The sequence below is a fragment of the Lissotriton vulgaris genome, chromosome 4_1 (genome assembly GCF_964263255.1).
Source record: "Lissotriton vulgaris chromosome 4_1, aLisVul1.2, whole genome shotgun sequence".
Classification (NCBI taxonomy): domain Eukaryota; kingdom Metazoa; phylum Chordata; class Amphibia; order Caudata; family Salamandridae; genus Lissotriton; species Lissotriton vulgaris.
Window position 1 is genome coordinate 873913362 of NC_141691.1, and position 72089 is coordinate 873985450.

The following is a 72089-nucleotide window of genomic DNA, read 5'->3' on the forward strand; positions in this document are numbered from 1 at the left end:
AAATGCCCTTGTGGGAAGATGTACGTCGGGAAAACCGAGCGACGCATCAAGGTGCGTCTCACCGAACATAAATCTAACATTAGACTCAAAAACTTGAAGTCAGCTCTTTCTGCACATTTTGTAGAACAGCAACACAATGTTTCTCAAATAAAGTTCATCATCCTTGAGACTGTACTTAAGCAAGAAGGGAGAGACAACAATAAATTTCTCTTGCGACAAGAGAACCATTGGATTCATAAACTGTCAACCCAGAAACCCACGGGTTTAAATGAGAGAATTGAATTTTCTTGTTATCTTTGAATTATTTGCTCTGTAGACAGACTTTATTGTCATTGTGTATGTTCCCAGTACCCTTGACACTTTACATCCCAGTTTATCACTTTTTTGATCTTCACTGCACATTAGCTACACGACTAGTTCACTGAACACGGCATATCAACCAACACCCCAGTTCGACCCTAGGGTTGCGCTCATTACACTTTTTTCCTACTCCCATATTTTTTATCCACATATTTTGGCTATGTGATCTGTGATTTAATAAATTTTAAAATCAGTTTGCCAAATTTGACAATCCCGTCTATAGCCCATCACGCATTGGATCCAGATCCCCTAGACACGAACCGATCACAACTTAAGTCTTTTCTTTATATCCATCGCACGTGACACATCACGTGACACCCTATGTTTTGAACTAAATGAACGCGGGAAGCCATTGCTTTTACCGGCGTTTCACGGAGACGAGTACCGGATAGAATCCTTTCACCCGCATCAATTCAGGTTAGTTCCTACTGCTCACTGACTTTAAACTGGAGAGCACCACAATATATTTTTGTCCACTGGTATTGACGGACTTTTTACGTTTATTTACTTCCTTTAGATTCCCAACTACCATCCAACAACAGGCATGTAAGTGAACAACTGAACCCCCCATTTCTAAATGCACAAAGCATGATGTTAATTTTCCCAGATTTCGTCTAAATCACTCTTCACCATTTATTCTGAACGGAAAGCATGATTTTATATTTGAGTTCATAAGTATAGGTTGTTATGTTGTTTTGAACTGACACTTCACGCATATGATTATTTACGCTAATGTTTACACATATTATTGCTTCTAGTGTCAATTCCCTGATGAAGGGCATGCCATCAATGCCCGAAATGCATTGGACACGTTAAAGACATTGCCTGATTTTGTATGTTGACTATGATCATGAAGAAATTTGAATTGAGTCGATAAGAAATCATCACCAAAACTATGAAATGAATCATAATGAACATTGAATGGAAGTTGTTTTCTTGAACCAAGGGAACGCAAGCAAGTGTGTGCCAAACAAGGGATGGGACCAGAGTTTCTCTGGCCTCACATAGCAAATGTAATACTACACAGTAATGGGGTTCAGTTACAGGATTTTTCAAATCGCTGTGGCTGTACAATTATAGATAATAATCCATTCCCACCCAAAGTGCTGACCAGAGTTCTTGATCCCTGCCCAACTATAGCGATATCTTGGTATCGCTGCATCCTCGCTCATCTGTACAGGACAAATAAATATGGAGATGTCAAGTAAGAATCATCTTAGATGCAAGTTGTTAGATTTGGGAGTCTCTAGTTGGTAGAGGTAGGTACCTTTGACAAATAGGGACCCTTGCGTCTAGTCAGGGTAATGGGGTACACTCCTAAAATAACCCCTGCTCACCCCTTGGTAGCTTGGCACAAGCAGATAAGACTATCTCAGAGGCAGTGTGTAAAGTATTTGTGAACACATACAGTAATCCAGTGACAACACTACAGATGGACACCACACAAGTTGTAGTATAAAAATAAGGATTCTTTATAGAGATTTAACACAAGACCACAAACGACAAAAATCCACAATACTGTACTTCACAAATGGTAGAATTAGCTCAGGTCTCTTAAGATGTAAAATGCGACACTTTGAGTTCAATGTACCTTAGGATGCGTAACACTATACAACAAAAGTGTTGCAGGGAATGTGATGCGTCAGTTCCTTACACGCAATAACGGTGATGCGTCGGGTTCCTACTGATGCATAGGGGAAGCGTTGGTTCTTCTCTGCGAGGGGAGGTGATGTGTCGGTTTCTTATTGCGCTTCCTTGTCGATGCAAACAGCGGCGCCATAATGCGATGAAGATCTGGTGCAAAGAAACAAAGATTACATCTTCTTGTTGATGTGATAGCTGCATCGGCAGCGGCACACTTCTCCGTTGATGCGGCGGCATCTGATGGGACGTCAATCCTCTTCTCCGGTGATGTAACGACAGCGGCTGCGGCGGTGACACGCTTCTTCTTCGGGAGTTGTGCTTACAGCTTCTTGTGACACGTAGTTCCTTAGAAAGTCCAACACAACTGCAGGCACTTCCAAAGAACTCTTAGGGGTTTGGTGGGTGAAGTCTGTTGTCCCTGAGACTTCAGCAGAAGGCAAGCTCTTTCTCAAGCTCTTGGAGATATTCACAAGTTGATGACATACACACAAATTTTCTCTCTCCTTTATTTGGCAGTTAGGCAACCACTGCAGGCCAATCCCCCAAGCAGCACTTCAGCTTAGGGATAGTCTGTCCTCAGTCTCTATGGCTCCTCTCCTCAGCAAAGGTTTCTTTTTGTTTCTCAAAAGTGATCTAATTCTCTGGGTTCTGGGTCCCCCTTTGTATACACAGTTTCTCTTTGTTCTCTGAAGGCAGAGATGCATTTGCCTAGTCCAAACCAGTTCTGCTCAGTCCTGGAGCACTCTGTTTACATGACTCCTTCTTTCCTTCCACAGTGCAGGGTAGGGACATGACGCACCACAGGAGGTGGGGCCAGCATTGTGGACGGAAGGCACAACCCTATTCAGGCCCCAGGTGCAACTCCTCCCACCCATCTACACGTCGATCTCTCTATTCAGCCCTGTGCTGACTCACCGTGTCTCCTGGAATCTCCCAGCCCCTGTCATTGAAACGCCAGACAAGGAATACACAACCTAGCAGAGGCAGACTTGGATGGTTGGACAGGAAAATACTTTCTAAAAGTGGTATTTTCAAACCACCTTCACTAAAAGTTGTATTTTGTCATTCTGAGTTCAGGCATACTAAACTTGAATTTCTACCTGGTTCCCTGAGTCAGTTAGGATTATAAGATGTAATAATCAAACTGCCCATTCTGGCCTTTGGGGAACAGACAGCCTTGGAAAAGTGAAAAACGAAAATGGCTGTAATTCACTATTAGGACATGCCACACACATCAGGGCATGTCCTACCTTTTACTTACAATGCACCAAGCCCTTGGGCCTGCCATAGGGGTGTCTGATATGAAGAAAAGGGAAGGTTTAGGGACTGGCAAGTGGGTGCACTTGTCCAGTCACCATGGCAGTACCAGACTGCACACAGGCTCTGCAATGGCAAGCTATAGACACAGTTTACAGGCTGCTTCTGTGGGTGGTACAACCAGTGCTGCAAGCCCAACAGCAGCATTTGGTTTACAACCCCTGGGCACACTAAGTGAATTGTACTAGAGTCTGACAAGTAAACAAACCAGCCAATCATCGAGTTACTAAGCCATACATCAATGTACCATAGGGATCACTTGCACTGTAGCACTGGATAACAGTGGTACAGTGCCCAAAGCATCTAACACCAGCAAAAACACATGAGGCAACAGCAAAGAATGGAAGGGAGACCCATGCCAAGGTGCCAGGTCTAACACAAGTATACTATAATGGCTATTTGATCAATGGCCCAATGCATGGACCCATAGAGAGTTTCAATCATATATTGGTAACGTTTGTTTGGCACACTGGCTTTAACCACGCATTTCTGGTCTAAGGTACAGTCTGTCAATCTTCCAGACAGCAGCTCAGGTGTCGAAAGTAGTATGTTAGACGATGATGACCTACTTCTGGTTGAATCCCCAGAGTTTGAGGACGAGCTATACTTCCCTGGCAATTAGGCTTGCAATTCTTACTGTCTTCCTCCCTTATTTACTTTTATTTGTGTGTCTGTCTTTCTGGTGTGAAACTTCGAATCACAACAAATCCATAACCACCGTTTTCTAGGCTTTTTATTGCCATATATGAGTTTCAGCTGTCTGCATTTCAGTCCATTCCTCTGAGTACTGCTCCTCCATCCTCCTGATTCGCTCTAAATTCATTGCCCTCAAGCCAGATGATGATTGGTTGTAGCTTGATAGAAAAAAGAAAATCTTGCCTCGTTGAGTCCCTCCAAAAGAAGTGGAACACATGATGATGACTACTATAGCTATCCTCCTTTCCGAGCTGGGAAGGACTGCCCATTACCTGATGATTGGAAGGAACAGGTAATAAATGGGGCCATGCATATTATCTAATCTACACGCTAAGAGTACTTCAAGGCAATGTTTCCCTTCTTGTTTTTTAATAACATATTTGTACGTCTACTGCAGGCCGATCCATTGCATTTTGAATATGGAAAGGGGACTCAATCTGTACACTGCACACTGAGTTGGACAACACCATGATGACCACAGTGACATAATATATTTGCAGTCACTCAGTAGGATTGGAGATGATTGATGGAATAAGTCAGGGCGTTTCATGAATGGCATAAAAGGTAAACAAGTCAACAACATCCACAGCAGACCTACATGTCTGTGTAGTGTTGGAGTCGAGTGTAGTGGTATGACCGACAGCTGTGCATTGATTTAGTCAGTTAATTAGTAAAATGCTATGTTGCTGTATATGTGGTTTATCTGACTCTGTCAACAAATGTACGCTAAATGGAGGATGGGTCAAGGGTGCTGTGGGCCTCCTCTCTCCTGTTGTTATTCTAGGTTAATGCTGGAAACAGACTAGAGGAGACTTCATGTATCCATCCATGACACCTCTGAAAGTGTTTTTGTTGCACTCCACCAATTTATGCATTTTTTTCTACTTGATTTTTCAATCTCCCTTTTGTTTTTCCATCTACAATTACAGGCCGGCCCTTACCCTATGCAATAATGGGAAAAACAACTCACACTTACCTTACCACTGAATCTACATCTGCCAGGCAGGCAGTGGCATCACCCAAGATTGATGGATGGACGGAGCGTCTATGGAAGGGTGGACCAAGAGGAATGCCGAGATGCAACTCCCCATTTTACCAGGATAACATACAGGAACAGTATCAACACTCATCATCTTTTAAATATTTTGATTCATTACTACTGTGTGTTGTTGTTATTATTATGTTTGCTCTCTGCTTATAATTCATCCCTTCAGCTATTTTCGAATTTTCTTTGCTATCTTTAAAAGCAAGCCTGGTACAACAGAACTCAAATTGTATGTAATCCCGGTCTCTCTGAGGGCAGACAGGCAAGGCAAATTGTATAATATTAATATACTGCTGCCCTGCACTGTCTCGTTGTCTAGTAGTAGGTAGTAAGTACTGCTTATCATTAACCATCAAGTTATCATCATCATGCATGCATTTCCTTTTTCTCCCTTAACAGATTTATGGATATGGTCATCTACAAAGATTGGGCCCAATTCACAGAATGAACTTAAGACTAAATCCTAAACTTACTACTGTTTTGGTATTCACAGATTGCACTTACTACTTTTGGTATTCACAGAATGAACTTACTACTTTTGGTATTCACAGAATTAACTTACTCATTTCGGTATTCACAGAAGTTAGGACTTCTAACTTTAGGACTCCTAAATGCCTTCTGTGAATACCGAAAGTCCTAAAATTACGATTTTTCTCAATTTAGTAGTAGTAAAGTTAGGAGTCCTAACTTTACTACTACTAAATTGAGAAAAATCCTTATTTTAAGACTTTCGGTATTCACAGAAGGCATTTAGGAGTCCTAAAGTTAGTAGTCCTAACTGTACTACTACTAAATTGAGAAAAATCGTAATTTTAGGACTTTCGGTATTTACAGAAGGCATTTAGGACTCCTAAAGTTAGGAGTCCTAACTTTACTACTACTAAATTGAGAAAAATCCTAATTTTAAGACTTTCGATATTCACAGAAGGCATTTAGGAGTCCTAAAGTTAGGAATCCTAACTTCTGTGAATACCGAAATGAGTAAGTTCATTCTGTGAATACCAAAAGTAGTAAGTGCATTCTGTGAATACCAAAACAGTAGTAAGTTTAGGATTGAGTATTAAGTTCATTCTGTGAATTGGGCCCAATGTGCTTTGTTGATTGTCTATGCGTACTGTTTTTCTTTGTCAAACCTTTCCCCAAATCCCCCTTCCCGACCCTTTATCAAACCCTAACCCTCTTCCCCCGGGCTGTGTGATTTATTGAGGTATGACTAAATTAAATGTACACCAATAATTGATCACATGCTTGCTGAGGCGGATGTGGCAAAAGCAACACTAATTCAATTTCAAGACAGGGCGAGGATCTTCTTCTGCTTGCCCACCCATGATCAGTATATTTGCGAGGTGACTTACCAAAGGAATCTAATCCATCATCATTAATTTCCGGTATCGATTGGATTTGTCATCATATTACACACAGCACTAAAGGTTACGCTTGAGTCGAGTGTAGGCCTAGTCAAGTGACTCAACACAACTACAGTTTGTAACTTGTTGTGCTAGGTTTTCCCTGCCACCATTACGTTTTATTTACTTTGTTCACCTACTCCTTCCAGAGTCTCAGGCGACTGACTGTCTCATTTTCTTTTTTTGCAATTGCTACTGCCAGTGTCTACTACTACCACCACAACTATAGCATCTCCATTCTCTTGGAAAAGCAAACCATCGTCGCCATGCAGCCATCGCTGTGCCTAACTTAAACATCAATCACAGGTAAGATAATAAGTTTGGGAGAGGTATAATAATGGACTAGGAAGAGAGACTGACAGTATTCGTAGGATAAGTCACTCAGTGAGGGGTTCCACATCTGTCTGTATGTTACAAAATCAGCAGATTATTAAATCCAACACTGGGTGCGGCCCTGCAGCAGCATAGAAACCATGTTTATAACGTAAAACACTAACCACCCCACAATACATTAACAACGTACTGCTATGTTTAAGTATTATTACTTACTGGAGCGAAGCATTGAAGGGAAAAGATGCAACAACTCTTGACAATATAATATCCAACGCATACCGAGCAATCTTCCAACTCCCCAGAATGGTCTCCCCGGCCAAAATACGATTGGACTTTGGGCTACAAAAACAGTCCCTTGAATGCATGGGAGCATATGCGAAATGTTGGCATAAAATTAAAGGCGACGAAAAGGGAACCCTGAACGACAAACTCTGGACGGAAATTTCCCACCCAGGAAAATCACCAGCGGGTCTTTATCTCCAGGAATCTATTATACAAATAGGATTAACAGAGCTGTGGGACATCCAGGCAAACAATCTAACATTCAAAAAACTGTGACAAAGGTAACTAGTTTACAGTCCGCAATAGAGGACGAAAAAAACATTAGCCAAACAATCGCACGGCTGGATGGTACTACACACATACAAAATGCTAAAACCCCAGCCCAACCTAAAAATGGGATTAAAAATTAACATCAAGGAAAAATTCCTAAGACTCCGACTAGGGGCTGGCCCCTTCAATCAATTTCTGCCGCCTTGGGAGAGAAAGGGAGAAGTCCAGCTCTGTAGTTTATGCGGCAGCGGCGTTGAAGACCCAATTCATGTTATATGCATCTGTAATACGTAAAAAGACTTAAGGATCACACTGCTAAAGCCAGAGTTCAAACAGTACGGAGCCAGATCATGCAGACAAGCGTTAATACTGTGCTTTAACCCTAAGCTGGTCCATTTAATTTGTCGGGCTAAGTAAATTCCTCGACATAACCGCAAAAAGAATGAAGCACCGGACCGAGCGGCAAAAAGACTATTCATTACAAGAACTGATTTGAACTTTACAAGAATAGCCACTGTCGAAATAATATTAACAGTCAACACGGCTAGCGTGCGGAATGTTTTAATGATCTGAGCACTATTTTAAAGTGATGTAAAATCTTGCAAGTTATTTTAATTATCGTTGCAGTCAAAAAGAAGGGATTTTTTTTTTTTCTTTTTACAATGATTTTACCGAAAATTGTAAGATATTTTACCTTTGTATGCAATGGTTTTAATTAATCAAGCATAATAAAAATAAACTTCAAACTATGTTTAAGTAGAAATATAATTTAATACCCTAACAAAAAAAAACTATGTAAACAAAATCCCACAACACCCGACTCACCCCTCTCCCTAACCCTAACCAATGTCCAAAATGATAAAGTCCAACCAATGTCCAACATGTCTATAAACCCCAACCCATTGCCCAATTCCGACCCACCAAAAAAAAGGATTAAAAAAGGGGCAATGCAACTGGGTCAAGTTATTGGCGGGATCTTTGGTTTGCCATCTCAGGGACCTTTAGCCTCTTCTTCACCTTCTCTAACTGCTCCTCTAGGCGCGCATTCTGGAGGAGTATGTGGCCCGCATATGTCCTGCAGTTCCATCCACGGGGGGGGGCAGCAGTGCTGGATATTGAAGGGTGGCGGCGGGTGGCTGCCTGACCATGGCGCCGTACAACTGGAGGGGCCTGGCTGGGGCCCGGACATTGGAGGAGGCTGCAGCTGCTGCCGCTTCCTCCTCCTCCTCCACCAGAGCCACCAGCTGCCGGTATTTTTGGCAGATGGCCTCCAGCTTCCGGCACCCGCTACTAACCCCTTCCTGGATGGTTTTGCTTGGGAAGGAGTACCCTTCCCTGACTAATAGCAAAAAGCCAGATGATATTTGATTCTGATCAAATGATCATTGACTATATATGGGACAACATGAGGTACTTTGTTTTGATTGATTGTGTAACCAGCCGATAGGCCACCCATGGTAGGCTGGCTGACACAGTCGAAAAATAAATAACATAGTCAGGGAGTTGTCCTCTGAGTTGGAGGAAGGCGCTTGATGATAACTACTACATACATACACAACATATATGCTGTACTTGCAAACTACTGTGGGTCAAGGGAGTATTCTAAAAAAAACAACTTAGATTCAGAAATGGAGACAGGAGTTTCTCGAAGGTGGGCCCCACGGCATGGAACTCCCTGCTGCCTATGGCCTTAAGATCCAATCAAAATCACAAAATCTTCAGAAAAGATCTCAAAACTCTACTATTCAAGGCACCAGCATAACAACTCCTCTCTCTCGCATCACTCATATCCTCTGCCAGCGCTGTGAGACCTACCGGTGATATGTGCGCTTTATAAAAATAAATACATACATACATACATTCTCCTCGGCTTTGCTACTCTGGCGTGATTTCTTTCACATTCTTTTCAAACTAAGACTCTTCATCCAGTGACAGTCCCCACCAATGCTATCTATGATGATACCATCCAGGCATCAATCCATTCAAAGTAAACGTGAATCATTCTTCTTAATCTCTCAACAAATCTTAGTTTGTTTCACCATAAAACATCTATTCTTTTTTTTTAAACCACCACCCAAGCTTCCTTTTCTTCCTTGCTTGCCTTGGCTTAGAGTTTGACCCAAACACCACTGCGGATTCTTGCTATCCTCCACCCATACAGTTTCACCCACCCAAGCAGGCATCTTTTCTTTCACCTTCCACTCATCCTTCAACCACCCATGCATCTGATTCCTATCAGCCACCTATGCATGTATCCCACGTATCCTTCTCTGCCAGATATAAATATTTCATCTCACCCATCCCTCCTCCTTCCACCCTTCTTTTCCTTTTCGTTCAGCACACCCATCAAGATCATCTGATCTGACTTTTAGTCTTCTCCATAAAACTTTCCCAGCTGAGTTGAAGTCAGATAGAAGAGGTCATTGGTTACTTAACCCCCGCCACAATTGCTAATCTATATACATAAAACAAAAGTATGTCTGTCTGTCTGTTTGTCCTTAATGTATTACTACACCATTCATCTGATCACCATGAAACTTTGGGAAGTTGTTGAGTACACTCCTGCGAAGGTTTCTGTCAAATTTGTTTTTTTTAAATCATCCCCCCAGGGCCCTCAAAATCTTTCGAATACAGAAATAGACAGTGAATTTGCGAGCATCGTCGACAGTTATGACCCACAAACAGAAATTGATTGGTCAATCTACATCAGAAGCACGAAAGAAAAAGGCATTATGAGCTTCAGAAACAGACGAGCAACGGGAAGCAAGATTTGAAGCTGTTCGAATGCAAACTGCTCAAGCCCGTATTTCTCAAACGAACGAGCAACGAGAATCAAGATTAGAAGCCGATCGAGTACGCACTGCTCAAGCCCATTCTTCTCAAACGAACAAGCAACGAGAATCAAGATTGGAAACAGATCGATTACGCACTGCTCAAGCCTGCTCGAATGAAACAGGAGAGCAATGAGAATCAAGATTGGAAAACAATCAATTACACACTGCTCAAGCCCACTCGAATGAAACAGGAGAGCAACCAGAATCAAGATTGGAAGCCAATCGAGGACGCACTGCTCAATCCACACTTAGAAATGTTTTCAAAAATAAAATGAATAAGTTTCATAATGAGTTTCCTTGAATTTCCATTCTTCTTAGATCGCAGCAATGCGCGACGGGTAAGCAAGTGCTAAATAAAGGGTGTCTTCGTCAACCGTTGTTCACAACTTCCTACTTACTCAAGTCTCAATAGTACAGTGTACTGTACACCTTTGCAGCGAGTGTAATGTCAATAAGTAAGGATAACTTAACACCGCCGCCACTGCTGTCTCACCCCCTGCAGCCCCATCCGGAATGGCTGTGAAGCCATCGCCACTGGCCCTGGCACTGGTGGTTGGTAGTACGCCCAAAAAAACATTACAAATATTTTAGATGCCATAAACACCTCCCCCAATTTATTCTTTTTCACTAGCAAGATTCAAACAAAAGGTAATACATACATATACAACAGAGTACAACTAGTACAAATCTGGTACTACTAGAGTAGAGTAGACACTAGTAGTGTTATGGTTTTCTAGGGTCATGCTAGTCTCTTTGCTAAGTTAGCCTGAGCTGTGCAGCCATTTTAGCTTTGTGTCTTTTATTTTTGTGCACGTTACCGCGGAGCTTCTTGTGTAAGACCTAAAACGCCTTTGAGCCCACATGAGCTCATACTGCTACTGTCTGAGCGCTGCGTACAAGTTCGAAAAACAAGCAACTTTGTTATTGAGTTCTGGTGGTCAGTCAGTATTGCTTAGCCATAACATGCTACACTTTTGGCATGACTGAAAAATGCTTGCAATATACTAATGTTACCATTTTTCCCATTACAGACGGAAGATTCCCTTCTATAAAACAGAGCTTTACAGAGCCTATGATGTGACCAGTACTTCTAGGTTCTTCTAAGATGAGTGGTCCCCCAGAATTCGCTCTGAGATCTTCATTTATAATTTTATATACACTATATTTCTGCCAAGGGGAGGGTGTTTCTCCAATCACTGTTCAGTTATCATGATTTCCCCTTTTGTCTTCTATGGACTTGTAGTTGTAACAATGTTTATTGTGTTAATCCTATACATTATGCTGTTGGTGCTGGCTCGTATAGTATACTGCATTATAGAACAACGTACCGAGCTTGTTATTTTAAAATAAACCTTTTGAACTTACATAGACTCTGTAATATTTGGTGTGGACTTAAACGAGTCAGTGAGCAAAAGGGTGTGCATTGCTTCCACAACTCTGGGAGGTCAGGAGTGTAGTGTTATGTTCTGGGTTGTCTAATCATTGGGTTTCTTCGGGAGGTTCAGGGAGCTATAGCTAGTCGGTCAGGGGCTTGTGGGTGAGGTAGGAGGAAGGTCCAACCTCCTATCAATAACATCCTGTGCATAGTTCTGTATGCACAGAATCCCGACAACAGTAGTATTATGTACTAGTATCCTATCAAAAATAGTTAAATATTTGTTTGGGCATTTTGTTGGTGGTAATTTTCAAAAAGCCTCAAGATTAAGTAGACTAGAAGAGGACAACCCAATGGACCGGACTCAGTGGCTAGAACAATTGGCGAATCAGAGTTTTATTTAAAACCTTTAAAATAAAGAGTGGTCACCTGGGCAAGCTTAGCTACAGACAGACTAATAGTAGTAGTGGTAGAGTCATAGCAGTGGCAGTTAGAAGCAGGCATAACTACAATTTAGAAACTGATTATCTAGATTGAACATTGAAGATGATTTTGTAAATAATGGAATTAGGAAACCGAAATAAGATTTCGGACAAAATACGGTGCTAGTGCAGTAAAAGTTGTGGAAGTATAATTATCAATATTAACAACAGGACTTACTGGGGCCAGCAGCAGAGGCCTCAGTAGAGGATCGTTCCTGGCGCTGGGAGGCATCATCCCCAGCTCCTGCCGACTTCGACCCCGTCTTCCCGGCCCTGGCTGCTGATAATGAAAGATGCAAAAAAGAAAGAGACAAACGTGGATGATTGGTATGAAACAAATACAATATTTTTTTAAATGCTTAAAAAACATTTATGGAAACAACAATTGCAATAAAATTGACCTATCTAAATCTTGTCGACTAGTATTGCGGGATTCGTGGTCCGTCTTGTTAATTTTTAATATTTTTATGAACACTATTGCAATCTTCCATTCTGATTCAAAAATACTAACTAAGCCTAAGTACCACCTGACCTAGCCCACCTATTCGAGATGGGACAATTGTTCTCTAAGTCTGCAAAAATGCAATGGAGGACACATGCATACATATTTGCATACACCAAATTGTAGATTTGGTTGGTTCCTGCTGATGTTCTGTTAGTGATATTAAGTCTATATTACCACTCAATAAACAAATTACAAAAGGTTCTACTAAGGGCTAGGGTAAGCAGCACTCAACAACATGTGACGTGACTGAGATGCATCATGCAGACCATTTTAAAATGACCTACTAATAACAAGTAACTAAACTAAACCTATTAATCCACCATAAACTTCTCTTAGTGGCAGGAGGACAAAGGTAGGACTAGAGTCTCTCTAGCATTACCTAACTTAAGTTCTCTAAATTGAACTCTTACATGCCAAGTGAGCGCAAAGTTGCAAATAAGTAAGATTAGTAGCGCCGAGCACCTGTGTCACAAAAATAACAGAAGATTTTTACACGTAATTTACCTGCAATGTAAGCAGCAGAATTGTTGCTGTTCGGGGCAAAAAAATTATTTGCAATATATAACACAGAGCAGAAGAACTCAAAGTAGTGATATTAAATAGCTACTAACCAAGCCCCGGGACCTCCACTCCTAGCAGGTACTGCTCCCGGTCCAGGATATCGGACCACCGGGGCTTCAGCTTGTTATTGGTGCGCTGGACACCAGAGCAGCGAAACATGCCCAGGGCACCTTTACCCACCGCTGCGGATGCTCCTGGAGCCTGTACCCGAATCCAGGCCTGCCGCCTGCTGCCAGGTTAAGGGGAGGTGGCGCTGGACGAAAAAAACAAGTGCGACCACCTCTGCCTCACCAAATAAGGCCCGTGCATGAACACCATGTGGGCGCCGTCTTCCACAGGGAAGGCGGTCGTGGCTGTGCCTGGAGCAGCCTTGCCCTTGCCCTTGGCCTTGTCCTCTTCCTTGGCCATGGCTCCCGGACTCGGGGGGGGGGGCGGAAAAGAGTAGGGAGGAATAGCAAAAGTAGGTAAAAGAAAAAGCAAGTTATAGCAAAAGATTATAAAGTAGTAGAAAAGGTAACAACAAGTAGAATAAAACTCAAAATATAGAATCAGGAACATAGAGAGATAGATAATAAATAAAAAAGATTTTTAAAAAAGTGTACAGAAACAAAGGATTGCAAAGATAGAGGACGGATAGAAAACCAGGCCCAGAACCCCACGCAATAAAGTGAAAAACAAAATGGTCGCGCCCGTTACGACCGCGTGGGCAAGTTTGCGCAATATTTCCCCTGCACACGCACAAATCATCATAAACACGTAATACGCGTTCCCAAACAGGAAATACTCATCGCGAACAGGTGGGAGCATGCAAGACGTGACCCAGAACAGGAAATAAGCATCGCGAACGGGAGGAACAAGTGAAAAACAAGTTCCTCCATTGGATCTGTTTGGGAGTGCTGTCCCGGTTGTCCGCATCTTTTCTGGCCGTTAAGCCACGCCTCGCGGCCCCCGCTCCGCGGGTGCTGCTCGCAGGCTGAAGACTCTGACAGGGATTGAACTCTTGGTCCCTTTAAGTGCACTGGAGCACCAACGCCCTCACTGCAATCTACAATCCACACTCCAAGGCCAGAGGCGGGACTGCGAGGACCAGCCTGCTCAGCGGCGCTGATCGGCCGCAGCTGGTCCTCTTCCCGCCCCCTCAACCAGTCAAAAGGATCGCGGAGTGTGTGCTGCCTGGGTTCCTCCATTGGATCTGTTTGGGAGTGCTGTCCCGGTTGTCCGCATCTTTTCTGGCCGTTAAGCCATGCCTCACGGCCCCTGCTCCGCAGGAGCCGCTCGCAGGCTGAAGACTCTGACAGGGATTGAACTCTTGGTCCCTTTAAGTGCACTGGAGCACCAACGCCCTCACTGCAATCTACAATCCACACTCCAAGGCCAGAGGCGGGACTGATCGGCCGCAGCTGGTCCTCTTCCCGCCCCCTCCACCTGTCCCTCCCCTTGATAATCTGTGACAGCCACGCGCACGCGGGACGCGCGCGGGGCTAAGGCCGGGGCGAAGACCGGGCTAAGAGCGGGCCGTTTGAGGCCGTTCGAGTACGGCAGAGTCCGGCCTAGGCCCACCCCCCCTGGTCGAGTTTAAGGCCATAAGGTAGGCGGCGGTTTCTGCACTAATATCTCCTGTTCCTTGGTGTTGCCAATACATCCTGACATCATTGTACAACCCTGCCATCTGTTTCCGCTGCAATGACGTTACGGTCAGGCAAAGAACGATCTGTGCAAATCCACACTTCCAAGGGAGTCGTTTCCGGTCCCCTTGACGCTTTCATAACACGGGCCACTGGAATCCTGGAGAAGGAAATTGCAATGGCTGAGAAAAGACTCTCCATAGATCTCATAAGTGGCAAGCGATCGTCATTGGGGGCCTTAGCCAACTCCACCTCCCCTGTGCCCTCTGCCCCACATGCTGCCTTTAACTGCGTCCATACTACTTCTACGGACGTAATCGTCCATCTAGAAATCATAGGGGCGAGCCCAACAGCTGATATTCTGAAGGAAGAAAGGCACAGTATAGAAGCTTCACAATGCAGCCAGGGGGATTATGATGACAATGACTCACTGATTAGCGGGGGGCCTGATCCAAGTCAGCTTTCGGGATATCTCCCCCTTAACCACTCTAATAACTCTATTCCTGCTGAAACCCCCAAACACCCTGTACCCAACCCTGGTCCCAACATCAAAAAGAGAAAGTTGGACTCTAGGTTATCGGGGGAGAGAGATTTAAAAATCCCTAAAGTAAATGAAGCCCAAGATGACATGAGACAGGGGTCTGAACTTCCCCCAGACCCTCTAATCCCCTCTGTATTCACCAATATGCTATGCCCTTCCCTCTCGGCCTTGGGCTCTTCAAGTACCTGCCCCATGTGCCTTAATAGTGACAAAGTTTTGTTAGCAAAAATGGAGGCCATGTTTAAAACTTTACTTCTACCTGTCCTGGAGCGGACAAGGCTCATGACCTCAAAAATTGATAGTATGGAGGCCCTGATTAATTCAAACCATGCGATGCTACAAACATTACTTAGCACAAACCACACGGGTGCCAGCAAAACACTGACAACAACCACGAATAAGGCCCCTGGTAACAACAATATGGTAAGGGGTAAACCACTTCCTAATAAAGCATCAGGGCCGAACAACACTACCACGCTTAAAGGGGGAGAAAAATCTAATACTATATCCTCTAAACCAGGCACTAGCACCCATGCCCAGGCACAAAAGCTATATTCAAAAACTTTGGAAAAACAAAATACTGGTGGGCGTCAATCCATGGGACCTCCCCCACAACCTCCTACAAACCCTGCCCCCCCTAGCACGCAAAGAGACCAACGTACGACCCCCACTAACTACAGGGAGGGGGGACGCAAAAGACCAACTGCCCCTTGTGTTGATTTACCACCCGAAGCAGCCCAACACACGATTGTCCTGACAGGTGTAGCACCGCTAAAACCAGGTACCAGGGAGTCTTATGGGGACCTTCGTAATAAAGTCATTTTTTGGCTAAATAAGAATCGCCCGTTACCCCCCTCCACTCCCACGGAGATACTATTCGTGAGGAGAGTAGATTGGGTGGGACACGGGACCAAAGACTTGGAGGGAGATTGTATTTTAATCTCGTTCAAAGATATGTGGGTGTGTTGCGTGTTTATCTAGGTTCCTGATCGATACTGTGACCTTATGCCCCTATTCGGCTATAAATCCCTTTATTCCCTATATTGGCATAACCGTTCAAGTGCGATTTTCTGAAAAGTAATCTCTGGCCTCACACGAACAGAGCCACATTCCAGCATAGTTCCTTCTGCCACTTCCTTTGCGACCAATTAGTGCAATGACAGAGCAGTAGTCACTATCTGATATTCCTAGATAACACTCCGAGTTCTTCAACAAGATAAAAACTTAGCAAACCTGGAAATCCCCGCTTGCTATGTTTTGATTAGTAATGGAACTCTAATGAGCAACTGATAACTATCACTTCCTAGTGACATCTTTAATTGACGTCTTATGTCCAGCAAACTTGCGTCAAACCCGGCACCTGTCAGGTATAAATATTACCAACGTTGCCTTAAGCAATTGCCTGTTGCCTGCTGATGTACGAGCTACTGAAGCCAGCTGCCTGCATGACCCTGTGTTGGTAAATCTAGCACTCTGTCGCTGCAGTCTGCTATCCTGTGGTGGTGAAGCTGCTGATACCATTATCGCCGCTACAGCGCGAACTATGGTGCAGTACGCTTAAGGAGCTGAACAGACGTCCCTCTGCGAAGACATCCAGCAGATTCCAGCTGCCCGCGGACGCTGTCCCCCCTCCTTCCTCGACGCGCTGAAGAGCAGCCGCTGCCTTTCTCGTGCAGAGAAATCCAGTCCCGGCGCTTCCGGTTTACCCTCGCGGGTGACTGGGATATCGAGAGAGACCCCTGAAGGAGATACCAATCCTCCATCATTCTATTCAGAGGTATGGTGTTGACTAAACCCTTAGACGAGAATTCTTGAAACAAACCTTGGCAAAACCAACTTAACTTAAAGCTACTTACTTACTCCCCTTTCACGTGTTAGGCTTAGGTCAGGCACACTGGGGTAGGCTTAGTTAGAAGCACCAGTTGAGTATGTTAGCCTAATGTATATATGACTGTATATATGTTTTATTACTTTTAAACCATTGTATGGCTAAGAAACCATATCAATGCTTTTACAGTTCTATTTCGCAATACTTATCTTACTGTACGTACTTTTTATAATAGCAATTATTGCAATTGTGGCAATACATTTCTCTTGTACGAGAAGAAAGACTGTTCAATAAATGTTAACCCTTTATTGACAAACGCCCGTCTCTCTATTCTCTACATCTCGTGAAAGTAAACTGCACTAGACTGACTGAGTGAAATACATGTCTATTGTTTCACACGACCCTAGAGATTGACTCTTGATCTGAGGAGCAAAGTTGTCATGTTGCACGGTTGTTGGAAAACTGAATCCCTTCTTGTCTGTGCCAAGGAAGCTGATCACTTCCTATGCAGAGAAGAAAGTTTCCAGTGACCTCTGAGCTAGTTGGTAACACAACCCAATTAAGTTTAGCATAGTCAGTGGAGGCCTGGAATATCTGCAGTTCCACGTCGATACTACTGTTTATGTTATTCCAATGCGCAGGGCCTAGTGGGAAACTAGGAACTACACTACATGTCGCCCAAACGTTTGGTAAGGCGATAAACTAACGCAAGACTTGTAGAGTAACTTAGTCGTGCATATTTCACACCCCTTTCTCCCGTAAATACTCCAATAGACGTCTGGAGTGGGTGAAAGGTTAAAATCCGCCCGACCTTAGTAGGAAGAGATTCCTATGTAAAGCTCTGGTTTATTCAACGTTGAAGGATACAGTGTTTCAAAATATTGTGCACCTAATCTTTGTCTCCTTGGAGACCTACTCTGCAAAGCCTGCATTTAAAAAAAAAAAAAAAATGACAGACAGTGAAGAAGAAAGGGAAGCAGTTAGACTAGCTTCCATACTAATAGAGGAGGACTCGAGTCTCCTACAGGCAGACCCGGATGCTATAATCATCCCGGTCCAATTAAGAAAATCTATAACTTCAAAACTTATAGTAAACGGACTGACACCTCAGGGTGGTACAGTAATTTTCGTGATAGAGGCTCACAAGTATCGGCAGACAGAGGTATTCTATTCATGGATAAACTTTCCAGCGGTAAACGCTATAACAAAAGAGTTTCACTATTACAAAATAGAGAAACCTCCGGAAGAGTACGCTCCTTTCGAGGAGATTGAAATTCCACTTAAATTTCAAGAGCACCTGCTCTGGTTTAATGGCGCCCTAAAACACAATGATCACATTACCAGGCTCGGTCCACTAGGTAGACCAGGAGCCACGTGGCCGGTTCTAGCCAGCTACACACCACATCCTGACATTGTAAAAATGTCTAAGGAAGAGCTGTTAGTACAGCCAAACACATTAATAAAAATACATAGGCAATTAGTCCAATATGTAATGCGGACTGCAACAGTCCAGCCAGCTGTTAATATACCACAGCTGACCCCTCATCAGGGGAACACAAATAAAATCACACCACAGAACATACAGTCATGTCTTGGTAAAACACCCGTAAAACGGGAACAAATTCCTTTCTGGTTAGCCCAGAAAATCACTCAAATAGAGGCAGTATTTCCTGATACTACCCCTATTGAGAAACACAGAATCTTGACCATCTGCCTTCCTATGGGAATCGCACCACACGTGGAGGACTGTGACACTTGGGGTACAGTCTTTGCTTCCATTTACACGAAAACACACGGTGTTCCGTCTATGGCGGTAATACCAGAAGTGCTAAAACAGATTCAAAATGAATTCGGTCCAGAGCCCGCTTTAAATCTAGGTATGAAATTACTGAAAGACTTCAAGCAGGTCTCAGCTATATTATTAGCCAATATAAGAGGAGAAGCAGCATCTGTGGCGATCCGCCAGAAGTTGAAGGAAACAGATATAAAAGATCCTGTTGAGCTAGCAAAAATCATAGAAAAATGCTATGAAGAATTAGGTAGAGACAGCTTGGGTGGAAAACCAGTAAAGCCCCAACTGCTCGAAAATCCTGAAAAATGATTTATTAAAAATAATTCAAACACTCCTAAAAAGAGCTGGGATGGAAATAAACAATCCACTCCCAAGGAAAAAGTTTTCCAGTCCAGAGGAAGGTCTCCTCGACGGAGGGAAAGAACTCCGACTCGAGAACGCCAGTCTCCCCAGCGGGAGCCCTCTGAGAAAAGATATAACCTTAGAAATAGGGATAATCTAAAAAAACCTGATAGATATCAAAGTATTGATACACGTCCCTCTCGATCTTTTCCACAGAATTCGGAAAGAAGAGGACGGTCAGACCCAGGAGAGCACACCAAGTCCAAAGACAAGGAACCTGCTCAAAATAAGAAATCTCAATTTCAGAAAAAGAAGGTAGCTAGTATTAGAGTAATCAACCATGCCGAGAATACTGAGGACACAGTTGAAAAACGGGGAGTGGGCATTGACCATGTTGGACAGTGCAGCAGAAATCAGTATAGCGCGCAAGATCTTGATGAGTCATCTGGAGACAGTGGACACGAATGAATACATTCAGGTTGAAACTGCCGACGCCAGACTTAGCGAGCCCCATAAAATATACGAAATAACATTGCGTATAGAGGGTGATAAGACTAGGAAAATTAAGGGTCTATTTTGGGATAAGCTCTCAAAAGGCTATGATATTCTGTTAGCTGAAAAAGATTGGCCCCCAGAGTTTGTCAGGGAGTGCCCTCGTGGCGAAGAAGTGATTATGCCTGCCTTCTCGAATCACATACCGATTCACAAAAAATATACATATGCAAGGAAATGGGCAGTAGCCCAGGCACCTGCATTATATAAAAATCATGTAGGATGGGATGAGGACTCAACTCCTCACAAAATCCAACTAAAAAGTGAACCAACTGCCCAACGGCAGTATCCCATAAAGCAAGAAGCTAAAAAACAAGTCAGGGAGATCTTAGATCAACTTGAGTACCAGGGGGTGATTGAAACATGCACCTCTCAAATGAACAATCCTTTGTTTCCTGTCTCCAAGCCAGACAATTCATATCGTCTAGTTTTGGACTACAGACACCTTAATACATGTTGCAAAACTTTTGCAGTACAAAACTCGCATAGTGCAGCCCTAATGAATAACATAGTTAGGAAAAAATATAAAACGACATTAGACATTTCTAATGGCTTCTTTTGTCAAAACATTGCACCAGAAAGCAGATATTTGACCGCTTTCTCTGCATTTGGGTCGCAGAAAAAATTCTGTCCACTCCCACAGGGGTTCAAGAACAGCCCAGGACTATTCTCAGCTAGGGTAACAGAGTTACTACAAATCTATGATGATGAAGCATTATCTTACGTAGATGATATTTATCTCACAGACGACGACTTGGATACTCACTTGAAAAGAGTGAACACCATTATACTTGGGTTCGCAGCAGAGGGTTACAAATTCAACTTTAAAAAGTCCCGAATTGCCCATCTGACGGTACTGTTTTTAGGGTACGAATTATCAAGTGAAGGGAAAAGCCTAGCGGACAACTTCTTAGAGAAGTGCGCTGTACTCCAAGCTCCAAAAACGCTGAAGAATTTACAATCCATACTAGGTTTTCTGAATTTCGGAAGAACTTACATACTAAATTACGCAGAGAGGGTTAAACCTCTCTACGAACTAATTAAACCTGATTTTAAACAAATCAATTGGACTCAAAAACACACAGAAATTTTGAGATCGCTGCAAACAGACATGTTAACAAAAACAAAATTGGATACACGTGACAACACACGTGATCTTGTAATCCGAGTCATCCCAGGAAGATGCGGATTCACATACCTAACCTCTAATGAGGGAGAAAAGGTACCAATTTCAATTAAATCTCACTTGTACACACAAGCAGAAAAAACATTCAGTCACACAGAAAGAACTGTGAACGCAGTGCAAATCGCATTAGCAAATGAACGAGAACTAGCACACGGCAAACGGATTAATATCCTTACAGCGGAATCCGCCTTCGAGGCGCTATTCAGCCCAGTAAACCTGCCTACAGTGTCACTGGATCCGAAATGGATACAGTGCATAGATTCTCTAGGAGCGGAAGACGTGAAATACTATTTCGCCCCGCAATTTGAAGAACTGAATGATTTAGAATATGAAGAAGAATATCCTCTGCCAATCGAAATTCTGCCTCTCCCACAATACGCATGTATAATCTATACAGATAGCTTTGTACAGCATTTCAACGTAGAGAGAAAATCCTACGATGCAGCATGTGCGATCATTAAAGGTCGTTGGCTGTGCGGTAAATTCAGACCGAAAGTAACAAAAACTGAATCTGTAAGAAACTGTTCGGTTCAGAGAACTGAAATCAGATCTTTAAAGATGGCGCTCGAAAATGCAGACTGTGAATTCCGGACACTTATAGTGTGCGATTCTCATTTTTGCGTCAACTCTTACAACAATAAACTGCAGAGTTGGATCGAAAACGACTACAAAGATGACACAGGTGCCACAATAAAGCATAAAATGCTTTGGGAACAAGTAGCTCTTTTATACAAAGAACTACAAAAGACTCACGTGATTCACGCACAGAGTCTTCGACGTGATGGCGTTCACGTTGCAGGGAATTCATTGGCTAATACAGCCACAGCGGAAGCAACTAAACCGGCTTCCGTAGCCACAAAAAAGCGTACAGATAAGTACATAGACGGGGAAACCATGCTGGCAGTAAAAACGACCGTAAAAGGTGACTGTGCAGCACTACCCGTAAACTATCCACTCAATTATGCATACATAATCGATGCAAACTCCGTTCCTTTTGCTCGAATCCCTGGAGTGGGGGACAGAGTAATTCCAAACAGGAGCAGGAGGGGCTTCCTATTACTGGAAGCACACATGGGGTTGGGTCTGAAACACCAAACAATCAAAGCCTCTCTGAAAGAATTGCAATCAGAGTACTGGTGGCCAGGAATGAGTATAGATATTCAATGTTTTGCTCAAAATTGTGAAGACTGCAACAGAGATCGCAGTAATGAACAGGCCAGTGTAGTTTCAGGATCCCTTCTAGACAGCATAAGGCGGTCTATCTGCGCAATCAAAGAAGAGAAGCGCGTCCCAGTGTACACCATTAAGACGAAAAGCACTTAAAAAAATGAGGCCTCCAGCGCTCGGCTGACGATAGAACGGTTATAAAAGATTTGCGAGTCCATATCGGCATATACGCAATTACCACGTTCCATTCTGACCAGGGTCCTGCTTTTTGCTCTCGAGCTTATAAGGAGGCCATGGCTAGCATGGGAATTGGGTTGCGGTATTCTTGTCCGTCATACCCCGGAAGGGAATAGTGTGATAGAAAGAAAAAACCGGGGCATAAAGCAATCTATAACAGCGAAGGTATTAGGTTCAGGCGCTGGGTGGGTCAAACATTTAATAAGTGTCCAGACTAGTCTTAACAACATGCCAAGAAATTCTCTAAAAGGTTTCAGCCCATACGAACTATTGTTCGGAATTAGAATGCGAGTTCAGGACCTCGATAGTCAGATGTCAGTGGTACAAGAAGAAACAACGCACTTTGATGTAAAAGATCGTTTGGCTGTTTTACAGGAACTGAATGAAACAAGAAAATCATTAAGCAACGTAAAATTAAAGCAACAGCCAAGTACCACTGACGAGGCACCACCTGCAACAGCCCCAGCAAGGCCTGTCTGGATTCCAAAGATTGGGGATCTAGTCAGAGAAAAGATCGCGGTTAAGAAGGAATTTGGGCCTTCTTACAGAAAAGCAGTACCTGTCTTAGCAGTCACCGGAACAAGATCAGTTGTGCTACCGCCCCTTGCTGGTAAAAAGGAGAACAGAATCGTGTCCATCGATCTGGTAAAACCACAAGCATGTGGCCTATAATCAACAGTAGGCCCAGTGGACTCCCAAGAAACACAGAATACCCAAACTTGCAACAATCCAAGAGGTTCAAACTGAAAGACTAATCACATTTGATCAGCCTGCAGTGCACAATGAAGGACTATGCAATAATGCCATGGAACTCGTGCCTCTTGAAACACAGATTGAAACAGTTCGTCAAGAAACAACACCAGTCTACACTAATGTGGCATCAGAAAGTGCTACCGAGAGACAGATTGAAAGAACAATCCCATCAATTGACAGAACTGCCTCTGGTTATTTCATCAACTTCGACAACTTCTCTGAAGATCAAAACAACCCCGAAGTGATGCCAGAAACAAAAAAGTCTTTTAAAGAAAAAGCAACGGAACTCTTTCATCAACTAAAGGAAATCTACTTCATTTCCCCTTGGCTAGAGTTCTGGTTCGGTCTAGGTGTATTTTTCCTCCTGCTTTTTCTCATCATGGTACTATGTTTGGGAAAATTCATTGAAGGAAAATATGTTACAATGGACACAGCAAGTCAGAACATCAACCTAGTCCTGAAACCACACAGATCATCCCACGTGAAGAAAAGAGAACTGTCAACAGTAAATGTCACAGCAATTCCAATACCTGGTGGGGTAGTATGGGAGAAAACAGACTATGAGATCTATGGTCCGGTCGAAATCCTGAAGTATCCTCATCAACTAAAGGTTTCCTTAAGTGACTTTGTGACACCAAGTACATTCTCTGATGATTGGGACTTTAACAGTATTAATGACATGATGTCTGATTTAGTAATGTCAGCTAGATTCACAGATCATGATTATTTACAAGGTTCATCTAGTTATGAGCAGTTATTCTGTTACACCCACTATGGGGATCATTACTTGCATAAATCTGCACAGCCTAGAAATGTTTTTATGTATAATCAATGGGAACATTGTTCTACACCACCTAAAAGCAGTTCTAAAGCATTCTTTGAGAAATTCAAATACTTCTCAGGATTTAACACCAGTGATGCAGAAACGTTTTATTATAAACTGTTAGATAAAACAGGAATGAAAACAATGCTGACAAATTCTAAATTGATATATTCAGAAGCATTTTATGACAAAATGATGACATTTGGTTTTGATTATTGGAAAAATAATATTGAAACGAAAACAATTTGGGGTACAAAAGATTGGCAGGTGCAAGGCATTGAAGCACTATTTAGAACCTGCATGATACCTGAACAAATGTTATTTTTAAATGACACAATACACCAAACATCTTGTCTTGGCCTGGCTAAGATCAAAGACCTTAAAACACCGTCTATACCAAAGCCAATACCTGAGAATACAACAACAGATATTGAATTAGACGTATCACACATTTTAAATTTCAACAGAACACATCCTGATTGGAAAAAGTGGTTAATCTGGCCTACAGACACAAATAGCTGTCAAGATAGATTCCTGAATAAAACACAGGGTTTAAAAATGACCAGATTAGACCCTAGATATTCCCAGAGACAACATCCAGGGATTATAACAACATACAGTGTAGGGAAACTCTGCCTTGAATGGCTAACTTCGTCCACACTGGCTGAAATTAAGCAACACTTGTCTTTACTAAAAGATGGTGCTGATTTGCGCGATTTCATTCTTGGACCACGCAAACATCGTCAAAAGCGTTTCATAGCGACCAGTATCTATGCTGCTTACAACGAGGCTTGGAAAGTAAAGCAAATTGAAACTGCTGAAAAAATACGAGAAATTGATCGTATTAATTTGGAGAAATCACTTTCTGTGGTAGACAATGGGTTAATGACTCTGTCTTCCAGAATATATTCATTGGACAATATTGTATCCTCTGCCTTTGATGTGATAGACAGAGATTTGCTTATGTTACAACATGGCCAGTCTCAATTACGCTCTATTATAGAATTAGGCTGGACGCTGCAAAATCTTCGTTCAGGCTATGTGCCTTGGCGTTTAATCAACACAACGTCATTATTTTCCAGTTTTAACCTTACTGATAAACAGATCAGTTTGGCACAGAAAGGAGCAGACTATACAATCCTGAGCATCGAAAAACTCGAGAGATTACCATTGACAATGTCAGAGAGTCCTGTCATTGAATGGATAATACACGGAATTATCACAATTCCGATAACAACTTTCCGATTTAAAAAGTGCCTTGAATACATACCTGCTGGCCAGTATGAACAATTGGGTAAAGGATATGTAAAATCTATATGGAAATTACCATACACTCATTCTTGCTATAGTGACAGTGACAAAAATGTATTTCTTAGTGGTGAGAATTGTAAACATTCACTAAGCGGTATACTTTTGTGTCAGGGTATTAATTTACACGGAGCATGTGATGGAAATTCAAACAACCTTTCATGCCACCAGCTAGTCACATCTGCAACTCAGATAGAGCCCTTCTTTATGCAACTTTCGAACGGGAGTTACATTCTTAGAACGGATCACAGATGTTGTGGCCTGACGCCAGGGAAAAGTTATCTAATAGAAGTAAAGTCCATGGTCAAATGTTGTATGCAAGCATTGTTCCCGAGCGGGCCTCCAGACATAGTGACTCCCCTCTGGCCTCGTCTGAATCTCTATTCTATACGAATTGATACATTAAGCAAAATGAAATCTGTACTTTTACAGACAACCGTGCCTATAACGTCATCTAAAGAGACGTATGATCTTCTAGTCGCAAGGACGGCTACTGAAGTTCATGACCTTTTATCAACAAATTGCCCCGTGCATTTCGTAGAAATGTTCAGCCAACTCCTTAACATGTCTAGTGCAACAAGCATCCCAGGCATATTTAAGACAGTCTTTACGGGACTGCTAACACCCTTCCAGGCAATTTTGGGAATCTTTCCTAATTTTGTGCACTCCATTTCTGGCGGCATACCATTATTTTTGGGACTCGTCGCAGGGATTCTATTTTTGACCCTCCTGCTACGTTATGGCAAGCCTCGGCTCAGACATAGCTCCCATGGGAATGGAAGAGACAATCCTAGCAATGCGCTACCGAGACAGGATAACTAACGTTCTTGGATTGGCCAGGCTGAGAGATCTAAACATGACCTGGTTCCTTTCATTCAGACCGATATGGCAAAATTGCATTTTACCTGTGCTACGGTGTATGCTTTGCGGCGATGAATGCGTGTTGGACATCTGTCTTTCACTTCCATCAGCAGTACCAATGGACGTCGATACTTTGCTCAGTCCAATAACGGCTCACGCATTGTGTTGTCCCCAGCGGCTACCAATCCTGATGACGGCATTCGTGGAGACTCCTGTACTACAGCCAAGTGGTAACAGTGGAGCGAGTGACAAAAGCAACATCATCCAGGTACAACGAGCTGTGAGCATTGCTGGTCCTGCCTTCGATGACAGCAATCATTCTCACACCTGCCAAGTTACAGCGCTATCTAATTTGGTTGAACTATCACCTGAATTTGTAGACCAATTCTTTGAGAGCCTGTCTGATACGATGTTCTCACCCGTAGAGAAACAATAACTTTTGAGAAGCTTTCCGACACACAGCGTTCCCATGAACTCTGAATTCGGCCTTCAGTTTTGATCAACAATGACTGCAATAAGCTTTGGAACTCTATGTTTCCCCGTTTAAGCATTAAAATATTTTCTTTGATTTGGACAATTTTTCTAATATTGACCATTTTTGGCACGAACAATTCTTTGCTTAACGTAAAAACTATTCTTAGAGAACAGAAGCTTCACACTTCTATTTCTAAACACATCTAGAGACATAACAACATAACACTAGCCTCTAGCACACATGTTATTACAATGCATTTTTATGTGATGATTTATCTCGCTTTTCTTCTGTCAGAGATACTTCATGTGTAATTCTTTATGCATATTCGTTCATTGATTTCATATGCGATAATTTTTTGAATGATTTCTATGCTTTAAAAAACGTACAGTACCTAAATTCCATGTATTACAAGTACGCCTATTTCGAATGCATTTATGTATTTTGGGGTGGGCAATGTTACACATGCATCTAATTGCTTAGTTTTAGTAATTTTGATGGACATTAACCCGTGGAGTGGGTGTTGCGTGTTTATCTAGGTTCCTGATCGATACTGTGACCTTATGCCCCTATTCGGCTATAAATCCCTTTATTCCCTATATTGGCATATCCGTTCAAGTGCGATTTTCTGAAAAGTCATCTCTGGCCTCACACGAACAGAGCCACATTCCAGCATAGTTCCTTCTGCCACTTCCTTTGCGACCAATTAGTGCAATGACAGAGCAGTAGTCACTATCTGATATTCCTAGATAACACTCCGAGTTCTTCAACAAGATAAAAACTTAGCAAACCTGGAAATCCCCGCTTGCTATGTTTTGATTAGTAATGGAACTCTAATGAGCAACTGATAACTATCACTTCCTAGTGACATCTTTAATTGACGTCTTATGTCCAGCAAACTTGCGTCAAACCCGGCACCTGTCAGGTATAAATATTACCAACGTTGCCTTAAGCAATTGCCTGTTGCCTGCTGATGTACGAGCTACTGAAGACAGCTGCCTGCATGACCCTGTGTTGGTAAATCTAGCACTCTGTCGCTGCAGTCTGCTATCCTGTGGTGGTGAAGCTGCTGATACCATTATCGCCGCTACAGCGCAAACTATGGTGCAGTACGCTTAAGGAGCTGAACAGACGTCCCTCTGCGAAGACATCCAGCAGATTCCAGCTGCCCGCGGACGCTGTCCCCCCTCCTTCCTCGACGCGCTGAAGAGCAGCCGCTGCCTTTCTCTTGCAGAGAAATCCAGTCCCGGCGCTTCCGGTTTACCCTCGCGGGTGACTGGGATATCGAGAGAGACCCCTGAAGGAGATACCAATCCTCCATCATTCTATTCAGAGGTATGGTGTTGACTAAACCCTTAGACGAGAATTCTTGAAACAAACCTTGGCAAAACCAACTTAACTTAAAGCTACTTACTTACTCCCCTTTCACGTGTTAGGCTTAGGTCAGGCACACTGGGGTAGGCTTAGTTAGAAGCACCAGTTGAGTATGTTAGCCTAATGTATATATGACTGTATATATGTTTTATTACTTTTAAACCATTGTATGGTTAAGAAACCATATCAATGCTTTTACAGTTCTATTTCGCAATACTTATCTTACTGTACGTACTTTTTATAATAACAATTATTGCAATTGTGGCAATACATTTCTCTTGTACGAGAAGAAAGACTGTTCAATAAATGTTAACCCTTTATTGACAAACGCCCGTCTCTCTATTCTCTACATCTCGTGAAAGTAAACTGCACTAGACTGACTGAGTGAAATACATGTCTATTGTTTCACACGACCCTAGAGATTGACTCTTGATCTGAGGAGCAAAGTTGTCATGTTGCACGGTTGTTGGAAAACTGAATCCCTTCTTGTCTGTGCCAAGGAAGCTGATCACTTCCTATGCAGAGAAGAAAGTTTCCAGTGACCTCTGAGCTAGTTGGTAACACAACCCAATTAAGTTTAGCATAGTCAGTGGAGGCCTGGAATATCTGCAGTTCCACGTCAATACTACTGTTTATGTTATTCCAATGCGCAGGGCCTAGTGGGAAACTAGGAACTACACTACAGGTGGTAGATGCCATCCGACGAGAACCAAGGTTTGCAAGACAGGGGGATGTCCAAACATTAGCCTTATGGTATTTTTACCCACATAGGCAAATACCCCCCCAATCCTACCCCTTATTTTGTCAGGTCCCAGCAGTAAGACACCCCCTGGCATTAACCCCTCTCGACTGTCAGCGTCCCTTTCTCTTTCATCATTTTGGCCCCCTCTCTGGCCTTGAGGCTATCGATTGACTCAACGATCCATCCAGTGAGCCTTTCCCTGTTAAAGCAGTAGCCCAAGAGCCTATTGAGTACAGCATGGTGAGCCCATACCAAGCCAGTAATCTAATAGATGAGGCTGGAGGTTCAGTTCCTTTGCCACTTAATCCACCTCCCAACATGGTTGTTCAAGAGATCCCGATCAAGGATAATTCCATAACTCCAATAGACCATGTTAGGTACATAGAGGTTAAAGATGATAAAGGGCGTCCACAGGGAGTCACACAGCCTTTACCTTCGCATCCTCCCCCCACGGTCCGCTTGAATGACAATTTGAAAATGTTGTCTTGGAACATAGCGGGTATTAAGGCACGCCTTGCCTCTACTGATTGGTCGAACTTTGTGGACAACTATGATATCATTCTGCTGCAGGAAACCTGGGCAACTGAGCCTGTCTACAAGTTGGGTTACATTAACTTTTTTAAACCTGCATTTAAGGGGGGCAAAGGGCGGGCCTCAGGTGGCTTGACGATCTGGGTGAAACAGTCTCTGGGGTTCCATCCAACCGAACTCCCTGCTGAGCATCCAGATCTCCTCCAAATCAAACTAAGCAAAGGGAATCAGCAAAATGTGAACATCCTTAATATCTATGCTAGAGGTCTGCCCGGTGGTCGAAGTCCGCCCTTGTTGAACATCATCGACCACATAACTTCGGAAATGGACAGCGGAAATGTCACTATTCTTGCTGGTGACCTAAATTGCACCATAGAACCACTGTTTGATATGGGAGACACCTGGAGCATGGCCGAGGACTCTGCTTGGGGCATCCCCGACTTAAAAGTGGCAAAGAGGGCAAAAGCAACAGAGGCGGCAGTGTCTTGGATGGCATTCTGCCTACAAAAGGGCTTTCGTGCATGTAATGGCCGCTCCACTTCGGACATCAAAGCAAATTGTACTTTTGACAATGGGCAGAGGCAGAGCCGCATTGACTATATCTTATTGAATATGGAACATTGGCAGTTACTAATTGACATGGCAGTGCTACAGCGTCCGGAAAGTGACCACAACCCGCTGTCATTGTCATTAAAGATACCAGGTCTAAAGAGACAGGAGGAACCCACCGCCACCTACACTGGGGACGCCCTACTTACTAACGATAGGAGGAGATTGAAATGGTCCCGGGTTATGGAGGATAAGTGTCTATGGGACAAAATTAATACTGTGGCAAAAAATGCGTTTAATGAAATGTCGCAAATGGACTTGTTGGGGGCGGATTCCGGTTTGGCTAATATTGTGATGGGACTGCACATTAAATGTTTTGATCAGTTGAAATCCCTGCTCTCCCTCCCGTGCCGAAATGCTGCTACTAAAACAAATCCCTTGCCCCAGAAATGGTACAATAGGAAATGCAGGGAGGCACATACAGCTCTCATCTCGGCCATTAAAATACGGGATATGGCCGCAGTGAAGGCTGCAAGGCTCAATTACAGGAAAACTCTTAGACAGGCTAAACGGGAGTGGGAAGTCAAGTTCTGGTCAGATCTTTTGGAGGCATCTTCATCTAACAACCAAAAAAGGTTTTGGGACTTAGTTAAATGGGGGAAAAACTCAGACTCTCATACTCCGGGAAACAACGTGCCCCTTGAGGATTGGGTATCATTTTACTCTGCCCAATTCAGAGCCGATGACCCCGAAGCTATGAATCCCCAGGGCAACACACTCTTGAAGACCCCCCAAGGGGAAAAATTAACCTTCACAGTTGCTGAGGCCGAGCTGGCCCGGGCCTTGACTCTCCGAGGGAAAGCTCCTGGCATGGATTTGATCCCGGCGGATTTATTTAAATCGAATCCCGCCTTGTGGCTCCCGTATATAACTATGATAGCCAACACCCTAGCCGATGGAGCCACAGTCCCGAAATCGTGGAAGGGAGCTGAAATAGTCCCAATCTATAAAAAGGGCGATAAGTCCATCCCAGGAAATTACCGCCCTATCAGTTTGATTGATTCAATCCAAAAGTTAATAGCACGTATGGTCTTGGGACGGGTCCAGGGATGGATTGAAACAGAGGGCATCCTATCTCCCATGCAGGCGGGCTTCAGATCAGGAATGAGCACCATAGATCAGGTGTTTAGACTCTGCCTGATCTATTGGAAGGTGGTCTGGCTCGGCGGCGGTACCATCTTTGCTGCGTTCATTGATCTGAAGTCCGCCTTCGATCTGGTGCCAAGGAATACATTTTGGGGTGTGCTGAAAAACTTGGGGTGCCCATTAGAACTGTTAGACCTCATTGTTAGACTCCACGAGGACAACTATGCGAGGGTAAGGTGGGGTGGCCAGGGACAGGTGACAGAGACATTTCCCGTAACTCGAGGTGTCCGCCAGGGCTGTGTCCTGCCCCAACACTCTTCCTCCTTTTTATAGATCAAGTTGTCAAATTCTTCATGGACAACCCCCACCGATGCCCCAATGTTGGCTGGGATGAGATTTCCACTTCTCATCTTTGCGGATGACACTTTAATCCTCTCAAAAACACGTAGCGGACTCCAACGGGCCCTGGAACGCTTTGAGGAGTACTGTGCCATCAACAACTTGGTGGTAAATGTGGGGAAAACAAAGTTCATGGTTTTTACTAAAAATTGCCCAGTTCGGAGTTCTGTGAGGTTGAATGGGGTAAACCTCGAGCAGGTCGATACCATGACCTACTTAGGGGTTACCCTTGATAGCCGTTTGAGATGGAAGGACCAAGTTAACATTCAACATCTCAAACTTGCAAGGCTGACTGGTTGCCTTATTAAAGAGCAAAAGGAATCAACTACAAAGCGGGTACTACCGGCTCTTAAAATCTATGATGTCAAAATCTCTACCGCCATTTTATATGGCGCGGATCTTTGGGGCCATATGGACTTGCTTAACCTGTTTAAAATCCAATGTAGATTCCTCCGCAACTTGGTAGGCCTACCACAGTCGACCCCTTTGATTCCCCTCTGTCTAGACCTCGGTTCCCCTCCGATCAATGAGATGGCTAGATTTAGCCTGGTGGCCCTGTGGAGACGTATATGGACGTCCCCAGATCTATCGCTATTCGCAAGAGAACTGGCCGAAGTTAGGTCTATCACTGTTTCGGGGAAAACCCCATGGCTTTCTGCTGTCAAAACTATCCTTATTGATATGGGCTTAGAACATCTTTGGTCATCCCCCCAATCTAACGTCTTTCCCTCTAAAGATGAGTTCAAATCCCTGTATTGGGCCACGACTCGCCTAAAAAGAGTCCTACTTTCTAAAAAAAATAGCCTCACAGGCAGGTTCCTAACATTTAAACTTGACCTATCGCGAGAGCCCTACTGGGATATAATAACCAGACCGCTAGACAAAAAACTGTACCATCAGTTTAGAGTGGGTTCTTTGCCTCTGAACCCATTCGCTAACAAATGGTCTACAGGGTCATCGCCCAACTGTACATGTTGTCCAGGTCATATTGAATCTGAAGGACATTTTCTTTTTGCTTGCCCGAGATATGCTGCACCCCGGAAAAAATGGTTAAAACCCCTTTTTCAAAAACTACCATTCAAAACATCTATGGAAGCAATTTGGGTGCTTAGGACCAATACCTCCGAACTTTTTGTTGTAAGCCTGGCAAAATATCTGGGTTGGGCTTGGCTCCTAAGGCTGAAAAAGTAAGAAATAAAACATGCCATAGTTCCCAGGCCAACCAAAAACGGCTCGCAATTTGTTATAACCTGTTTGATTATGTATCAGTTAAACGACTTGTGATTATAATTAGCTTTTCCATCTGTATTTCTTGTAATCCGGCCAAGTAAGGGCCCACTGATAATGAATAGGAACAGTTACGTCTCCTTTTAACATATTTTATTGTTTTTTTTTTAATTATTCAGGTTATTCATTACTTGATATTTAATTCTCTCTTATCCACTTGTCTTAAATGCCCTTTTGTGTTTGTGTTTTGATTGATGCTTATTTTTTCTATTTTTGTACAGTTTTCTTCATTCTTGCTGTTTTTGTTTAAATTTATTGAACTAGTCAAATTCCCTCTGTATTTTAATGTGTCTTTTATGATTTGATAAAAATCGAAATAAAGACTTGAAACCTGAACCTGAAAAACAAGATGGCCCCGCCCATTAGCGACCACATGAGCAAGTTGGCAACATATTTCCCCGTGATCACGCAAAAACACATCACGAACAGGCGGGACAAGCAATTCAGCGTGTTCGCGGAATTACCACGTTCTTGCAGAGATTTTTTGCGGTATCACTGAGATGTGCGTAGCGCAACAATGCAAATTTCGCCCTGGCCTAGTTGTAAGTACACAGGGAAGCCATGAAGAGTACATGGATTGGATACTTGTCAACACGAGTTTCACAGCTCCATGATGGCTTCATTGATTTTTAAGGTGTTAGGTACCAAATATCTTGTCTTAATAAATCCTCACTGCTGCCACTTGTGGATTTATTAATAACTTCACACATGACACCCTTTCAGAGGGTCCCCTGAAAAGGTACCAAGCACTTGTGTGGTTCCTGACTTGTTTTCACCAGCCTACCACTCAGCCATGTTTCTGACGTCATGGGGGCAAACCAGCACTATCAGAGGACAGAGACAAAGCCTGCTCTGGGCGGAGGTACTTTGCATCTCCCTCAGGACAGGGTGGCATTCCTGGGTTGGAATCTTCAATGCTGATGCCACCTTGAAACCCAACCCAGGAACCTCCCGGTAGCGGGGAAAGCCAATCCCCATTTCCTGTTCCACCCTTGGCGGGAGTAACGACAGGAAAATTAGTGAGATTTGAAGGAGGGTCCCCACTTAGCCTGCACCACCCACAGGACACGTGATGTGAATACCTCTCCTAAAAATACCACCATCTTGGGTGGAGAAACATCCTATCAGTGCTAGGCTATTGCCTCTTCCCACAGGAAGTGGTCACTAAAGGGTGTAGGCACTCTAAAGTTATGTAGCCATTGGCTATTACCTGTCTACCCTTGTAACGTCCTTAAATACTGCATTTAGGTGGCACCCTGAGACCTGAACATCTGATTTGCCTAATGCTCCCAGGACTTGACAATCACTGCTGCTTTGTCTTCTTGAAACCCGAGAGACTCCAAGAACCCCGGAGTACCTCCATCCTTCAATAAATTGCTGAGAAGCTCCTTTGGTGGAGGTATCACTCCCCTGCACTGCACAGGCTTCGCTCCCATGAAGTCCGGTTTGTCGAATTGCTGCTCCCCGATGACCTTGACGGAGCACCAAAGTAAGAGAAGGTATAACAGCTCAGGAGAATCAGATCCATCTACCCGACAAGTTTGGAGACACCAGGACATACCAGAGCTGCGGGTACAAGACCCCCAATGGCAAACACCCAGACAAGAAGCAAGCATCTGTTGAGGGACATTGAATCACCCGAGAGCCACTTCCTGAATGGCCCAGCTGTCCCGAGATCGCTTCTCCAAGTGGCCTGACCCAGACCCCGAGAACCTCAAGATGGATGATGCCTGGCTGACTTGTTCGCTCTGAACCCGGCCCCACAGACCACAGCACTAACCAAAAAGCCCTGCTCCTGGGATCCTAGGCCTTTGTGACATCCTCCCTCTAAGGAGATCTACCAGGTTTAACTGCAAGTCTCTCTGTGCAGTGCATTTTCAAGAGGTCCCAGTCGCCTTTGCGCACCAGCTTCAAAGACCTCAGCACTCTGCTCCTGGTCCCGACATCAACCAAAAAACAGAAGGGGCACTTCGTGAAAGCACTGCCTGAATTTCTATGCATTTTTATGGCCCCCTATTGTTTCCTATGGTGAGTAATTGCGCATTTGTAGTGATATATTTATTGATTTTCGCACAATCGTAACTCCAAAAGTACTTACCTTAGAACGCTGTTCATGGCCTTAAAAATTATATACAAATCAATATTATTTTTACAAATTGGTCTCTGTGAGTACAACAAATGCTTAGCACTACCCTTTGATAAGCCTAACTGCTCACCCACACTACCTCAAAAGTTATCTGCTTATACCTCTGCATACCCATTGGGGATTCCTGGACTCTATCTACATAGTGTACTTCTTTTTAGTACGCTGTACAGATAGCCAGTTTCCTACACCCTCCCTCCCACACACACACAAACTCACTCATACATCGACGTACCCACCTATACAAGGACTCACGCACATTTACCCATCCATACAGACACTCATACACTCACTCATCCATACATATACTCACACACAAAGAGCCTGGCTTGGCAGTTCCAGCTGGACTGTTCCCATGAGAGGCAGAGTCAAGACTGATTTGCATATGGCTGGGTCCAAACTGAGATGGCATGGTGAGCAAATCAACGATGGATTAAACCCAGATCCTTGTGACTGGGGATAATTGTTGGCATTGTTCAGCATTCCATCCATCATATGTTCTTTTTGCTTTTGTCGACCTAATTGGGAAGGGTATGCCCAGATGTGAGTCCAGTGCTCACTGCTCCACTGGATTTAAGCTAGACTGGCTGATGAGGGGTGATACCCCTAAACCTGGCACAGGATGCTTGCTTCCAGTCAAGGAAGGACCTGGCATAACAGTTCGGGTTGGACTGTTCCCATGAGGACCAGGGGTAAGACTGATTTGCATATGGCTTGGTCCAGACTGCGATGTTGTGGCAAGCAAAAGAACAATGGATTAAAGCCAGACATTGTGACTGGGGGTGAAAGCTGCCACTGTTCGGCATTCTGTCCATCATCTGTTCTTTTTCCATTTGCTCTGGGAGGTACATCATCTCAAGGTGTAAGAAATGGGAAGAGGATCATGCTCCCAGGAGGTAAAGGGCTGTATTTCACGTACCAATGATGAAATCATTAACCTCCTTTTCGTATAAGTGAGGAAGCTCTTCCTTTATGTAGCCCACTTAGAGATTTGAAGGCACATAAACAGTCAGGAACTTAGAAAATAGATTCTTGAAATCAAAGTGTGACAGTAAAGCACATCTCAGTATTGTGAAATCGTTTCCAGGAACTATTTTCTATGGAGCTACCATATGGCAGTGAGTGTGGAATAGGATGATCATTTATTTTGTAAACACTGGGGCATATTACCAAGCAATAGCGATAATTATCACTATTGCTTGGTTAGAGACAAAAATTTACCGCTGAGCTGCGGCGATTTTTACCGCAAATAAACCTTAGTATTACCAAGGTTTATCGCAAATGCGATAAAAATCGCCGCAATGCATGAATATCGCTGAAAAGTCAGCGATATTCATGCATTACCGAGCTAATGCTCTTAGCCATGTTATCCACCTCCCATTGGATAACATGGCTAAGAACTGCTCAGGGCAGGTGTTAGCTTTTGGAGATATTCGCTCTCAGCGCGAATATCTCCAAAAGTTGGTAATAGGAGATAGCGATGTTAGCGACTGTTTTCAGTCTATAACATCTTGGCACGCCCACTTTGCATGTCATTAGTGATAAATATCACTGACATGCAAAGTGGGGCCCAAGATGGTCGCTATCTCCTACTAGCTGTCGCTAACTGGTGTTAGCGACAGCTAGGTAATAGGGAGATAATTTTATCTCCGCTTTCTTGGCTTTTAAAGCTGGTACGAGGCGTTAGTTGCACTAGATGGAAGCAGCTTTCAAATCAAGGCTGCTGTCAAAGGAATATCAATCAGCGAAAACTAAAATCCGGCCTTCTGACAACCTTTCTGATGAGAGGGGGACGAGTGGATGATCCCTCGAGAAGAGGGAATCAAAGCAGGGGATGTGTGGCAGCCGCATAATGCGAAGCAGCTATATAACATCTAACATCACAGACGCCATTATCAAAGACATACCTGGGGTCAGCAGCGGTCACAGCACCTTCGAGTTTGTTTTTCCATTTGTGGAGTTTGTTTTCCCACTGTAATCTTTATCCGGCCTGGGGGATGGGGTTGGGGTAATTTCTGAACAAGTGAAAATTGCTCTCTGGAATCCCTGATGGTATTACCAATTCCAGTTGAAAATCCTATGTGTTGCATTGATGTGATCATGGCTTTCGGTAATGCTGTTATTTCTATCATCATGTTTTTCTGTAGTTGCTTGGTGCACCGAGCAGATACAACAACGCTGAGAGAAATTATTTTCTGACTGCTCGGTAAAACCCAAACCACTACCAATTGCTTGTATGAGACAGTGCAATAATAATCGCAGCTTCACTTCAAATGTTATTGAATTTATCTATCAGCTCTTTGCAGGGGGTGCCCAGCCGGAATTTCTCCTATATTGTCACTGATCTGCTCCCGTAGCTCCTGTAAATGTGTTGATTAGGAGAGATTTCCTGAGCAGAGCACATGTACAAAACACCTCTCTGCTAATTGATTAAAGCAAAGAACAGCTCATTCTTAACGAGGAAAAGATGGAAACACATGAGTATGAGTCTGAAGTTGTTGATTTTTTTGGAGCAGATGCAGTACTTACTGCTTTAGCAGGAGAGTGACGGGATAGCTTGATAAATTGGATTGATTTGCAATTTTGAGAAACACTTTATTGGAATACCAGCAGAATTACATTTTTTAAAACAATTCCAGTATATTTTAAGACTGTCAGTGTCATAGAGACCTGATTACTGCTGGGATGAGTAAGAAGGAACAGAAGCCCATCTGTCATAGCTTTTATACCCGAAATTTCAACGGTATTGTGCATTGCCAAATATAAAAGCACAGTAGGGGTTGAAATCGCGCAGGTACATGGACTTCAATTAAACAAAATACCAGAGATGTAGAAGTGACACCGTGTGCTCTTTGGGACAGTCTCACATCACATGGGGTGATAATAAATTACCTTTGACCCTGATGAGATCAGAGGAAGTTAAATTGCTGAAAGTATCACTTACAATAGTAGCAGACTTATTACATTAGCAAGGCCAGCAAATACAACCCTACCTCAGTTAACATGCTTTGTTCATAAGGTTCTGCCATATTATGTCAGTATAGAGCATTATTATGCCAAGGAGCAAGCTATGACATGTCTTAGGCAGTAATCTGTCATCCTATGAGACACTGTAGAATACCCAATAAGCATCTCAAACACCCAATTATCACCTCAAATACCAGGGCATACCTTCAAATTCCTGATTGTTGGGCATCCAATGTCCAAGAAATCTACGTTATGCACAATGATTTCCTCATGCAGCCTCCATTGCCAAGGCTAGCCTCAAATACACAAGGACAACCCCCAAATGTCTGGCACATCTTTAATTGCAAAGTACAACTACCAAACATGGGCCAAGTATCTAGACCCAACTATCGTATGCGCAGGAGAAAACTTGAATACCCAAAGAAAGTTGCAGATTCTTAGACAAAGACATTATATAGCCATCCCCAACCCGGGAAATAACACAACACAACCTTACTTGCACAAGCCTAACCATCATGTGCTTAAGGATCACTTTAAATGTCAAGATAAAGACTTCACTTTGCAGACCCAGGTTCTAATGCCCAGGCACAGCCAGCATGAGAAGCTCACATCATGTATTTGCCTTAGGTGGCTCCTCTGCCCCTTCCTAGGTTTTGCGAGGGGGGTTCAGCTGGTGCAGCTACACTAGAACTACTATCATATCCCAGAACCCCACTTGATCCATCAAGGACCTGAGGTCATATTCATTGGTGGCACTAAACATGTGCAGTGGAAAGACACTAGGAAAAAAGTTCCCTGGTTAACGCATGGAGAGCACGAGATACAAAATCATATATCTGCTTGCCCTTCCTTTGTTTTTTAACTCAGACACCCAACAACAGAAAACGTGCCCATTGGAAAAAGTCCTTCTGCACTGTCGCTCCTGATTGCTCATTTGTAGGATGCTGGAGTATTGAGACAACACAGACAGGGCCGAACTAGGAAGCAAAAGCAGTCCTGGCAAAAATGTTCAAACTAGTTGCCGCTTCATTTGTGTTGATTTCTTTCCAAACAATTTCTCTCTCTCTCTCCTTCTCGCTCACTCTTACATCCAATTTTCTACCTTTGTTCTTTCTGCCATGAGCACTGGACAGCTGTAGAAACCGGCCTTTGATGCCTCCGGGTCCTCAACAGAAATGTATTATGTAATAATTAATTAATGGTCAATCCGTCGCTGGCCACAGAGATACAGGGAGCAAACATCAGAACTCAAATTATCACAATTCAAAGCAGCAGATCAGACAGCATTGGCAATATTACAGTATAATCAAGTATCAGATTGGGGATGCCTTAAGGTGGCTTCAGAAAAGGGAGAGGGCTGTGGGGACTTTGAGTTATTCGTTTTTACTTAATAAGTGAGAGCTTTACTTAATAAGTGAGAGGACGTTAAGTTCAGTAGTTCCCAAGTAATTAATTCAATTAGAAATATTAATATCAGGTGACCGTGGTCGATCCGTGAACCCTCCCGATCTTGAGCTTGACTGTGATTGGCTGCCAACAGTTCAAACCAGGAAGGTTGGTAGTCATCTTGTGACCCGGTTGAACCGAGTCACAAGAAAAAAGACCACCACCTCCCCAGGGCATTCATTATGTAAATGCAGGGGTCTGTTGCAAACCCCTCATCCCGGGGACCACCACCTCCCTGGGGCTACTCATAAGATGGGAGGGGCTGCACATCCCTCGATGGCCCTGGGGACCACCACCTCCCAGGGCCAGCTGTATCAATGTCCGTGGGGGCCCACGCTCGGGACATTGCAGTTTGCTATGGGAGGGTGGGAGAACTGCTCTTGCCCGCCAATCGCAAACTTCTGCTTTGCTTCATGGAAGCAAGAGCAGGAAAACTAATCTCGCTTCCATGAAGCGAAGCAGAATTACTTTTGGGCAAAAGGAGTTGCATATTAGCAGCTTCCTTTGCACAAAAGCAATGCTGGCTCCCGCAGGAGGCAGGGAGCTGGCAGGGACTGCAGGGCATTGGGGTTTCCCCTGCGGACCCAACGTCAGGGCCATGCCCCAGGAGATGGGGTTCCCGGGCCCGAAATTGGCCCAGGAGGGGGCCGCTTGGCCCCCTTACCTTTTCAAATTATTTTAAAAACACATAAAAGCCTGGCTCTGGGTGATGGGGTCCCCGGAGCCAAAATTGGCCTCAGGAGGGGGTGCATGTGCCCCCTCAAAATAAAAAACATAAAAAATGCAGGGCAGGTCCCGGGTGATGGTGGCTCTGGGGCAAAAACTGACCCAGGGAAGGGGGGCCTCACGACCATCCTTCCTTAAAAAAAGTTTTTTAAAACGCCATGAGAGATGGTGTCGCCGGGGCCATAATCGGCCTCAACAAGGGAACCTCCCATTTTTTGTAAAAAATGTTTTAAATGGCTCAGGCCTGAAGGATTGGGTCCCTGCTCCTTAAAATGGTCAAGGGAGGGGGGTCACACAGCCCCCTTTCTAAAATAATAACAAAAAGAAACCGGCAACACACTGGAGGCCCGGCCCCCTCCCTGCAGACGTGCATTGTAGCTGCCTCTGGGTTTAGGGGACAAAGTTACCTTTACTCGTGAGGGTCCTCAGGGGCCAACTAGCCCACCAGGTACCTCCAGTAAGCCCCACACAGTGGGATAGCTGACAGGTGGTCCGAGGCCATGCCCCTTTTTACACCACTCTGCAAACGTACCTCTTGGCGCACTGCTAGTGGGGTGATGAGGTCCCCTTGTATCCTGAGGACCTCAGGAATAAAGTGGACTTCATCTCCCAAGCAGAAGTTTGCCAGGAGGTGTGTTTGCAGAATGGTGTAGAATGGGGGTATGGCCTCTGAGCACCTCTCAGCAATCCAGCTGCATGGGGCTTACTGGAGGTAACAGGAGAGCTAGTTGGTCCTTGGCACCCTTAAGAGGCAAGGAGACTTCATCCTCCAACCAAGAGCCCTCCAGCAGGCATGTTTGCGAAGTTGTGGAGAGAGGAGTCATGGCCTGTGATCACCTTTCAGCAATCCCACTGTGTGGGGCTTACTGGAGTAACAGGTAGGCTAGATGGCCCCTAAGGACCCCCAGCAGCAAAAGGGACTTCATCCCCCAACCAGTAAAGTGCCAAGAAGGGTGTTTGCGGAGTGGTGAGCAAAGGGGTGAGGCTGCTATCAGAAATCAGTAATCCTACTGTGTGGGACTTAATGGAGGCAATAGGAGGGGTCCTGGTGGCCAACTACCCCTCCTGTTCCCTTCAGTAAGTCCCACATAATGGGATTTCTAAGAGGTCTTCGGAGGCCATGCCCCCTTTGTCCACTACTTTGCAAACGTGTCTCCTGGCACACTACTGGTTGGGGGACAAAGTCCACTTTACTCCTGAAGGACTTTGGGGGCCAAGAAGCCCTCCAGGTACCTCCTGTAAGTCCTATGCAGCAGAATTCCTGAGCGCTGGTTGAAGGCCCAGCCTACCTTCTCCACCACTCTGCAAACACAACTACTAGTTAAACAAGCATTTGCAATGCAATAGGTCCCATATGACCGAGAGTTAGAGCTATTGGCGTCGTAAAGGTAAACATTTTTTACTAATGCCTTTGGAGTGGAGTGGATGTACGTTGTGTGCAGTGAAATTATGTGGATAGAAAGTATGTGGTAGTTAGTGTATAGGAATTATGTGGAGTGGGATTATGTGTTATCGAGAGTAATTATGTGGTATGGTTGTCTGTGTTGTGGAGTGAAAACCTCAGGTTTAGTCTTCTTCATTTCCATAGAAGCTAAACTATAAACTCAATGTGTCACAAAAAGAGAAACAACCGCAGAAGAGCACTTTTGGACCTAGTTAGAGGTATGAGCAGGGCCACTAGAATTATATGACTGGCTCCATCGATTTTCACATAATTATTCATTTTCTGCATTTGCTGCATAATCCATTATCTGCAGATTTTAACAAAATGCTTTGTTTCTAGCTCAAATGCCTAAACATGTTACCAAAATGCAGCAACATGTTTTACAGGGTGGTGGAAGGTCCCTCGCAAAGCTGGAATGGTCACCTGTTACTTATTGATAAATGCTGGTGTTAAATTGGTGCTAATAGTGCACAAACCTCTCTTCATTCTTTCTGCGCCTCTCTTGCCTCCTTAAGCACCTCTCTTGCTTCTTTCTGCAGTCCTCGTGCCTCTTTCTGCACCCCTAGTCCCTCTTTCTGCACCCATTTTGTATCTTTCTGAAACACTTCTCCTTCTTTCTGAACTTATTTTGTTTCTTTCTGCACCTCTCTTGCTTTATTCTGTACCCCTTGTGCAACTTTCTGAACCCCTCTTTGCTCTTTCTGCCCCCTTTCTGCCCCTTTCTGCACCTCTGTTCCTTCCTTCTGCATTTCTGCATTTCTTTTGTTCCTTTCTGTATCTCTCTTGCCTTTTCTCCACCTCTACTCTTCCTTTCTACATATCTGTTGCTTCTTTCTGCACTTCTCTTGCCTCTTTTGCACCCTTCGTCCCCCTTTTTGCAACTCTGTTGCTCGTTTCTGCACGTCTCTTGCCTCTTTCTCAACTATTTATCCCTCTTTCTGCACATTTGTTGCTTCTTTCTGCACTTATCTTGCTTCTTTCTGCATTCCTTGTGTCTCTTTCTGCATCCCTCTTCCCTCTTTCTGCCCCCATCTTGCCTCTTTCTGCACCTCTATTCCTTCTTTCTGTACTTGTATTGTTTCTTTCTGCACCTCTCTTGCTTCTTTCTGTACCCCTTGTACCTCTTTCTGCACCCCTCTTCTCTCTTTTTGCACCCTCGTCTCTCTTTCTGCACCCGTCTTGCCTCTTTCTGCACCTCTAATCCTTCTTTCTACACTTCTTTTGTTTTTATCTGTACCTCCCTTGCTACATTCACCACCATTCTAGCCTCTTACTCCACCCCATTCTCCCTTTTCTTCATTTCCGTTGCTTCCTTCTGTACCCCTTGTACAACTTTCTGAACCCCTCTTTGCTCTTTCTGCCCCCTTTCTGCCCCTTTCTGCATCTCTGTTCCTTCCTTCTGCATTTCTTTTGTTTCTTTGTGTATCTCTCTTGCCTTTTCTCCACCTCTACTCTTCCTTTCTACATATCTGTTGCTTCTTTCTGCACTTATCTTGCCTCTTTTGCACCCTTCTTCCCACTTTTTGCAACTCTGTTGCTTCTTTCTGCACTTCTCTTGCCTCTTTCTCAACTATTTGTCCCTCTTTCTGCACATTTGTTGCTTGTTTCTGCACTTATCTTGCTTCTTTCTGCATTCCTTGTGTCTCTTTCTGCATCCCTCTTCCCTCTTTCTGCCCCCATCTTGCCTCTTTCTGCACCTCTATTCCTTCTTTCTGTACTTGTATTGTTTCTTTCTGCACCTCTCTTGCTTCTTTCTGCACCCCTTGTACCTCTTTCTGCACCCCTCTTCTCTCTTTTTGCACCCTCGTCTCTCTTTCTGCACCCGTCTTGCCTCTTTCTGCACCTCTAATCCTTCTTTCTACACTTCTTTTGTTTTTATCTGTACCTCCCTTGCTACATTCACCACCATTCTTGCCTCTTACTCCACCCCATTCTCCCTTTTCTTCATTTCCGTTGCTTCCTTCTGTACCCCTTGTACAACTTTCTGAACCCCTCTTTGCTCTTTCTGCCCCCTTTCTGCCCCTTTCTGCATCTCTGTTCCTTCCTTCTGCATTTCTTTTGTTTCTTTGTGTATCTCTCTTGCCTTTTCTCCACCTCTACTCTTCCTTTCTACATATCTGTTGCTTCTTTCTGCACTTATCTTGCCTCTTTTGCACCCTTCTTCCCACTTTTTGCAACTCTGTTGCTTCTTTCTGCACTTCTCTTGCCTCTTTCTCAACTATTTGTCCCTCTTTCTGCACATTTGTTGCTTGTTTCTGCACTTATCTTGCTTCTTTCTGCATTCCTTGTGTCTCTTTCTGCATCACTCTTCCCTCTTTCTGCCCCCATCTTGCCTCTTTCTGCACCTCTATTCCTTCTTTCTGTACTTGCATTGTTTCTTTCTGCACCTCTCTTGCTTCTTTCTGCACCCCTTGTACCTCTTTCTGCACCCCTCTTCTCTCTTTCTGCACCCCTCGTCTCTTTTTCTGCAACCGTCTTGCCTCTTTCTGCACCTCTAATCCTTCTTTCTGCACTTCTTTTGTTTCTATCAGTACCTCCCTTGCTACATTCACCACCATTCTTGCCTCTTACTCCACCCCATTCTCCCTTTCTTCGTTTCCGTTGCTTCTTTCTGTACTTCTCTTGCCTCTTTCTTCACCCCTCTTCCCTCTTTCTGCACCTTAGTTTCTTCTTTCTTCACATATATTGCTTCTTTATGCACCTCGATGGCTTCTTTCTACATCCCTCGTGCCTCTGTCTGGCCCTCCTCTTCCCATTTCTTCGCCCATCTTGCTTCTTTCTGCACCACTTTTCTTTCTTTCTGTACTTCTATTGTTTCTTTCTGCACGTCTCTTGCTTCTTTCTGCACTCATTGTGCCTCTTTCTGCACCCCTCTTTGCTCTTTCGGCACCCCTTTTGCCTCTTTCTGCACCTCTGTTCCTTTCTTATGCACTTCTTTTGTTTCTATCTCTACCCCTCTTGTCTCTTTCTCCACTCCTATTCTCCCTTTCTGCATCTCTATTGCTTCTTTCTGCACTTCTCTTGCCTCTTTCTCTACCCCACTTCCCTCTTTCTGCACCCCTGTTGCTTATTTCTGTACTTTCATTGTTTATTCTGGATCTCTCTCCTGCTTCGTTCTTCACCTATCTTGCCTCTTTCTCTACCTACCCCTCTTCCCCCGTTTTGCATCTCTCTTGCTTCTTTCTGCAGTTATTTTGCTTCTTTCTGCACCTCTGTTGCTTCTTTCTGCACTCCCCATGCCTCTTTTTGAACCCCACGTCTCTCTCTCTCTACACCCCATTTCCCCTTTCTGCACTTCTGTTCCTTCTTTTTGAACTTCTTTTGTTTCTTTCTGCACCACTCTTGCTTCTTTCTGCACCCCTCTTGCCTCTTTCTCCACCCGCTTCTCCCTTTTTGCATCTCTGTTGATTCTATCTGCACTTCTCTTGTCTCTTTCCCCACCCCTCTTCCCTATTTCGGCACCTCTGTTGCTTCTTTCTGCAGTTCTCCTTCTTGTTGCACTTGTCTTGCTTCCTTCTCCAGCCCTCCTCTCTGTTTCTGCACATGCATGCTTCTTTTTGCACCTCTCTACCTTCTTTCTGCACCCCTCTTGCTTCTTTCTGCAACCCTTTTATCCCTTTTTTCATCTCTGTTGATTCATTCTGCACTTCTCTTGCCTCTTTCCACAATTCTCACACTTCTTTCTGCACCTCTGATGCTTCTTTCTGTACTTCTTGTGCTTCTTTCTGCACCTCTCCTGCTTCTTTTTGCTTGCTTCTTGATCTTTCTCCACCACTCTCCCCCTTTTATGAATTGCTGGTGCTTTTTTTCAGCACATCTCTTACCTATTTCTGCACCACTCATGCCTCTTTCTGCACATCTCTTCCCTTTCTCTGTGCACCCTCTTGCCATTTTCTGCTACTCTGCTCCTTTTTTCTGCACTTCTTTTGATTCTTTCTGTACTTCTCTTGCTTCTATCTATACCGCTCGTGCCTCTTTCTGCACCCCTCTTCTCGCTTTCTGCACCCCTCTTGCCTCTTTCTGCACATCTGTTCCTTCTTCCTGAACTTTTTTTGTTCCTTTCTGCACCACTCTTGCTTCTTTCTGCACCCCTCTCACCTCTTATGACACCCCTCTTCCCCCATTCTGCATCTCTGTTGATTCTATCTACACTTCTCTTGCCTCTTTCGCCACCCCTCTTCGCCTTTCATCACCTCTGTTGCTTGTTTCTGCAGTTTTCTTTCCTTTTTTTGCACCTGTCTTGCTTCTTTCTGCAGCCCTCATTTCTCTTTCTGCACATCTCTTGCTTCTTTCTGCACGTCTGTTCCTTTTTTCTACACCCCTCTTACCTCTTTCTCCAGCCCTTTTATCCCTTTGTGCATCTCTGTTGCTTCATTCTGCACTTCTCTTGCCTCTTTCTCCAACTCTCTTCCTTCTTTCTACACTTCTGTTGCTTCTTTCTGCACCTCTATTGCTTCTTTCTGCTAAATTCTTGCCTCTTTCTCCAACACCCCCCCCCTTTATGCATTTCTGTTGCTTCTTTCTGCACTTCTCTTGTCTATTAGTGTACCATTCATGCCTCTTTCGGCACATCTCTTCCCTCTCTGTCTGCACCCCTCATGCTTTTTTCTGCACTTCTTTTCTTTCACTCTGCACCTCTATTGCTTCTTCCTGCAACCCTTGTGCCCCTTTCTGCACCCCTCTTCTCTCTTTCTTCACACCTCTTGCCTCTTTCTACACCTCTGTTCCTTCTTTCTGCACTTATTTTGCTTTAATCTGCACCTCTTTTGCTTCTTTCTGCATCCCTCTTGCTTGTTTTTCTACCCCTCTTCCCTCTTTCTATACCTCTGTTGCTTCTTTCTGCACCTCTGTTGCTTCTTTATGCACTTCTTTTTCTTCTTCCTACACTTCCCTTGTCTCTTTCCTCTCTCTCTGCACCCCTCTTGCCTCTTTATGCACCTCTGCTCCTTTTGTCTGCATTTCTTTTCATTCTTTCTGTCTCTCTCTTGCTTTTTTCTGTACCCCTAGTGCTTCTTTCTGCATACCTTTTCTCCCTTTCTGCACCAATCTTGCCTCTTTCTGCACCTCTGTTTATTCTTTCTGCACTTCTTTTGTTTCAATCTGTACCTCTCTTGTTTCTTTGTGTACCCCTCTTGCCTCTTTCTCTACCCTTATTCTCCCTTTCTGCATCTCTGTTGCTTCTTTCTGCACTTCACTTGCCTCTTTCGCCACCCCTCTTTCTGCACCTCTGTTGCTTTTTTCTGCACTTCTGTTACTACTTTCTGCATCTGTCTTGTTTCTTTCTGCAACTTCTTGCCTATTTCCCCACACCTCTTCCCAATGTATGCATCTCTGTTTTGTCTTTCTGCACTTCTCTTGCCTATTTCGGCACCTATCTTGCCACTTTCTTCATATCTGTTGCTTCTTCCTGTACTCATCATGCTTCTTTCTGTACCTCTCTTGTTTGTTTCTCCCCTCTCATGCCTCGTTCTGCACATACCTTTTTCCTCTCTCACTGCACCCCTTGCCTCTTTATGCACATCTGTTCCTTCTTTGAGCCTCACAGCATACACCAATGATAATCAGTTGGTGCTCACAGCACATAGTGACGACAATATAGTAGCAGCTAACTTTCAGAAGGGCATGCTTGCCATCAGTAGTTGAATGACCACCAACTGTCTCAAATTGAACTCTGAGAAAACAGAGGTAATGATACCGGGTAAGCTATCGCCAACCTGGTCCCCCAGTTGATGGCCTTCTTCGCAGGGTCCTCCGCCTGTTCCAGTGACCAAGGTCAGAAATCTGGGCGTCATATTGGACGTCAGGCTGTCCTTTGTTCCCCATGCCAACTCTGTGGTATCATCATCATTCCACAAGTTGTGTATGATAATAAAGCTTTTGACATTCCTATCTCTAAAATGCCCGGAAAACATTAGTCAGTACCCTAGTCATGTCCAACATTGACTACTGTAATGGACTTCTTATGAATGCCCAAAACAAAGTCATCCATAAACTCCAACTTGTTAAAAATTCTGCAGCCAGAATGTTATCTGGAATTCCTAAATAAAAGTCTATTTCTCACATCATTCGACAATATCACTGGCTTCCTGTGAGAAACTGCATAAAGTTTAAGGCTCTATGCATTGCTTATAAAGCATCTTGCAACTGCGGACCTTTGTTCCTTATCAAGGCTCTAGAAGCTTACATTCCTACTCGGCCCCTGTGCTCCTCTACAGCTAATCTTCTTACGGTCCCACGTACTAAAACTGCTAATTGGGGTGATAAGCGCTTCATTGTGGCCACATCAAAACTTTGGAATGCCCTTCCAGTTGAGATTAGATCTAGTCAGTATTTATTAGTTTTTAGAAGAAGGACACAAACCTGGCTGTTCAATCAGTAAGCTCTCTCTTATAGGGTACATGTCTGCTCTCCTCAACGCCGAGACAACAACGGATATTTGCGCGATCTACAAATCTCATAAATACAATGAAATAAATAAATTCTTTCTGAACTTCTTTTGTTACTTTCTGTACCACTCTTGCTTCTTTCTACACCCCTCTTGCCTCTTTTGCACCCCTCTTCCCCTTTTGCATTTGTTTTGATTCTATCTGCACTTCTCTTGCCTCTTTCCCCACACCTCTTCCCCTTTTTTAGCACCTTTGTTGCTTTTTCTGCAGTTTTCTTTCCTTTTTTTGCACCTGTCTTGCTTCTTTCTGCAGCCCTCCTTTTTCTTTTTGCACATCTGTTGCTTCTTTCTACACCTTTCTTCCTTCTTTCCACACCACTCTTGCCTCTTTCTCCAACCATTTTATCCCTGTGTGCATCTCTGTGGCTTCATTCTGCACTTCTCCTGCCTCTTTCTTCAACTCTCTTCCTTCTTTCTAAACTTCTGTTGCTTCTTTTTGCTCGTCTTTTGCTTCTTTCTGCACCTCTATTGCTTCTTTCTGCTAGCTTCTTGCCTCTTTCTCCACCACTCCCCCTTTATGCATTTCTGTTGCTTCTTTCTGCACTTCTCTTGCCTATTTCTGCACCACTCATGCCTCTTTCTGCACATCTCTTCCCTCTTCCTCTGCACCCCTCATGCCTCTTTCTGCACCTCTGCACCTGTGCTCCTTTTTTCTGTACTTCATTTCTTTCAATCTGCACCTCTCTTGCTTCTTTCTGCACCCCTCTTGGCTCTATCTCTAACCCTCTTCCCACACCTCTGTTGCTTCTTTCTGTACTTCTTTTTCTTCTTCCTAAACTTCTCTTGCCACTTTCTGCACCCCTCTTGCCTCTTTCTGCATCTCTGTTTCTTTTTTCTGCACTTCTTTCTGCACCTCTCTTGCTTCTTCCTGCTTCTTCTTTCTGCACCCACCCCTCTTCTGTCTTTCTTCACCCCTCTTGCCTCTGTCTAAACCTCTACACCCTCTTTCCCGCCCTTCTTTTGTTTCCATCTGCACCTCTCTTGCTTCTTTCTGTACCTCTCTTGCTTCTTTCTCTCCTCTCATGCCTCGTTCTGCACATATCTTTTTCCTCTCTCACTGCACCCCTTGCCTCTTTATGCACATCTGTTCCTTCTTTGAGCCTCACAGCATACACCAATGATAATCAGTTGATGCTCACAGCACATAGTGACGACAATATAGTAGCAGCTAACTTTCAGAAGGGCATGCTTGCCATCAGTAGTTGAATGACCACCAACTGTCTCAAATTGAACTCTGAGAAAACAGAGGTAATGATACCGGGTAAGCTATCGCCAACCTGGTCCCCCAGTTGATGGCCTTCTTCGCAGGCTCCTCCGCCTGTTCCAGTGACCAAGGTTAGAAATCTGGGCGTCATATTGGACGTCAGGCTGTCCTTTGTTCCCCGTGCCAACTCTGTGGTATCATCATCATTCCACAATTTGTGTATGATAATAAAGCTTTTGACATTCCTATCTCTAAAATGCCCGGAAAACATTAGTCAGTACCCTAGTCATGTCCAACATTGACTACTGTAATGGACTTCTTATGAATGCCCAAAACAAAGTCATCCATAAACTCCAACTTGTTAAAAATTCTGCAGCCAGAATGTTATCTGGAATTCCTAAATGCAAGTCTATTTCTCACATCATTCGACAATATCACTTGCTTCCTGTGAGAAACTGCATAAAGTTTAAGGCTCTATGCATTGCTTATAAAGCATCTTGCAACTGCGGACCTTTGTTCCTTATCAAGGCTCTAGAAGCTCACATTCCTACTCGGCCCCTGCGCTCCTCTACAGCTAATCTTCTTACGGTCCCACGTACTAAAACTGCTAATTGGGGTGATAAGCGCTTCATTGTGGCCACATCAAAACTTTGGAATGCCCTTCCAGTTGAGATTAGATCTAGTCAGTCTTTATTAGTTTTTGAAGAAGGACACACAAACCTGGCTGTTCAATCAGTAAGCTCTCTGTTATGGGGTACATGTCTGCTCTCCTCAATGCCGAGACAACAACGGATATTTGCGCGATCTACAAATCTCATAAATACAATGAAATAAATAAATTCTTTCTGAACTTCTTTTGTTATTTTCTGTACCACTCTTGCTTCTTTCTACACGCCTCTTGCCTCTTTTGCACCCCTCTTCCCCTTTTGCATTTGTTTTGATTCTATCTGCACTTCTCTTGCCTCTTTCCCCACACCTCCTCCCCTTTTTTAGCACCTTTGTTGCTTTTTCTGCAGTTTTCTTTCCTTTTTTTGCACCTGTCTTGCTTCTTTCTGCAGCCCTCCTTTTTCTTTTTGCACATCTGTTGCTTCTTTCTACACCTTTCTTCCTTCTTTCCACACCACTCTTGCATCTTTCTCCAACCATTTTATACCTGTGTGCATCTCTGTGGCTTCATTCTGCACTTCTCCTGCCTCTTTCTTCAACTCTCTTCCTTCTTTCTAAACTTCTGTTGCTTCTTTTTGCTCGTCTTTTGCTTCTTTCGGCACCTCTATTGCTTCTTTCTGCTAGCTTCTTGCCTCTTTCTCCACCACTCCCCCTTCATGCATTTCTGTTTCTTCTTTCTGCACTTCTCTTGCCTATTTCTGCACCACTCATGCCTCTTTCTGCACATCTCTTCCCTCTTCCTCTGCACCCCTCATGCCTCTTTCTGCACCTCTGCTAATGTGCTCCTTTTTTCTGTACTTCTTTTCTTTTAATCTGCACCTCTCTTGCTTCTTTCTGCACCCCTCTTGCCTCTTTCTCTAACCCTCTTCCCACACCTCTGTTGCTTCTTTCTGTACTTCTTTTTCTTCTTCCTAAACTTCTCTTGCTACTTTCTGCACCCCTCTTGCCTCTTTCTGCATCTCTGTTACTTTTTTCTGCACTTCTTTCTGCACCTCTCTTGCTTCTTCCTGCTTCTTCTTTCTGCACCCACCCCTCTTCTGTCTTTCTTCACCCCTCTTGCCTCTTTCTACACCTCTACACCTTCTTTCTGCACTTCTTTTGTTTCCATCTGCACCTCTCTTGCTTCTTTCTGCACCCCTCTTGCCTCTTTCTCTACCCCTCTTTCCTCTTTCTACACCTCTGTTGCTTTTTTCTGCACTTCATTTTCTTCTTCCTACACTTCTCTTGCTTCTTTCTGCAACTCTCTTGCCTATTTCTGCACCACTCATGCCTCTTTCTGCACATCTCTTCCCTCTCTCTTTGCACCCCTCATGTCTCTTTCCGCACCTCTGCACATGTGCTCCTTTTTTCTGTACTTTTCTTTCATTCTGAACCTCTCTTGCTTCTTCCTGCAAACCTGATGACTCTTTCTGCACCCACCACTCTTCTCTCTTTCTTCACTCTTTTTGCCTCTTTCTGTACCTCTGTTCCTTCTTTCTGCACTTCCTTTGTTTCAATCTGCTCCTCTCTTGCTTCTTTCTGCACCCCTCTTGCGTCTTTCTCCAACCCTCTTCCCGCTTTATACACCTATATTGCTTCTTTCTTCTTTTTCATTTTCTTATACTTCTCTTGCTTCCTTCTGCACCTCTATTGCCTCTTTCTGGACCACTCCTGCCTCTTTCTGCACATCTCTTCTCTCTCTCTCTGCAGCCCTCTGGCCTTTGTCTGCATCTCTGCTCCTTTTTTCTGCACTTCTTTTGTTTCTTTCTGCACCTCTCTTGCTTCTTTCTGCACCCCTAGTGCCTATGACTGCACACCTCTTCTCTCTTTCTGCACCAATCTTTCCTCTTTCTGTACCTCTGTTTCTTATTTCTACATTTCTTTTGTTTCAATCTGCATCCCTATTGCTTCTTTGTGCACCCCTCTTGCCTCTTTCTCCATCCCTATTTTCCCTTTCTGCATCACTGTTGATTATTTCTGCACTTCTCTTGCCTATTTCCCCACCCCTTTTTCTGCGCCTCTGTTGCTTTTTTCTGCACTTCTCTTGCCTATTTATGTACCTACCTTGCTTCTTTCTGCACATCTGTTGCTTCTGCCTGCACTTCTCATGCTTCTTTCTGCACCTCTCTTCCTATCTATGCACCCCTCTAGCCTCTTTCTGCACATCTGTTACTTCTTTCTGAATTTCTTTTGTTTCTTTCTGTACCTCTCTTGGTTCTTTCTGTACCACTCGTGCCTCTTTTTGCACCATTCTTCTCTCTTTCTCCACCCCTACTCGTCCTTTCTGCATCTCTGTTGCTTCTTTCTGTACGTTTCTTGCCTCTTTCTGCACCATTCATCCCTCTTTCGATTCCTCTGTTGCTTCTTCCTGTACTTCTCTTGCTTTTTTCTGCACCTCTCTTTCTTCTTTCTGCACTTCTTTTTTTTATTTCTGAACTTCTTTTGTTCCTTTCTGCACCACGCTTTCTTCATTCTACACCCCTACTGCCTCTTTTGCCACCCCTCTTTCCCCTTTCTATATTTCTGTTGATTCTCTTTGCACCTCTCTTGCCTCTTTCCCCACACCTCTTCCCCTTTCAGCACCTCTGTTGCTTCTTTCTGCTGTTTTTTTTTCTTTTTTTGTACCTGTCTTGCATCTTTCTTCGGCCCTCCTTTTTCTTTATGCACATCTCTTGCTTCTTTCTGCACCTCATTTCCTTCTTTCTACACCCCTATTGCCTCTTTACCCAACCCTTTCACCCCTTTGTGCATCTCGGTTGCTTCATTCTGCACTTCTCCTGCCTCTTTCTTCAACTCTCTTCCTTCTTTCTAAACTCCTTTTGCTTCTTCTTGCACGTCTTTTGCTTCTTTCTGCACCTCTATTCCTTCTTTCTGCTAGCTTCTTGCCTCTTTCTCCACCACTCCCCCTTTATGCATTTCTGTTGCTTCTTTCTGCACTTCTCTTGCCTATTTCTGCACCACTCATGCCTCTTTCTGCACATCTCTTCCCTCTTTCTCTGCACCCCTCATGCCTCTTTCTGCACCTCTGCACCTGTGCCCCTTTTTTCTGTACTTCTTTTCTTTCAATCTGCACCTCTCTTGCTTCTTTCTGCACCCCTCTTGCCTCTTTCTCTAACCCTCTTCCCACACCTCTGTTGCTTCTTTCTGTACTTCTTTTTCTTCTTCCTAAACTTCTCTTGCTACTTTCTGCACCCCTCTTGCCTCTTTCTGCATCTCTGCTCCTTTTTTCTGCACTTTTTTCTGCACCTCTCTTGCTTCTTCCTGCTTCTTCTTTCTGCACCCACCCCTCTTCTGTCTTTCTTCACCCCTCTTGCCTCTGTCTACACCTCTACACCTTCTTTCTGCACTTCTTTTGTTTCCATCTGCACCTCTCTTGCTTCTTTCTGCACCCTTATTGCCCCTTTCTCTACCCCTCTTTCCTCTTTCTGCACCTCTGTTGCTTTTTTCTGCACTTCATTTTCTTCTTCCTACACTTCTCTTGCTTCTTTCTGCACCTCTATTGCCTATTTCTGCACCACTCATGCCTCTTTCTGCACATCTCTTCCCTCTCTCTCTGCACCCCTCATGTCTCTTTCCGCACCTCTGCACATGTGCTCCTTTTTTCTGTACTTCTTTTCTTTCATTCTGAACCTCTCTTGCTTCTTCCTGCAAACCTCATGTCTCATTCTGCACCTACCCCTCTTCTCTCTTTCTTCACTCATTTTGCCTCTTTCTGCACCTCTGTTCCTTCTTTCTGCACTTCTTTTGTTTCAATCTGCTCCTCTCTTGCTTCTTTCTGCACCCCTCTTGCCTCTTTCTCTAACCATCTTCCCGCTTTATACACCTATATTGCTTCTTTCTTCTTTTTCATTTTCTTATACTTCTCTTGCTTCCTTCTGCACCTCTATTGCCTCTTTCTGGGCCACTCGTGCCTCTTTCTGCACATCTCTTCTCTCTCTCTCTGCACCCCTGTTGCCGTTGTCTGCATCTCTGCTCCTTTTTTCTGCACTTCTTTTGTTTCTTTCTGCACCTCTCTTGCTTCTTTCTGCACCCCTAGTGCCTCTGACTGCACACACCTTCTCTCTTTCTGCACCAATCTTTCCTCTTTCTGTACCTCTGTTTCTTATTTCTGCATTTCTTTTGTTTCAATCTGCATCCCTATTGCTTCTTTGTGCACCCCTCTTGCCTCTTTCTCCATCCCTATTTTCCCTTTCTGCATCACTCTTGATTATTTCTGCACTTCTCTTGCTTATTTCCCCTCCCCTTTTTCTGCACCTCTGTTGCTTTTTTCTGCACTTCTCTTGCCTATTTATGTACCTACCTTGCTTCTTTCTGCACATCTGTTGCTTCTTCCTGCACTTCTCATGCTTCTTTCTGCACCTCTCTTCCTATCTATGCACCCCTCTAGCCTCTTTCTGTACATCTGTTACTTCTTTCTGAATTTCTTTTGTTTCTTTCTGCACCTCTCTTGGTTCTTTCTGTACCACTCGTGCCTCTTTTTGCACCATTCTTCTCCCTTTCTCCACCCCTACTCCTCCTTTCTGCATCTCTGTTGCTTCTTTCTGTACGTTTCTTGCCTCTTTCTGCACCATTCATCCCTCTTTCGATTTCTCTGTTGCTTCTTCCTGTACTTCTCTTGCTTTTTTCTGCACCTCTCTTTCTTCTTTCTGCACATCTTTTTTTATTTCTGAACTTCTTTTGTTCCTTTCTGCACCACTCTTTCTTCATTCTGCACCCCTACTGCCTCTTTTGACACCCCTCTTTCCCCTTTCTATATTTCTGTTGTTTCTCTTTGCACCTCTCTTGACTCTTTCCCCACACCTCTTCTCCTTTCAGCACCTCTGTTGCTTCTTTCTGCAGTTTTTTTTCTTTTTTTGTACCTGTCTTGCATCTTTCTTCGGCCCTCCTTTTTCTTTATGCACATCTCTTGCTTCTTTCTGCACCTCATTTCCTTCTTTCTACACCCCTCTTGCCTCTTTCCCAAACCCTTTCACCCCTTTGTGCATCTCTGTTGCTTCATTCTGCATTTCTCTTGCCTCTTTCTACAACTCTCTTCCTTCTTTCTACACTTCTGTTGCTTCTTTTTGCAATTCTTTTGCTTCTTTCTGCACCTCTATTGCATCTTTCTGCTAACTTATTTGCCTCTTTCTCCACAACTCTCCCTTTATGCATTTCAGTTGCTTTTTTCTGCACTTCTCTTGCCTATTTCTGCACCACTCTTGCCTCTTTCTGCACCTCTGTCTCTCCTTTCTGCACTTCTTTTGTTTCAATATGCACCTCTCTTGCTTCTTTCTGCTCTCCTCTTGCCTCTTTCTCTACCCCTCTTCCCTCTTTCTACATCTCTGTAGCTTCTTTCTGTACTTCTTTTTCTTCTTCCTATACTTCTCTTGCTCCTTTCTGTGCCTCTCTTGCCTCTTTCTGGACCACTTGTGCCTCTTGCTGCACATCTCTTCTCTCTCTCTGCACCCCTCTTGCCTCTTTCTGCATCTCTGCTCCTTTTTTCTGCACTTCTTTTGTTTCTTTCTGCACCTCTCTTGCTTCTTCCTGCAAACCTCATTCCTCTTTCTGCACCCATCCCGTCTCTCTTTCTGCACCCCTCTTACCTCTTTCTCTACCCTTCTTCTCTCTTTCTACACCTCTGTTGCTTCTTTCTGCACTTCCTTTTCTTCTTCCTACACTTTTCCTGCTTCTTTCTGCATCTCTCTTGCCTATTTCTGCACCACTCATGCCTCTTTCTGCACATCTCTTCCCTCTCTCTCTGCACCCCTCAAGCCTCTTTATGCACCTCTGCACCTGTGCTCCTTTTTTTCTGTATTTCTTTCCTTTCTGAACCTCTCTTGCTTCTTCCTGCAAACCTTGTGCCTCTTTCAGCACCCACCCCTCTTCTCTCTTTCTTCACTCCTTTTGCCTCTTTCTGCACCTCTGTTCCTTCTTTCTGCACTTCTTTTGTTTCAATCTGCACCTCTCTTGCTTCTTTGTACACCCCTCTTGCCTCTTTCTCTAACCCTCTTCCCGCTTTCTACATCTCTGTTGCTTCTTTCTGCACTTCTTTTTCTTTTTCCTACTCTCTTGCTTCTTTCTGCACCTCTATTGCCTCTTCTGGACAACCCGTGCCTCTTTCTGCACATCTCCTCTCTCCTTCCGCACCAATCTTGCCTCTTTGTGTACCTGTTTCATATTTCTGCACTTCTTTTGTTTCAAACTGCATCTCTCTTGCTTCATTGTGCATCCCTCTTGCCTCTTTCTCCACCCCTATTCTCCCTTGCTGCATCACTGTTGCTTCTTTCTGCACTTCTGTTGCCTATTTCCCCTCCCCTTTTTCTGCACCTCTGTTGCTTTTTTCTGCACTTCTCTTGCCTATTTCTGCACCTACCTTGCCTCTTTTTGCACATCTGTTGCTTCTTCCTGCACTTCTCATGCTTCTTTCTGCACCTCTTTTCCTATTTCTGAACTCCTCTGGCCTCTTTCTGCACATCTGTTCCTTCTTTCTGTATTTCTTTTGTTTCTTTCTGCACCTCTCTTGCTTCTTTCGGTACACCTTGTGCCTCTTTTTGCACCATTCTTCTTCCTTTCTGTACCCCTCTTGCCTCTTTCTGCACTTCTGTTCCTTCTTTCTGCACTTCTATTGTTTCTATATGTACCTCCCTTGCATCTTTTTGCACCCGCCTTGTCTCTTTCTCCACCCCTACTCCCTCTTTCCGCATCTCTGTTGCTTCTTTCTGTATATTTCTTGCCTCTTTCTGCACCATTCATCCCTCTTTCGATTCCTCTGTTGCTTCTTCCTGTACTTCTCTTGCTTCTTTCTGCACCTCTCTTTCTTCTTTCTCCACATCTGTTTTTATTTCTGAAAATCTTTTGTTCCTTTCTGCACCACTCTTGCTTCTTTCAGCACTCCTCTTTTGCCACCCCTCTTCCTCCTTTCTGCATTTCTGTTGATTCTATGTGCACTTGTCTTGCCTCTTTCCCCACACCTCTTCCCCTTTCAGCACCTCTGTTGCTTCTTTCTGCAGTTTTCTTTCCTTTTTTTCACCTGTCTTGCTTCTTTCTGAAGCCCTCCTTTCTCTTTCTGCACACCTCTTGCTGCTTTCTGTACCTCTCTCCCTTCGTTCTACACCCCTCTTGCCTCTTTCTCCAACCCTTTTATCCCTGTGTGCATCTCTGTTGCTTCATTCTGCATTTCTCTTGCCCCTTTCTCCAACTCCCTTCTTTCTGTCTACACTTTTGTTGTTTCTTTTTGCACTTCTTTTGCTTCTTTCTGCACCCCTTTTGCTTCTTTCTAACTTATTTCCTCTTTCTCAACCACTCTCCCTTTATGCATTTCTGTTTCTTTTTTCTGCACTTCTCTTGCCTATTTCTGCACCACTCATGCCTCTTTCTGCACATTGCTTCCCTCTCTCTCTGCACTCTCATGCCTCTTTCTGCACCTCTGTACCTGTGCTCCTTTTTTCTGTACTTCTTTTCTTTCATTCTGCACCACTCTTGCTACTTCCTGCAAACCTTGTACTTCTTTCTGCACCCCTCTTCTCTTTCTTCACCCCTCTTGCCTCTTTCTGCACCTCTGTTCCTTCTTTCTGCACTTCTTTTTTTTCAATATGCACCTCTCTTGTTCTTTCTGCACTCCTCTTGCCTCTTTCTCTATCCCTCTTCCCTCTTTCTACACCTCTGTTGCTTCTTTCTGCATTTCTTTTTCTTCTACCTATACTTCTCTTGCTTCTTTCTGTGCCTCTTGCCTCTTACTCGATCACTAGTGCCTCTTTCTGTACATTTCGTCTCTCTCTCTTGACCCCTCTTGCCTCTTTCTGTATCTCTGCTCATTTGTTTTCACTTATTTTGTTTCTTTATGCACCTCTCTTTCTTCTCTCTGCACCCCTAGTCCCTCTTACTGTACACCTCTTCTCTCTTTCTGCACCAATCTTGCCTTCTTCTGTGCCTGTTTCTTATTTCTACACTTCTTTTGTTTCAATATGCATCCCTCTTGCTTCTTTGTGCATCCCACTTGCCTCTTTCTCCACCCATATTCTCCCTTTCTGCATCACTGTTTCTTCTTTCTGCACTTCTGTTGCCTATTTCTCCTCCCTTTTTTCTGCACCTCTGTTGCTTTTTTCTGCACTTCTCTTGCCTATTTCTGCACCTACCTTGCCTCTTTTTGCACATCTATTGCTTCTTCCTGCACTTCTCATGCTTCTTTATGCACCTCTCTTCCTATTTCTGCACCCCTCTGGCCTCTTTCTGCACATCTGTTCCTTCTTTCTGTATTTCTTTTGTTTCTTTCTGCACCTCTCTTGCTTCTTTTGGTACCCCTTGTGCCTCTTTTGCACCATTCTTCTTCCTTTCTGAACCCCTCTTGCCTCTTTCTGCACTTCTGTTCCTTCTGTCTGCACTTCTATTGTTTCTATATGTACCTCCCTTGCATCTTTTTGCACCAGCCTTGTCTCTTTTCCCACCCCTACTCCCCCTTTCTGCATCTCTGTTGCTTCTTTCTGTACATTTCTTGCCTCTTTCTGCACCATTCATCCCTCTTTTGATTCCTCTGCTGCTTCTTCCTGTACTTCTCTTGCTTCTTTCTGCACATCTCTTTCTTCTTTCTCCACATCTGTTTTTTATTTCTGAAAATCTTTTGTTCCTTTCTGCACCACTCTTGCTTCTTTCAGCACTCCTCTTTTGCCACCCCTCTTTCTCCTTTCTGCATTTCTGTTGATTCTATGTGCACTTGTCTTGCCTCTTTCCCCACACCTCTTCCCCTTTCAGCACCTCTGTTGCTTCTTTCTGCAGTTTTCTTTCCGTTTTTGCACCTGTCTTGCTTCTTTCTGCAGCCCTCCTTTCTCTTTCTGCACACCTCTTGCTGCTTTCTGCACCTCTCTCCCTTCTTTCTACACCCCTCCTGCCTCTTTATCCAACCCTTTTATCCCTGTGTGCATCTCTGTTGCTTCATTCTGCATTTCTCTTGCCTCTTTCTCCAACTCCCTTCTTTCTGTCTACACTTTTGTTGTTTCTTTTTGCACTTCCTTTGCTTCTTTCTGTACCCCTTTTGCTTCTTTCTAACTTCTTTCCTCTTTCTCAACCACTCCCCCTTTATGCATTTCTGTTTCTTTTTTCTGCACTTCTCTTGCCTATTTCTGCACCACTCATGCCTCTTTCTGCACATCGCTTCCCTCTCTCTCTGCACCCCTCATGCCTCTTTCTGCACCTCTGTACCTGTGCTCCTTTTTCTGTACTTCTTTTCTTTCATTCTGCACCACTCTTGCTACTTCCTGCAAACCTTGTACCTCTTTCTGCACCCCTCTTCTCTTTATTCACCCCTCTTGCCTCTTTCTGCACCTCTGTTCCTTCTTGCTGCACTTCTTTTTTTTCAATATGCACCTCTCTTGTTCTTTCTGCACTCCTCTTGCCTCTTTCTCTATCCCTCTTCCCTCTTTCTACACCTCTGTTGCTTCTTTCTGCATTTCTTTTTCTTCTTCCTATACTTCTCTTGCTTCTTTCTGTGCCTCTCTTGCCTCTTTCTGGACCACTAGTGCCTCTTTATGCACATTTCTTCTCTCTCTCTAGACCCCTCTTGCCTCTTTCTGTATCTCTGCTCCTTTTTTTGCACTTATTTTGTTTCTTTCTGCACCTCTCTTGCTTCTTTCTGCACCCCTAGTCCCTCTTACTGTACACCTCTTCTCTCTTTCTGAACCAATCTTGCCTTCTTCTGTGCCTGTTTCTTATTTCTACACTTCTTTTGTTTCAATCTGCATCTCTCTTGCTTCTTTGTGCACCCCTCTTGCCTCTTTCTCCACCCCATTCTCCCTTTCTGCATCACTGTTGCTTCTTTCTGCACTTCTCTTGCCTATTTCCCCACCCCTCTTTCTGCACCTCTGTTGCTTTTTTCTGCACTTCTCTTACCTATTTCTGTACCTATCTTGCCTCTTTCTGCACATCTGTTTCTTCTTACTGCACCTCTCATGCTTCTTTCTGCACCTCTCTTCCTATTTCTGCACCCCTCGTGCCTCTTTTTGCATCATTCTTCTCCCTTTCTGTACCCCTCTTGCCTCTTTCTGCACCTCTCTTCCTTCTTTCTGCACGTCTATTGTTTCTCTATATACCTCCCTTGCATCTTTTTGCAAGGGCCTTGTCTCTTGTTCCACTCCGACTCTCCCTTTCTGCATCTCTGTTGCTTCTTTCTTTACTTTTCTTGCCTCTTTCCGTACCATTCATCCCTCTTTTGATACCTCCGTTGCTTCTTCCTGTACTTCTCTTGCTTTTGTCTGCACCTCTCTTCTTTCTACACCTCTGTTTCTTATTTCTGCACTTCTTTTGTTTCAATCTGCACCTCTCTTGCTTCTTTGTGCACCCCTCTTGCCTCTTTCTCCATCCGTATTCTCCATTTCTGCATCCCTGTTGCTTCTTTCTGCATGTCTCATGCCTATTTCTGTACCTATCTTGCATCTTTCTGCACATTAGTTGCTTCTTCCTGCACCTCTCTTGCTTCTTTCTGCACCCCTAGTCCCTCTTACTGTAACCTCTTCTCTCTTTCTGAACCAATCTTGCCTTCTTCTGTGCCTGTTTCTTATTTCTACACTTCTTTTGTTTCAATCTGCATCTCTCTTGCTTCTTTGTGCACCCCTCTTGCCTCTTTCTCCACCCCATTCTCCCTTTCTGCATCACTGTTGCTTCTTTCTGCACTTCTCTTGCCTATTTCCTCACCCCTCTTTCTGCACCTCTGTTGCTTTTTTTCTGCACTTCTCTAAACTATATCTGTACCTATCTTGCCTCTTTCTGCACATCTGTTTCTTCTTACTGCACCTCTCATGCTTCTTTCTGCACCTCTCTTCCTATTTCTGCACCCCTTGTGCCTCTTTTTGCATCATTCTTCTCCCTTTCCGTACCCCTCTTGCCTCTTTCTGCACCTCTCTTCCTTCTTTCTGCACGTCTATTGTTTCTATATATACCTCCCTTGCATCTTTTTGCAAGGGCCTTGTCTCTTGTTCCACTCCGACTCTCCCTTTCTGCATCTCTGTTGCTTCGTTCTTTACTTTTCTTGCCTCTTTCTGTACCATTCATCCCTCTTTTGATACCTCCGTTGCTTCTTCCTGTACTTCTCTTGCTTTTTTCTGCACCTCTCTTCTTTCTACACCTCTGTTTCTTATTTCTGCACTTCTTTTGTTTCAATCTGCACCTCTCTTGCTTCTTTGTGCACCCCTCTTGCCTCTTTCTCCATCCGTATTCTCCATTTTTGCATTCCTGTTGCTTCTTTCAGCATGTCTCATGCCTATTTCTGTACCTATCTTGCCTCTTTCTGCACATTAGTTGCTTCTTCCTGCACATCTCATGCTTCTTTCTGCACCTCTCTTGCTACTTTCTGCCCCCTTGCGTCTCTTTCTGCACATATCTTTTTCTTCTCTCTCTGTAACCCTCTTGCCTCTTTCTGTACCTCTGTTCTTTGTTTCTGCCCTTCTTTTGTTTCTTTCTGTACCTCTTGCCTCTTTCTGCACATCTGTTCCTTCTTCCTGTATTTATTGTGTTTCTTTCTGCACCTCTCTTGCTTCTTTCTGCACCCCTAGTGCTTCTTTTTGCACCATTCTTCTCTCTTTCTGCACACCTCTTACCTCTTTCTGCACCTCTGTTCTTTCTTTCTGCACTTCTATTGTTTCTATATGTACCCCCTTGCGTCTTTTTGCACCAGTCGTGTCTTTCTCTACCCCATCTTTCTCTTTCTGCATCTTGCTTTTTTCTGCACTTCTCTTGCCTCTTTCTGTACCATTTATCCCTCTTTCTATACCTCTGTTGCTTCTTCCTGTACTTCTCTTGCTTCTTTCTGCACCTCTCTTGCTTCTTTCATCCCTTGTGCTTCTTTCTGAACACCTCTTCCTTCTCTCTCTGCAACTCGCTTGCCTCTTTCTGTACCTATGTTCCAACTTTCTGCTCTTCTTTTGTTTCTTTCTGTGCCTATGTTGCTTCTTTCTGCACCGGTCTTCCCTCTTTCCTCACCACTCCTGCCTATTCATGCACCTCTTTTCCTTATTCCTGTACTTCTTTTGTTTCTTTCTGCACATCTTTTTCTTCTTTTTGCACTCCTCTTGCCTCTTTCTCCATCTATCATCCCTCTTTCAGCACCTCTGATGCTTCTTTCTGTACTACTCTTGCTTCTTTATATACCTCTTTTGCTTCTTTCTGCATCACCCGTGCCTCTTTCAGCACCTGTGTTCCTTCTTTGTGCACAAGTCTTGCCTCTTTCTGCACCTGTGTTTCCTCTTTATGTACTTCTTTTGTTTCTATCTGCACCTCACTTGCTTCTTTCTGCACCCCTCTTCCCTCTTTCACCACCCCTATTTTCCCTTTAGGCATCTCTGTTGCTTCTTTCTGCACTTCTCTTGCTTCTCGATTCACCCTTCTTGCTTCTTTCTGCACCCTCTTGCCTCATTCTGCACCTCTGTTCCTTCTTTCTTCATTTTCTTTGCTTCTATCTGTACCTATCATCCTTCTTTCTGCACTACTAGTGCCTCTTTCTCCACCCCTAGTCTCCCTTTCTGCATCTCTGTTGCTTCTTTCTACTCTTCTCTTGCTTCTTTCTCCACCCCTCTTCCTTCTTTCTGCGCCTGTGATGCTTCTAGCTGCACTTATCTTGCTATTTATGCGCCTCTCTTGCTTCTTTCTGCATCCCTCATGCCTCTTTCTGCACCCGTCTTCCCTCTTTCTGCACCCATCTTGCCTCTTTCTGCACCACTGTTCCTTCTTTCTGTAGTTCTTGTGTTTGTTTATGCACCTCCCTTACATCTTTCTGCACCCCTTATGACTCTTTCTCCACACCACTTCACTCTTTCTGCACCTATGATGCTTCTTTCTGCACTACTCTTGCTTCTTTATGCACCTCTCTTGCATCTTTCTGCATCACTTGTGCCTCTTTCTGCACCCGTGTTCCCTCTTTGTGCACCAGTCTTGCCTCTTTCTGCACCTCTGTTTCCTCTTTATGTACTTCTTTTGTTTCTATCTGCACCTCACTTGCTTCTTTCTGCACCCCTCTTCCCCTTTCATCACCTCTGTTGCTTGTTTCTGCAGTTTTCTTTCATTTTTTTGCACCTGTCTTGCTTCTTTCTGCAGCCCTCCTTTCTCTTTCTGCACATCTCTTGCTTCTTTCTGCACGTCTGTTCCTTTTTTCTACACCCCTCTTACCTCTTTCTCCAGCCCTTTTATCCCTTTGTGCATCTCTGTTGCTTCATTCTGGACTTCTCTTGCCTCTTTCTCCAACTCTCTTCCTTCTTTCTACACTTCTGTTGCTTCTTTCTGCACCACTATTGCTTCTTTCTGCTAACCTCTTGCCTCTTTCTCAAATACTCCCCCATTTATGCATTTCTGTTGCTTCTTTCTGCACTTCTCTTGTCTATTAGTGTACCATTCATGCTTTTTTCTGCACATCTCTTCCCTCTCTGTCTGCACCGCTCATGCTTTTTTCTGCACTTCTTTTCTTTCACTCTGCACCTCTATTGCTTCTTCCTGCAACCCTTGTGCCCCTTTCTGCACCCCTCTTCTCTCTTTCTTCACACCTCTTGCCTCTTTCTACACCTCTGTTCCTTCTTTCTGCACTTATTTTGTTTTAATCTGCACCTCTTTTGCTTCTTTCTGCAACCCTCTTGCTTCTTTTTCTACCCTTCTTCCCTCTTTCTATACCCCTGTTGCTCCTTTCTGCACCTCTGTTGCTTCTTTATGCACTTATTTTTCTTCTTCCTACACTTCTCTTGTCTCTTCCCTCTCTCTCTGCACCCCTCTTGCCTCTTTATGCACCTTTGCTCCTTTTGTTTGCATTTCTTTTCATTCTTTCTGTCTCTCTCTTGCTTTTTTCTGCACTCCTAGTGCTTCTTTCTGCACACCTTTTCTCCCTTTCTGCACCAATCTTGCCTCTTTCTGCACCTCTGTTTATTCTTTCTGTACTTCTTTTGTTTCAATCTGCACCTCTCTTGTTTCTTTGTGTACCCCTCTTGCCTCTTTCTCCACCCTTATTCTCCCTTTCTGCATCTCTGTTGCTTCTTTCTGCACTTCACTTGCCTCTTTCACTACCCTTCTTTCTGCACCTCTGTTGCTTCTTTCTGCACTTCTGTTACTACTTTCTGCATCTGTCTTGTTTCTTTCTGCAACTTCTTGCCTATTTCCCCACACCTCTTCCCAATGTATGCATCTCTGTTTTGTCTTTCTGCACTTCTCTTGCCTATTTCGGCACCTATCTTGCCACTTTCTTCATATCTGTTGCTTCTTCCTGTACTCCTCATGCTTCTTTCTGTACCTCTCTTGCTTGTTTCTCCCCTCTCATGCCTCGTTCTGCACATATCTTTTTCCTCTCTCACTGCACGCCTTGCCCCTTTCTGCACATCTGTTCCTTCTTTGAGCCTCACAGCATACACCAATGATAATCAGTTGGTGCTCACAGTACATAGTGACGACAATATAGTAGCAGCTAACTTTCAGAAGGGCATGCTTGCCATCAGTAGTTGAATGACCACCAACTGTCTCAAATTGATCTCTGAGAAAACAGAGGTAATGATGCTGGGTAAGCTATCGCCAACCTGGTCCCCCAGTTGGTGGCCTTCTTCACAGGGTCCTCCACCTGTTCCGTGACCAAGGTCAGAAATCTGGGCGTCATATTGGACGTCAGGCTGTCCTTTGTTCCCCATGCCAACTCTGTGGTATCATCATCATTCCACAAGTTGTGTATGATTTTTTTTTTTAAAGTTTTATTGTTTTATTACAGGGAAATACAGCAATACAAATGAGCCAGCAGCAAAAGAAAAATATAACTTTTTTTGGATGCTTACAGAACATAAAAAAACATAAACAGTCCAAATTGATTAAATCCAATCATCGATTGGGGCCCAAATTTTCTCCCCCAGAATTCTTCTTTTGATACCTTTTAACTTATATATAGCAGACTCAGTATTATACATAAACAATAATTTTTCACGCCAAGTAAAGAAAGAAGGGGGATCTGGATTGATCCACTCCCTAGTAATACATGCTCTGGCCACTGCCATACAAATAAATAAAAAGTAAGTTACAGATCTTGATCTAGAAATAGACGAGTCCATTCCTAACAACACCATCTCAATGTTTACTGAAATATCACAATTGAGAACAGCTGCAAGAAAGCTTTTGATTTGTTGAAAGAAACTCCTAAGTTTAGGACATTGAAAAAACATGTGCAAATCATTAGCTCCATACAGCCCGCAGCGACTACAGCTTGTTCCAGTGGTGGTGCTCCACTTGACAACCTTGCTAGGGGTATAATAAAGATCGTGTATACACATAAAGTGCTGGGATTTCATCATCCCTGTAATTAAGCACTCTGAAGCGCATTTAACTGAAGACAAAACATCGATACCAGGGAGACCTAGTTTAGTAACCCATTTCAAGTTGTGTATGATAATAAAGCTTTTGACATACCTATCTCTAAAATGCCCAGAAAACATTAGTCAGTACCCTAGTCATGTCCAACATTGACTACTGTAATGGACTTCTTATGAATGCTCAAAACAATCCATAAACTCCAACTTGTTAAAAATTTTGAAGCCAGAATATTATCTGGAATTCCTAAATACAAGTCTATTTCTCACATCATTCGACCATATCACTGGCTTCCTGTGAGAAACTGCATAAAGTTTAAGGCTCTATGCATTGCTTATAAAGCATCTTGCAACTGCGGACCTTTGTTCCTTATCAAGGCTCTAGAATCTTACATTCCTACTCGTCCCCTGCGCTCCTCTTTAGCTAATCTTCTAACGGTCCCACGTACTAAAACTGCTAATTGGGGTGATAAGCGCTTCATTGTGGCCACATCAAAACTTTGGAATGCCCTTCCAGTTGAGATTAGATCTAGTCTGTCTTTATTAGTTTTTAGAAGAAGGACAAAAACCTGGATGTTCAATCAGTAAGCTCTCTGTTATAGGGTACATGTCTGCTCTCCTCAATGCCGAGACAACAACGGATATTTGCGCGATCTACAAATCTCATAAATACAATGAAATAAATAAATTCTTTCTGAACTTCTTTTGTTACTTTCTGTACCACTCTTGCTTCTTTCTACACCCCTCTTGCCTCTTTTGCCACCCCTCTTCCCCTTTTGCATTTGTTTTGATTCTATCTGCACTTCTCTTGCCTCTTTCCCCACACCTCTTCCCCTTTTTTAGCACCTCTGTTGCTTTTTCTGCAGTTTTATTCCTTTTTTTGCACCTGTCTTGCTTCTTTCTGCAGCCCTCCTTTTTCTTTTTGCACATCTCTTGCTTCTTTCTACACCTTTCTTCCTTCTTTCCACACCACTCTTGCCTCTTTCTCCAACCGTTTTATCCCTGTGTTCATCTCTGTGGCTTCATTCTGCACTTCTCCTGCCTCTTTCTTCAACTCTCTTCCTTCTTTCTAAACTTCTGTTGCTTCTTTTTGCACGTCTTTTGCTTCTTTCGGCACCTCTATTGCTTTTTTCTGCTAGCTTCTTGCCTCTTTCTCCACCACTCCCTCTTTATGCATTTCTGTTGCTTCTTTCTGCACCTCTCTTGCCTATTTCTGCACCACTCATGCCTCTTTCTGCACATCTCTTCCCTCTCTCTTTGCACCCCTCATGTCTCTTTCCGCACCTCTGCACATGTGCTCCTTTTTTCTGTACTTCTTTTCTTTCATTCTGAACCTCTCTTGCTTCTTCCTGCAAACCTCATGTCTCTTTCTGCACCCACCCCTCTTCTCTCTTTCTTCACTCATTTTGCCTCTTTTTGCACCTCCGTTCCTTCTTTCTGCACTTCTTTTGTTTCAATCTGCTCCTCTCTTGCTTCTTTCTGCAGCCCTCTTGCCTCTTTCTCTAACCCTTTTCCCGCTTTATACACCTATATTGCTTCTTTCTTCTTTTTCATTTTCTTATACTTCTCTTACTTCCTTCTGCACCTCTATTGCCTCTTTCTGGGCCACCCGTGCCTCTTTCTGCACATCTCTTCTCTCTCTCTCTGCACCCCTCTTGCCTTTGTCTGCATCTCTGCTCCTTTTTTCTGCACTTCTTTTGTTTCTTTCTGCACCTCTCTTGCTTCTTTCTGCACCCCTAGTGCCTCCGACTGCACACCTCTTCTCTCTTTCTGCGCCAATCTTTCCTCTTTCTGTACCTCTGTTTCTTATTTCTGCATTTCTTTTGTTTCAATCTGCATCCCTATTGCTTCTTTGTGCACCCACCTTGCCTCTTTCTCCATCCCTATTTTCCGTTTCCGCATCACTGTTGATTATTTCTGCACTTCTCTTGCCTATTTCCCCATCCCTTTTTCTGCACCTCTGTTGCTTTTTTCTGCACTTCTCTTGCCTATTTATGTACCTACCTTGCTTTTTTCTGCACATCTGTTGCTTCTTCCTGCACTTCTCATGCTTCTTTCTGCACCTCTCTTCCTATCTATGCACGGCTCTAGCCTCTTTCTGCACATCTGTTACTTCTTTCTGAATTTCTTTTGTTTCTTTCTGCACCTCTCTTGCTTCTTTCTGTACCACTTGTGCCTCTTTTTGCACCATTCTTCTCCCTTTCTCCACCCCTACTCCCCCTTTCTGCATCTCTGTTGCTTCTTTCTGTACGTTTCTTGCCTCTTTCTGCACCATTCATCCCTCTTTCGATTCCTCTGTTGCTTCTTCCTGTACTTCTCTTGCTTTTTTCTGCACCTCTCTTTCTTCTTTCTGCACATCTTTTTTTATTTCTGAACTTCTTTTGTTCCTTTCTGCACCACTCTTTCTTCATTCTGCACCCCTACTGCCTCTTTTGCCACCCCTCTTTCCCCTTTCTATATTTCTGTTGATTCTCTTTGCACCTCTCTTGCCTCTTTCCCCACACCTCTTCCCCTTTCAGCACCTCTGTTGCTTCTTTCTGCAGTTCTTTTTCTTTTTTGTACCTGTCTTGCATCTTTCTTCGGCCCTCCTTTTTCTTTCTGCACATCTCTTGCTTCTTTCTGCACCTCATTTCCTTCTTTCTAAACCCCTCTTGCCTCTTTCCCCAACCCTTTCACCCCTTTGTGCATCTCTGTTGCTTCATTCTGCATTTCACTTACCTCTTTCTCCAACTCTCTTCCTTCTTTCTACACTTCTGTTGCTTCTTTTTGCAATTCTTTTGCTTCTTTCTGCACCTCTATTGCATCGTTTTGCTAACTTCTTTGCCTCTTTCTCCACAACTCTCCCTTTATGCATTTCTGTTGTTTTTTTCTGCACTTCTCTTGCCTATTTCTGCACCACTCTTGTCTCTTTCTGCACCTGTCTCTCCTTTCTGCTCTTCTTTTGTTTCAATATGCACCTCTCTTGCTTCTTTCTGCTCCCCTCTTGCCTCTTTCTCTACCCCTCTTCCCTCTTTCTACACCTCTGTAGCTTCTTTCTGCTCTTCTTTTTCTTCTTCCTATACTTCTCTTGCTCCTTTCTGTGCCTCTCTTGCCTCTTTCTGGACCACTTGTGCCTCTTTCTGCACATCTCTTCTCTCTCTCTGCACCCCTCTTGCCTCTTTCTGCATCTCTGCTCCTTTTTTCTGCACTTCTTTTGTTTCTTTCTGCACCTCTCTTGCTTCTTCCTGCAAACCTCATTCCCCTTTCTGCACCCATCCCGTCTCTCTTTCTGCACCCCTCTTACCTCTTTCTCTACCCCTCTTCTCTCTTTCTACACCTCTGTTGCTTCTTTCTGCACTTCCTTTTCTTCTTCCTACACTTTTCTTGCTTCCTTCTGCATCCCTACTCCCCCTTCCTGCATCTCTGTTGCTTCTTTCTGTACATTTCTTGCCTCTTTCTGCACCATTCATCCCTCTTTCCATTCCTCTGTTGCTTCTTCCTGTACTTCTCCTGCTTTTTTCTGCACCTCTCTTTCTTCTTTCTGCACATCTTTTTTTATTTCTGAACTTCTTTTGTTCCTTTCTGCACCACTCTTTCTTCATTCTGCACCCCTACTGCCTCTTTTGCCACCCCTCTTTCCCCTTTCTATATTTCTGTTAATTCTCTTTGCACCTCTCTTGCCTCTTTCCCCACACCTCTTCCCCTTTCAGCACCTCTGTTATTTCTTTCTGCAGTTCTTTTTCTTTTTTGTACCTGTCTTGCATCTTTCTTCTGTCCTCCTTTTTCTTTCTGCACATATCTTGCTTCTTTCTGCACCTCATTTCCTTCTTTCTAAACCCCTCTTGCCTCTTTCCCCAACCCTTTCACCCCTTTGTGCATCTCTGTTGCTTCATTCTGCATTTCTCTTGCCTCTTTCTCCAACTCTCTTCCTTCTTTCTACACTTCTGTTGCTTCTTTTTGCAATTCTTTTGCTTCTTTCTGCACCTCTATTGCATCTTTCTGCTTACTTCTTTGCCTCTTTCTCCACAACTCTCCCTTTATGCATTTCTATTGCTTTTTTCTGCACTTCTCTTGCCTATTTCTGCACCACTCTTGCCTCTTTCTGCACCTCTGTCTCTCCTTTCTGCACTTCTTTTGTTTCAATATGCACCTCTCTTGCTTCTTTCTGCTGCCCTCTTGCCTCTTTCTCTACCCCTCTTCCCTCTTTCTACACCTCTGTAGCTTCTTTCTGCTCTTCTTTTTCTTCTTCCTATACTTCTCTTGCTCCTTTCTGTGCCTCTCTTGCCTCTTTCTGGACCACTTGTGCCTCTTTCTGCACATCTCTTCTCTCTCTCTGCACCCCTCTTGCCTCTTTCTGCATCTCTGCTCCTTTTTTCTGTACTTCTTTTGTTTCTTTCTGAACCTCTCTTGCTTCTTCCTGCAAACCTCATTCCTCTTTCTGCACCCATCCCGTCTCTCTTTCTGCACCCCTCTTACCTCTTTCTCTACCCCTCTTCTCTCTTTCTACACCTCTGTTGCTTCTTTATGCACTTCCTTTTCTTCTTCCTACACTTTTCTTGCTTCTTTCTGCATTTCTCTTGCCTATTTCTGCATCACTCATGCCTATTTCTGCACATCTCTTCCCTCTCTCTCTGCACCCCTCATGCCTCTTTATGCACCTCTGCACCTGTGCTCCTTTTTTCTGTATTTCTTTCCTTTCTGAACCTCTCTTGCTTCTTCCTGCAAACCTTGTGCCTCTTTCAGCACCCACCCCTCTTCTCTCTTTCTTCACTCCTTTTGCCTCTTTCTGCACCTCTGTTCCTTCTTTCTGCACTTCTTTTGTTTCAATCTGCACCTCTCTTGCTTCTTTGTGCACCCCTCTTGCCTCTTTCTCTAACCCTCTTCCCGCTTTCTACATCTCTGTTGCTTCTTTCTGCACTTCTTTTTCTTTTTCTTACTCTCTTGCTTCTTTCTGCACCTCTATTGCCTCTTCTGGACCACTCGTACCTCTTTCTGCAAATCTCCTCTCTCCTTCTGCACTAATCTTGCCTCTTTCTGTACCTGTCCTATTTTTGCACTTCTTTTGTTTCAATCTGCATCTCTCTTGCTTCTTTGTGGATCCCTCTTGCCTCTTTCTCCACCCCTATTCTCCCTTTCGGCATCACTGTTGCTTCTTTCTGCACTTCTGTTGCCTATTTCCCCACCCCTTTTTCTGCACCCCTGTTGCTTTTTTCTGCACTTCTCTTGCCTATTTCTGCACCGACCTTGCCTCTTTTTGCACATCTGTTGCTTCTTCCTGCACTTCTCATGCTTCTTTCTGCACCTCTCTTCCTATTTCTGCACACCTCTGGCCTCTTTCTGCACATCTGTTCCTTCTTTCTGTATTTCTTTTGTTTCTTTCTGCACCTCTCTTGCTTCTTTCGGTACCCCTTGTGCCTCTTTTTGCACCATTCTTCTTCCTTTCTGTATCCCTCTTGCCTCTTTCTGCACTTCTGTTCCTTCTTTCTGCACTTCTATTGTTTCTATATGTACCTCCCTTGCATCTTTTTGCACACGCCTTGTCTCTTTTTCCACCCCTACTCCCCCTTTCTGCATCTCTGTTGCTTCTTTCTGTACATTTCTTGCCTCTTTCTGCACCATTCATCCTTCTTTCGATTCCTCTGTTGCTTCTTCCTGTACTTCTCTTGCTTCTTTCTTCACCTCTCTTTCTTCTTTCTCCACATCTGTTTTTTATTTCTGAAAATCTTTTGTTCCTTTCTGCACCACTCTTGCTTCTTTCAGCACTCCTCTTTTACCACCCCTCTTCCTCCTTTATGCATTTCTATTGATTCTATGTGCACTTGTCTTGCCTCTTTCCCCACACCTCTTCCCCTTTGAGCACCTCTGTTGCTTCTTTCTGCAGTTTTCTTTCCGTTTTTGCACCTGTCTTGCTTCTTTCTGCAGCCCTCCTTTCTCTTTCTGCACACCTCTTGCTGCTTTCTGCACCTCTCTCCCTTCTTTCTACACCCCTCTTGCCTCTTTCTCCAACCCTTTTATCCCCGTGTGCATCTCTGTTGCCTCATTCTGCATTTCTCTTGCCTCTTTCTCCAACTCCCTTCTTTCTGGCTACACTTTTGTTGTTTCTTTTTGCACTTCTTTTGCTTCTTTCTGCACCCCTTTTGCTTCTTTCTAACTTCTTTCCTCTTTCTCAACCACTCCCCCTTTATGCATTTCTGTTTCTTTTTTCTGCACTTCTCTTGCCTATTTCTGCACCACTCATGCCTCTTTCTGCACCTCTGTACCTGTGCTCTTTTTTCTGTACTTATTTTCTTTCATTCTGCACCACTCTTGCTACTTCCTGCAAACCTTGTACCTCTTTCTGCACCCCTCTTCTCTTTCTTCACCCCTCTTGCCTCTTTCTGCACCTCTGTTCCTTCTTTCTGCACTTCAGTTTTTTTCAATATGCACCTCTCTTGTTCTTTCTGCATCCCTCTTGCCTCTTTCTCTATCCCTCTTGCCTCTTTCTACACCTCTGTTGCTTCTTTCTGCATTTATTTTTCTTCTTCCTATACTTCTCTTGATTCTTTCTGTACCTCTCTTGCCTCTTTCTGGACCACTAGTGCCTCTTTCTGCACATTTCTTCTCTCTCTCTTGACCCCTCTTGCCTCTTTCTGTATCTATTCTCCTTTTATGCACTTATTTTGTTTCTTTCTGCACCTCTCTTGCTTCTTTCTGCACCCCTAGTCCCTCTTACTGTACACCTCTTCTCTCTTTCTGCACCAATCTTGCCTTCTTCTGTGCCTGTTTCTTATTTCTACACTTCTTTTGTTTCAATCTGCATCTCTCTTGCTTCTTTGTGCACCCCTCTTGCCTCTTTCTCCACCCCATTCTCCCTTTCTGCATCACTGTTGCTTCTTTCTGCACTTCTCTTGCCTATTTCCCCACCCCTCTTTCTGCACCTCTGTTGCTTTTTTTCTGCACTTCTCTTACCTATTTCTGCACCTATCTTGCCTCTTCCTCCACATCTGTTTCTTCTTACTGCACTTCTCATGCTTCTTTCTGCACCTCTCTTCCTATTTCTGCACCCCTCTACCCTCTTTCTGCACATCTGTTCCTTCTTTCTGTATTTATTTTGTTTCTTTCTGCACCTCTCTTGCTTCTTTCTGCACCCCTCGTGCCTCTTTTTGCATCATTCTTCTCCCTTTCTGTACCCCTCTTGC